Genomic DNA, 72,089 nt, shown 5'->3' with positions numbered 1-72,089 from the left:
ACAAGATGAGAAGACCCTGTGGAGCTTAAGATTCATGGTATAGTCCCACCCACATACTCATCCTAAAGAATTAAAATCACAGACTCTATACCACAATCTTTGGTTGGGGTGACCTTGGAGCATAAAATAACCTCCGAATGATATAACCTAGATTCTACTAATCTAAGTGTAACAATACCAGTAATTGACCCATATATTGATCAACGGAACAAGTTACCCCAGGGATAACAGCGCAATCCTATTTGAGAGCCCAATATAATAACAGCCAATCATGGCCAAAGGAATACATGTCAAATATTTTAATAACCCAGCAATCAGTTCATCTTATTATGTACTTAGAAAGAAAGAAAATCAAACTGTGTATGATAGAAACCTGAAGTTTTAGATTGAATTTTCTTTCTCTTTCTTTTTTGACTATTTATATGTAAAAGTCCATTCTATTTATTGTTTGTTAGTTTCAGAATAAAATTAAATGTAATGACTATTCCTTAGAAAAGTATCAATTGCCTCATATATGCAAGGAAGCCTGTTGTGTAGCAGATAGTTACCTTAAGAGCCAATAAACAATCATTAAGTAAGCATGTACTTTATCTCCCCTTCACTGTGTTGTGCTGGATATACAAAGAAAGATAAAAGATAGTTCCTGCATCTAAGAAGGTTACAATATAATGAGGGAATCGTTATATGAACAACCAGGTACAAACAAAATATATTTGGGATAAATTGGTAGGAGGGTATCATAATACAAAGGGCTTTAAAAACTAAATTCAAAGTGTTATATTCATTCCTAGAAGCAAGTTGATTTTATGGAACAGAGAGTGACATGCTCATATCTGAACTTCAGGAATATCACTATGATAACAGGGTGGAAGTTACACTGAAATGGAGAAAGAAAGTCTTGAAGCAAGCATACTAACTAAAAGACTATTGCAATACTATAGGTATTAGAAAATAAGGGTGTTCATTGGGATGATAGAAGTGTCAGAGGAAAGAATGAAATACATGGAATTGATGTGAAAGTCAAATCTACAATAGTTGGTAACTAATTGGATATGGTGGGAAGGGGAGTGTAGGGTGAGGGGGTTGAGAAAGTATAAGGAGTCAAAGATAACATGTAAGTTGCAAGCCTGTATTGTCATGGAGGGAAGGTGGTAGTACCCTTGACAGTAATAGGAAAGTTCAGAAGAAAAGACAGTCTAAGGAAAAAGACAAAGACATCTTTGGGGACTTTGGAAAGTAGTTTTAATTGAATTATGAGGTTAGAAACCAGATTTCAGTGCTAAGAAGAGAGTGGAGAGAGCATGGAGGCACTTATTATAGAAAGCCTTTTCAAACAGTTTAGACACAAGAGTGAGGAGAGAATGGATGAAAGCAACAAAGATGGATATATTAAATAAGGATTTTTTTTTCATGATGAGAGATACATTGGAATGTTTGTAGGCAACAGAGAAGTAGCCAGCAAACAGAGAAAAATTAAGGATAAATGATAGACTAAGTATAATAGAGGGAGCAATCTACTGGAATAAGATCAGTTCTACATATAGAGGGGTTTACCTTGGTAAAGAGAGGGGCTACCTCATTATGTGGAAGAGAAGTGAAGGAAAAGAGTAGAGGAAAACATTTGAGTGATGTGAGATGAGGAAGAGGAGAGAAGAGATAATTCATGTATGGCCTCAATTTTTTTTAGTGAAATATGAGGCAAGGTTTTCAGCTGAGATGGTAGGGTAGAGAAAGCCATTAGAGTTTACAGGAAGGATGAAAAGGTTTTGAAGAACCTCTATGGTGAATTCGGTGGTGAAACAATTAGGAAGATTACTAAATTGCCTTGAAGCAGTGAGGGACTACTTGAGATAATGTAACATGCATTTGTAGTGAACCTAGTGTCAATGGTTTTGTGGGGGAAGAAGGAAGGACAACAGATTATGATAAGAAAAAAAGAATTTCTCAGTTCATGAACATGGAAGTAGAGGACACTTCTAGTTGATGACAAGATCACCATGTTTATGTGTAGATGGCATGAGGAGGAGGAGGAGGGTATGAGAAATGAGATAACTGAGGGATTGTAGAGTTAGAGTGTTTGAGGGATTATCAATATTCACAATGAGGTTCCAGAGTATGGAGGGCAGGAGCTGGGGCTAAGAGAAAGACTATGAGTCAGTTGCTGAACTCATTGAGGAAGGAAGGAGGTTGACTTGGAGCATTATCACTATTCTATCATAATGAGTCAGTCAGGAAGATTTGAGGTAAAATCCAGGGTTCAAGTGTGATATATATATATTGGCTATGTAACCCTGGCCAAAGCAGCACCTTTCAGTGAGATAGAAAACCTCTAAGAACAGGTGTTGATTTTCAGTGAACAGGAAGTAAGGTTTTTATGTGGGAAAAGGAGGAAGAGGAGGAAGACGAGGAGGAGGATGAGGAGGAGGACGAGGAGGAGGAGAAGAAGAAAGAGGAGGAGGAGGAGGAGGAAGAAGAAGAAGAAGAAGAAGAAGAAGAAGAAGAAGAAGAAGAAGAAGAAGAAGAAGAAGAAGAAGAAAATTTTCTAAACTGATTCTATTTGTACTGGAGCAGACCTGGGATTTCAGCAATATACTGAGTTCCTGGCAAATGACATCCTTAACCATTGAAGACTGATATTCTTTCAGTAATTTATAGTTTAACAGAGTTGTCTGGGGGTACTGAGAAGTTAAATCACTTGCTCAGGGTCACAATAATCATTATGTGTCAAGAAACAAAATATAAACTCTGGTTCTCATGAATCTAGCTCCCTATCCACTGTCATGCTGCTTCCCATTATGCTGTGTGTGTGTTTGTGAGAGAGAGACAAAGAGACAGAGACAGAGACAGAGAGAAAATTAAAAGTTACTTCCTTTTTTGTTGTTGGGGTATTTTTGTCTTTTTGTTTGTTTGTTTTTGTAGGGCAGTGAGGGATAATTGACTTGCCCAAGGTTACAAAGCTAGTGTCAAATGTCTGAGGTCATATTTGAACTCAGGTCCTCCTGAATCCAGGGCTGGTGCTTTATCCACTCTGGCACCTAACTGCTTCCTAAAAGTTACTTTCAAAGCATATGTTTTTCTTCTCAAATGAGTGAATCAGGAGAAATCTCATATTATGCAAATTGTCACATTATTCAAAATGAACATTACTAATTCCTAAAGGCAGAGCATTTATGTTGCTCACTATGTTATGGACTCTTATTTGTACTTTATATATTCATATTTTACAACAACCAGAAGAGGTAGGTACTATAAGTATGCCCATTTTATAGATGTGTAAACTGAGGCTGAAAGCTAGTAAGTGATTTGCCCAGACTCTCACAACTGACAAATATCTGAAGATACATTTTAACTCAGGACTAGAAAGCCTTCGAGATTGGTTCTAAATCTAGGTCTTCCTGTCTCTATATTCAGCACTCTACCTATTATACTATATTACCTTTGTTAAATACTGACATGGTCAAAAGGTGTTTGCAGTGGGAAAAAAGAGAAACCTGGGGGATTGGGTAGGCTAAAGACAGGATAATCAGCTCAGAAGAATGGAAAGCAGATGAGTTTTTAATCTGCTATCTATCTACTTGAAAAGGAAGACATCAATGCTTGCATGAGTGAAAATGTCATGAATGGTCTTTTGAGTGGCACAGTCCAGAGGTGAAATGATTTTGCATCTGAAATTCATTTTAGTGGATGATGTACAGTAGTCAAAAGGCTAAGAAGTTTTCATTTTTATAATTTACTCAATTTCTTTCATAGTTGTTGAAAAATAGAAATTATAAATTTGATCTAGCAAATTCTAAAAGGATTTTTTTTTAAATCTCGGCTCTGATAGTCTTGATGAAAATAGTCAACTAAGTGTGAAGTACTATAGCACTATCATTGATTCAGTGGCTTCCAGTGGTCACCGTTGCCCTGGGGATTCTATCACCTCTCTAATGCATGAACCTCTCTAACCTCGGAACTCACAATGCAGTGAACTCCATTCCGCCTTTCCAGCTCACAAATCACAGACTGCCAGAGCTGAAAAGAATTTTAGAGAGTCTGTGGTCCAACCTCATCATTTCACATATGCTCAGCAAAGCTAAAAAACTTGTCTGAGTTCACAAGGTGTTTGAAGCAGACCTGAGACTAGAAGCAATGTCTTACGATTCCCAAGACCCACAGTCTCCTTTCAATTAAACTATGCTCCCTCACAAAAATTAAAGAAACAAAAACTGCACATAAATGCTAGTAGCTAAATGCCTCAGGAAAATAATGAAATCTTTTTACCCTTCAGTGATTCTAGCCTCTCATTTCTGCACTCTCTCCACACTATGGCCACCAAACTGACAATAGAGCATTAGGTATTTCATATATTACCCAATATGATCAAGAACTCTGAAATTCCTTAATATGATCATAATGTCTTGTCATCTTTTCTTCTAGTCCTTACCCTTCCTAAGTGCATTCTTTATCTTCACCTTCTGTCTTCCTTGACTTCTTTCAAGGACCAGGTGAAATCCCATCTTTTATGAGAACCTTTCCTGGTCCTCTTCCTTGCTATTGCCTTTCCTCTCTTGATTATCTTTAATTTTCCTATGTATAGTTTATTTGCATGTTGTCTCCCCCATCAGACTGTGAGCTCCTTAATAGAAGGGCTATCTGGCCTTTTTTGCAACCTCAACACTTAAGATAATTCTGGACATATAGTAGATACTTAATAGTTGCTTATTAACTGACTGAGTGACTTAGATGGGATTTGGATGGGACAGTCCATCAGCACTCTCTTTGCACTGGCTATAACTTTTCTTCCTTTCCAATCTTCACCTTTGAGCTAACTCTACACTATCCCCTTTTCTTGAAACCCTTGCTCTTTTTTCCTATCTCACTCATTCATGCCAAATCCTAAACTTGGTTTACTCCAATCATGTTGGGTTTTTTCCCTTTTTTTTCTTTTCATGTGTTATTCAGTGAAACTGCAGACATGTAACCATGTCTACTGGATGCACTACAAAGTTTTGTTACCTTATTTCAGCTAGGATCTCCCTTCAACAAGGCAATTCATTTAATCTCATTTTTTTCCCTTTCTTACTCCCTACAGCTGTTGTTCCAAACTTCCTCAAGCCTCATAGACTACCACTCCTTCAACCCTCATAAGTGAAGATATCAATTTGCATTTTACAAAGAAAATGGAAACTATTCATCATGAGTTTACCTTTTCCCCTTTCTGTATATTTCACAATCCCCTGACATTATATCCTATTATCTTCTTAAGATCTCTAATAAAAGTTTGGACCTTGTCCTTGCCAAGTCCTACCAATGCACATGTATGCAAAATCTGATTTCTGCTAGGATACTTTAGCAGAGTTCCCCCACAATTATCCTTTTTATTGTTAATCTTCAATCTCATTGCATATGGTAGCTCATTTCCGGCTGCCTAAATAAAGTACCAAATTCCCTACATATTGAAAAAGGCTTCATAAGAACTCTACTCTCAAGTATCATTCTATCTCTTCACCCTTTGTCAGCCAAACTCCTAGAAAATACTTTCTACACTTATTGCCTCTGTGCCCTCAGTCCCTAATCCTTTTAAATTCATGTTTCCATCTCATTACTCGCTTGAAACCACTCTTTCGAAAGATGTAGTTAACAAATATAATGATCTTTTCTGAATCCTTTTGTTTTACCTTTCTGCAGCATTTAACACTGTTTATCATCCTCTTCCCCTGATATGCTCTCCTCTCTGGGATTTTATGACATGGCTCTCTATTGTTTTACCTGTGCAGTATCATGTCAAGCTATTGTTTCCAATTCATATTCATGTTTCCATTTTCAGGTTGGGTACCTGGTGAAGTATATGGATAGATGGTTGACAATCTTGAATTCAAGGTATGCTATGGGTATTCTATATCTCTTGATTCTCCACTGGCCCATTTGCCTGTAATAGTGAGCCAGTAGAAACAATTTGCTTAAAATAAAATCCTTTACAGAGATGGCTCCAAAATAGCAATAGCAACATAAAAATTCTCCCATTAACCTGGGGTCTTCTCTCCCACAATAGTACCCAACATCTGTTGGAAGAGTGGATGCATACATGGATATAAGAGTAACAATACATGTGGCTGATACAACTTGACCCTGGTACTGTACAATCTTGGTGGCCATTTTCTTCACATGGCATCCTCATACTTTTCCCTAAGGATGTAACATTTTTGTTGTTCAGGCCACACAGTTGGACTCCCTGAGCTTGATTCTTCCTGATACTCAAGTTTGGATAGCTGAATGAACCCCATATCCCCCAAGGCAAGGATCCATTTCCTCTCAAAAGCTAGAGTTTTCTTCCATATCTTTCTTTTTTCTCTGATGCAATGGGTTACACTCATCATACCTATTGCCAGCCCAGGGGCACCATCTCTGTTTGGCAAGTCATTCTTCTGGTCTCCTTGAGCCTATTTCTATCAGCTCATCTCTTGATGGTTATAGCTGGCTCTTTTTGACTCACAAAAATAATATTCCTGAAGCTAGTTTATTATTATTATTATTATTATTATTATTATTATTATTATTATTATTATTATAGTATTTTATTATTTTCCAGTTACATGCAAAGATAGGTTTCAACATTTGTTTTCATAAATTTTAGTTCCAAATTTCTCTCCCTCTCTCCCTTCCCTCAGCTCTCCCCAAGACAGAAAGCAATCTGATATAGATTATCTATGTACAATCACATTAAACATATTTCTTCATTAGTCATATTGTGAAAGAAGAATCAGAACACAAGGGGAAAACCTCAAAAAATTTTAAAAATAACAACCAAAAAAGAGAAACAGTATGTTTCTATCTGCATTCAGAATCCAGAGTTCTTTTTGTCCATCATGAATTCTTTGGAATGTATTGCCTCATTGCACTGCTGAGAAGAGCCAATTCTATAACAGGTGATCATCACACAATGTTGTTGTTACTGTATACAATGTTCTCCTAGTTCTGCTCACCTGAAGCTGGTTTCTCATCTTGACTGAAGACTAGTCCTGGTGTTTTCTACTGAAAAAAGGTGGAAAGTTATTCGCACTTAAGAATCAATTCTTGATGGGCGGAGCCAAGATGGCAGAGAGGAATCAGAAAGCTGCCTAAGCTCTCCTTCTATTCCCTCAAAAAAAAAAAAACATTAAATCAAGCCTCTGAACAGGTTCTGAAACTACAGAACCTGCAAAGAGACAGAGAGATACAGTCTTCCAACCAGAGATAATTTAGAAGACTTCAGGAAAGGTTGGTCTGACTCGGGCAAAAGGGAGACCAGGGTGGCAGCACAGAGCCAAGGAGGTTGGGGCAAGTCAGCAGGAAGCTGTGGGCCACAGCTGAACAACTAAAGCCCCTGGATCCTGGCTCAAAAATCTGGTGGCACTGCAGGACAGTGGTGAAACCCACCTGCACCAACCGATAGGGCAGGTTGCCAGCTGGAGGGGCATGCACAGGATAGGCATGACTAGGCCCACTGATCCCAGCGTACTCAGACAGGAAATCCAGGGTGGGGGAAGTCCACACACCATAGAGGCCTCCATGTAAAAAGCTGGTGACACAGCCCCTATACCCCAGCACAAGAAGCTCAAAACAGGGACCCAAGTGCCCCCAAAACAGACCTCAACTTAAAAAATAAATATATAGATAGATAGATAGATAGATAGATAGATAGATAGATAGATAGATAGATAGATAAGCTGCAGTATAAGTAAGAAACAAAAAAGACCTCTCACCATTGAGAGCTTCTGTATCTAAAGGGAAGAGCCAAACACAAACTCAGATGAAGACAATACTCTCAAATTGCCTACATGTAAAGCCTCAAGAGGGAAGTTCAATTTGTCTCAAGGACAAAAAGCCTTCCTGGAAGAGCTCAAAAAGGATTTTAAAAATCAATTGAGAGAGTAGAAGAAAAAATGGGAAGAGAACTCAAAAATTATTTCCAAAGTCAATTTAGAGGGGTAGGAGAAAAAATGGGGAGAGAAATGAAAGAAAAACAAGAAAATTATGAAAAAAGGATCAGCAGCTTGGAATCAGTTTGCTTGGAAAAGGAAACACAAAGATTAATTGAAGAAAACAATTCTTTAAAAAATTCATCTGGCCAAATGGGGAAAAAGGTGCATATGCATAATCTCACTGAAGAAAACAATGCCTTAAAAATTAAAATTGGACAGTTAGAAGATAAGGAATCCATGAGACACCAGGAATCAGTCAAGCAGAATCAAAAGAATGAAAAAATAGAAGAAAATGTGAAATACCACATTGGAAAGACAACTGATCTGGAAAACAGATCCAGGAGAGACAATTTGAGAATCACTGGACTGTCTGAAAGCCATGATCAGAAAAAAAGAGTCTAAACACCATATTCCAGGAAATTATTAAGGAGAACTGCCCTGATATTATAGAATCAGAGGATAAAATTGTCATTGAAAGTATCCGCCACGGGCAGCTAGATGGCGCAGTGGATAGAGCACCGGCCCTGGAGTCAGGAGTACCAGAGTTCAAATCTGGCCTCAGACACTTAACACTTACTAGCTGTGTGACCCTGGGCAAGTCACTTAACCCCAATTGCCTCACTAAAAAAAAAAAAAAAGAAAATATCCGCCAATCACCTCCTGAAAGAGACCCCAATATGAAAACTCTAAGGAATATTCTAGCCAAATTCCAGAATTATCAGATGAAGGAGAAAATACTCCAAGCAGCCAGAAAGAACCAATTTAAATATCATGGAGCCACAGTCAGTATTGTTCAGGACCTGGCAGCATCAACATTAAAGAACTGCAAGGCTTGGAATATGATCTTCAGGAAGGCAAAATAGCTTGGATTGCAGCCAAGAATGTGCATTCACTTTCAGGGGAAAAGATGGACGTTGAATAACACTGGGGACTTTCGATCTTTCCTGGTGAAAAGGCCAGAACTGAATAGAAAATTCCATCTTAACATACAAGACTCAAGAGAAGTTTAAAAAGGTAAACAGAGGGGGAAAAAAGTTACTCAATTAGGTTAAACTGTTTATATCCCTACACGGGAAGATAATACATATAACTCTTGAGAACTGTAAATGTATTTGGGCAGACAGAAGGACTATACAGAGGATATAAATATGAATTGTCTTTGATGTGATGATACAAAGAAAATTAAGGGGTTAAAAGGGAGTCTATGGGGAGAAGAAGAAAGGGGAGGTGGAATGGAATGAATTACATCATACGAAGAGGTGAAAAGAAAACCTATTACAATAGAGGGAAAGAAGGGAGGGTTGAACATTGGTTCAATCCTACTCTCATCATATTTGATTCAAAGAGGGAATAACATATATGTTCATTTGGATAAGGAAACTTAGCTCATTCTTTAGGGAAGTAAAACTGGAAGAGAAAGGGGGGACTGATAGAAGGGAGGGCAAAAGCAAGAGAGAAAAGGTAAAGAAAATGGGGGGGTGATTAAAAGGGAGGGCAGATTGGGGGAGGCTGGGGTAAGAAGTAAAACATTGGTAAGGAGGAATAGGGTGAAAGAAGGGGGGAAAAGTACAAAGGGGATAAATAGAATGGAGGGGAATAGACAGTAATAATAACTGTGAATGTGAATGGGATGAACTCTGCTATAAAATGGAAGCAAATTGCAGAGTGGATTAAAAACCAGAATCCTACAATATGCTGTTTACAAGCAACACATTTGAAGCAGAGAGATACAGTAAAGGTAAAAGAGATAGAGTAAAGGTAAAAGGCTGGAGCAGAATATATTATGCTTCAGCTAAAGTAAAAATGTAGGCATAGCAATCCTTATCTCAGACAAAGCACAGGCAAAAATAGATCTCATTAAAAGAGATAAGGAAGGAAACTTCATCTTGCTAAAATGTACTATAGATAATGAAGTAATATCAATATTAAATATGTATGCACCAAGTGGTATAGGATCCAGATTCTTAGAGGAGAAGTTAAATGAGTTACAAATGGAATTAGACAGCAAAACTATATTAGCAGGGGATGAGAATCCCCCTCTCAGAATTATATAAATCTAGCCAAAAAATAAATAAGAAAGAAGTGAAAGAGGTGAATAGAATACTAGAAAAGTTAGACATGATAGATGTCTGGAGAAAAATGAATGGGGATAGAAAGGAATATACCTTTTTCTCAGTAGTACATGACACATTTTCAAAAATTTACCATATATTGGGGCAAAAAACCATCATAGTCAAATGTAGAAAGGCAGAAATAGTAAAGGCATCCTTCTCAGATCATGATGCAATAAAAATAACATGTAAGAAAGAGCCATGGAAAAGTAGACTGAAAATAGGTAAATTAGGAGAGGAATGAATAGTCTTCCTTTCAGATCTTTGGAAAGGAGAGCAGTTTATGGTCAAACAAGAGATAGAGAATAGTATGAAATGAAAAATGGATGATTTTGATTACATTAAATTAAAAAGATTTTGTACAAGCAGAAGCATTGCATCCAAAATTAGAAGGGAGGCAGAAAGCTGGGAAACAATTTTTATGGCCAGTACTTCTGTTAAAGGTGTAATTTCTAAAATATATAGGGAGCTAAATCAAATTTATAAGAATCCAAGTCATTCTCCAATTAAGAAATGGTCAAAGGATATGAACAGGCAGTTTTCTGCTAAAGAAATCAAAGCTATCTTTTTCCATATGAAAAAATGCTCTAAATCACTATTGATTAGAGAGATGCAATTTAATACAACTCTGAGGTACCACCTGACACCTATCAGATTGGCTAAAATGACAAAAAAAGGAAAATAATAAATGTTGGAGAAGCTGTGGGAAAATTGGAACACTAAAGCCTTGTTGGTGGAGCTGTGAACCGATCCAACCATTCTGGAGAGCAATTTGGAACTATGCCCAAAGGGCTATAAAGCTGTGCATACCCTTTGACCCAGCAATACCACTTTTGGGTCTTTTTCCCAAAGAGATCATGGAAAGAGGAAAAGGACCCACATGTACAAAAATATTTATAGCTGCTCTTTTTGTAGTGGCAAGGAATTGGAAGTTGAGGGGATGCCCATTAATTGAGGAATGGCTGGACAAGTTGTGGTATATTAATGTAATGGAATACTATTTTCTGTAAGAAAGAATGAGCAGGAGGAGTTCAGAGAAACCTGGAGGGTCTTGCTTGGGCTAATTCTGAGTGAGATGAGCAGAACCAGGAGAACATTGTGCACAGTATCATTAACATTGTGTGTTGATCAACTGTGATAGACTAGATTTTTCTCACCAGTCCAATGGTACAAGAAATTTCCAAAGTACTCAAGATGAAAAAGGCTCTCCAAATCCAGAAAAAAAAAAAAAGAAACTGTGGAATATGGACACTGATTGGACTATACTATTTGTTTTGTTTTTGGTGCTGTTGCTTTTCTTTTTTGAGGTTTTTCCTTCTTGCTGATTCTTCTTGTATAACATGACTAATGCAGCAATGTGTTTAATGTTATATATCAGATTACCCGCTGTCTAGGCGAGGAGGGGGTGGAGGGGAGGGAGGGAGAAAAATTTGAAATTGGAAATCTTATCTAAACAAAGGTTGAATACTTTAATTAATTAATTAATTAATTTTTAATAAAGAATCAATTCTTCTCATATATGTTTCTCTTTTTATCTTTCAGAGTTCAAATACTTCAGGAATTTCTGCAGTTTCAACTCATTCCCATATAACTAACTATAACTGTAATTATAAATCTATTTAAGTATAAATCTAACCCATGTGTTTGTGTAAAGTTGTAGAGTATTAGGGAGGATATCACTGAAGTTTTTTTGTTTTATATATGTACACACACACACACACACACACACAATCATATATATATATATATATACATACATATATATATACACACACATACATGTATATACATACTTATATGAATATATCTGTATGTGTATAATATGTCTTATATATTTTATATGAATGCACATATATTTATGTTTAAATACTTTGATTTTTAGAACAGCCTCCAATCACCTCTATTGGACATTACTCCCTAGGATCTAGCTACCTGGAACACTGGATAGAGCAATGGGCCTGTAGTCAGGAAGACCTGAGTTCAAATCAGGGCTCAGACACTAAGTGTGGGAAAGTTACTTAACCATCGTTTGTCTCAGTTTCCTCATCTATAAAATGGAAATAATAATTCTACCTAATTCTCAGGGTTGTTGGAAGTATCGAATGAGATAATTCTAAAGCACTTACCATAGTGTCTGGCACATAGTAACCATCCTATAAATGTTAGTTATTATCATCACTATTATTTATGCACCATTTTAACCAAAGCAAGATTTCTGATTGTTCCTTTTACAGTTCAAACTTTGTCCTTTGTTCCAAGTGATGGGAATAAAACATATTCCTTGGCATTCCCTTCCTTGAAGCCTCCCAGATAGATTTTAAAAAATCCTTTCTGAAACCCGCATCACGCAAGCTAAAAGCTGTGAGGATCAAATTTGCTTGGCATCCATAATTTAAGCCCAGTTTTCCCTCTATGTATAGTACTTCATATTCAATAAACTATATCTTACTCTCCTCTGATACTCATACCATTCATAAGTATGTCTCCACCTTAAACCCTTCCCTGAAGTCAGCCCAAATTCATTCTCTTCACTATGAGTTTCAGCCATTGTCCTTTAAATGGTCCTATATCATTTCTCTATCAGGGACTCAGTTTATCTCTGCTGATTCTGTATTCTCATGATCTTCTAGAATCTGTTTTCTCTCTGTCAAGTGAAATCTATTGTTGCCTGCCTTCAAGAACTAAATATTTCTACTTCTTTTTATTTTTTATGTCATTTGGGACATTTAACTATTATTCATTTTTAACACAGTACCTCTTCTTCTATGAAATCTTTGAAAACTTTCTTGTAATATGGAGAAAAAGCATAAGACAAACCTCAATGAAACTGACTGAAAAAAACAATTGTGTCTCACAATGTACACTACATTCTGAACCAGTAATCTTTACCTGTCTAGCAAATGAACAATTAATCAACTAATAAGTCTTTTATTAAGTATCTAATATGTGATAGACAGTGTACTAGATATACTAGACAGTATACTAGATATAAAAAATGAAATGTTCCCTCCCCATCAAGGAACTTATACATAACACTCCAAACTGGCCATGATTCCTCTTGTAATCCACTTGATCTCTCATCATCTTCTGGATGATAGAAACTTCCTTTCATTCCTTATTAACTCTATATTTCTGAAAAAATAAATTTTATCAGCCATATACAAGAACATAGTGACTGCTTATAAAGTGGATTGATAATGTGACAAGTGGTGAATCTGTCAAGACAGAATATAATTTACATTTAAGAACCCTGTCTGTGAGGATTTTCCCATATGCTAGCTTTTGGTGACATTTAGTATATGCCTGCCAGTGAAATAACACATCCTAACAACTTCAAAGTGCTTAAGGCCCAATAAATGTATATGATAAGGAATATGATATGACATTTCAGTAGAAAAAAGAGCCATCATTTATACTTTGGGAACACCATTTCAAGCATGAAGCACTACTGGGACAAGACTTTACTCATTCTTGTTCACTTATGTATGTCCTCTCTTCCTCTCATTCACCACTAAACAGCTTTCCAAATACATTTTCCTATCCATGGTCTTTGGTTTAATGTTTAATTAAACTCAGACCCTGAGTTTCTTAAAATTATTTACTCTTAATCATTTGACGCAAAGGCAGTACTTCATTCTGGTCCCTTTTTTTTGTTTTTTGTTTTTGTTTTTTGTAGGGCAATGAGGGTTAAGTGACTTGCCCAGGGTCACACAGCTAGTAAGTGTCAAGTGTCTGAGGCCGGATTTGAACTCAGGTACTCCTGAATCCAGGGCCGGTGCTTTACCACTGTGCTATCTAGCTGCCCCATGGTCCCCTTTTTAATGTCTCTTCAAGTTTATTTAATGACTTCAGACTTTCCTGGGTAAAAGAGGCCCATATTTTTATGATAAAAATATTTTAATGGCATTACTATATAGTTGTAGATCATAGAACAGTATAATTTCTGAACAATTAAAAATAATTATTATTCAATGATTAACTGTGAGGCAAGCATTGTGTATGAATTAGCTGTAATACATTGAAAACAAAAAAAAATGTCAAAGGATAACTGGAGTAAAAAAAAATCTTCAAAGAAATGTATGATAAAAAAAGAAAATGGCCTGGTGAGAGCAAGGGATATCTAAGGGATAGCCCATGAATTCTACTGATATACTCATATTCTTAGAATTTGGATTAGGGTTGGAAAGAAATTTAGGTTGTATAGCTTGCTTGAAGTTATGAATTGAGATTTGAAAACACATCTTCTGACAGTGATAGCAAGAAAAGGTGAGAAGGAAATCCAGTACATGAGGTGAACTCCCCTTTAGAGAAGTTGTCATAGGACATAGTTAAAAGTCTCACATGATGGGCAGGCATGGATACATTGAATATTTGGATTAGAATCTTTGGAGAGAACTCCTCATATGAATGAGAGTATAGGTTCTTTTGAGTATTTAAGTATCTGAAAATCAAGTTACTAAATATTGCGTGCCTTTTCACACAGAAAGGTTCAAGGCCTATGCCCAAAAGATGTTACAGGAAGATGAATAGGCCCTTTATGTACAAAAATATTTAGAGCACTTTTGTGTAGTGGCCAAAAAAGTACCCTGAGGGGGCAGCTAGGTGGTGCAGTGAATAAAGCACCAGCCCTGGATTCAGAAGGACCTGAGTTCGAATGCAGCCTCAGACACTTGACACTTACTAGCTGTGTGACCCTGGGCAAGTCATTTACCCCTCATTGTCCCGCAAAAAAAAATAGTACCCTGAAACCAAGAGGTTGACTAATAATTGAGGGATAGCTGAATAAGTTATAGTATATGAATATGATAGAGTATTATTGTGATAAGTAAGAAATAAGTATAAGATAATGTAAAATAAAGATAATAACAATGAGCAAGAAAAGAGGAAATAGATTATTTCAAAGAGCCTTGGAAAAGCTTATATGAACTCATGCAGAGTGAATTGAGCAAAACCAGAAGAATTAATTTAACATAAACATTTTCAAAATGAACAATTTTGTGGATTTCCATAAACTGATGAAGAATTAAATGATCAAACTAGGAGAATGATTTATATAATAGCTATAACATCTTTGAAAATTGCAGAAATTATAATCAATAAAATAACCATTGATAATCCCATGAGACTGATGACAAAACATGTTTTCTGTGACAGAAAGGTTATGGATTTAATATGTGGGATATCTAGCTAGCTAGCTTTGAGACTGAGAGAGGGCATAACTAGCTAGCTCTCTTTCTATCATATGCATCCAATAAAGAAATTTATTTTGAATGACAATGCATATTTGTTACAAGAAATTTATTTCTTTTTCCAATGTGATGAGGAGTTGGAGAGAGAAAAAACAGATTCTGTTATTTTTTTTAAGAGAGACAGGAGGGGCAACTAGTTGGCACAGTGGATAAAGCACTGGCCCTGGATTCAGGAGGACCTGAGTTCAAATCTGGCCCCAGACACTTGAAACTTACTAATTGTGTGACCCTGGGTAAGTCATTTAACCCTCATTGCCCCACCAAAAAAAAAAAGAAAGAAAGAAAGAAAGAAAAGAAAAGAAAAGAAAAAAAGAAAAAAAAGAAATGTGAGAAGTGCTATAGATGTACAATATTGCATACACTGTAAATTTATGTAATTTTAAAACAAAACACATCAATGAAAGTGACAACGAATTACAACCAATTAAGATTTCCCCTTGTCCCCATTATAGGCACCAGAAAGGTATTGTGTTCTGTCCTAGTAAAGGGAGTCTACCTATTCCATTCTATTCATTTTATATGCTCACATCCTTATTAAGTCCCTCTGTAGGATCAAAAGGCAGTTTAAAGTCGGAATTAGCACCAGAATATCAATAAAGTTGTAGAAATTGTCTCATTGGCTTATTGCTTTGATCCCAGGCTGGGCTGGGAACAATCTCTTTTCTCTCTAAGTTACAGTCACCTCTCTCAGTCTCTAGATTGCCTTCTGATAGGTTGGATAAGAATAATTTTAAATGGACATGCAACTAAATAGCAATTTCAAATTACCTAAGCACACATATATGGAATTACAAAAGAACAAGGTTTCTGATTCTGGAATGCCAAGGTATTCTTTAGTTTAGTTTTCTCACCCTCCACTACTGGAGGAAAGGGGGTGGTATGTGAAATGACTGGACAGGGAAAGGACAGTATAAAAACATGGAGTTCTGAAGGGTTGAAACCCAAGTTATCTATAGCCATATTTTTTATTGTTTGTTTGTTTTGTTTTTTGGGTTTTTTTTGGTGAGGCAATTGGGGTTAAGTGACTTGCCAAGGGTCACACAGCTAGTAAGTGTCAAGTGTCTGAGGCTGGATTTGAACTCAGGTCCTCCTGAATTCAGGGCTGGTACTTTATACACTGTGCCACCTAGCTGCCCCTAGCCATATTTTTAAAAAATGTTCCAAATAACTGATTATTAGAGAAATGAAAATTAAGGTAATTCTGGGGTTCTACATCACACACACAAAAAGAAAATGATGGTAAAATAACAGAAAGAGTGATGCCCTGTTAATAGACCTGTTAATCGACCTGTTATTAGGTCCAACTATTCTGGAAAGGAATTTTCAATCAAACACACACACAAAAATGTTAAATAGTGCATGGGGTTTGAATTATCTAGGCCTATAATATCAAAAGACACCAAAGAAATAGGAAAGGTTCTCTTTCTACAAAAATATTTATAGTGGCTTTTTTTTCTGGTGTCAAATACTGGGAATTAAGGGAACATACATCAATTAGGGAATGGCTAAACAAATTGTGGTATATGAATGTAATTGAATGCTATCATTGTACTATAAGAAATGAAGAAAAATATAATTTAAAGGAATATGACAATATGTATTTGAACTGATGCCGAATTAAGTAAGCAAAGTTAGAAAAATGGTTTATACAGTAATAACACTGTAAAAACAAACAGCAGTGAAAACTGTAAGAACCCTGATCAACACAATGACTTTCCATAATTCCAGAGGCTCAATGATGAAGAAGCTATTCATTTCCTGACATAGGGGTGATAGATTCAAGCTACATTATGAGAAATACACACACATATACATATATCCACACATACATATATAGATGTGTAAATTATATATTTTATGCATGTGTACATATATCCACATATAAATGTTTGTGTGGATATATGTATATATGTGTATATACACATGCAACATACATACACATATATGTTGATGTGGTTCAAGTAAACATGGAATTAGCCAATATGGATTTCAGAGGCATAGCTTCATAGTTGTCAGAGATAACTTTTTGTCTTCTACAATCTCTCTTTCCTCTGCTTGCTTTTTAGCTTTCTATCTCCCAGAGAGAAGTTCCTTTAAGGTCAAAAGCCAAAGAAACTTAAAGGACTCTATGTGATGACTTTAAATGACTTAGCCCATAGCTAATATATGAGGCAGGGCTTGAATCTATGTCTTCCTGAGGCCAAGACTAGCCATTGTGGTAAAAAAAAAATATGAAAGTTTTTTTTAACAGTCGGTTAGGATAACTGAAAGATGCCAGTTTTTTAAGGACCACCCTTTTGGGGACAAGACCAACGACATGAGCTACGCATGCCAGTCCGCCTGCTGCACACGTCAGACTGCCTGCTACGCACTTGACTTCCGGGGTGCGAGCTTAAAAGGCAAGGAGAGAACAGAAGTGGAGCTTTTTTCCTGCTCTGCTGGTCTCCTGACTGCGCTGCACAGGCTGATGCTGATGAGAGTTTCAAGTGGGCCCGGCTCGCGGTTAGCAACAGCACTTGCTTGACACGGTCTCTCTCTCCCCAAAGGTGGCCTTCGGTTTTGGTGAGTTTTATATGAAATATAGACTAAGCTTAGACTTAAGACGATTTGTATTGTGTTTCTACTTTCCTATCCTTTTAATCAACATCACCTTGTGACTACCATACAATAAAAGCTGTATCTAGAAAACCAGAAGCTTCTTCGATTTACTAGTCTGGGAGATAAATTAAGGGAAAGGTTAAAGAGGGGAGATTTATGATCTAATATCCAATTTTAAATCTCACACCATTTATCCATTATACCATACTTTCATTATTATGAGTGAGAGACAAGCTTTATTGAGGAATTTTTGTTCCTTCCAAATGATGAAAGTATTTGTTTTCCAGCTCTTACAGAAAGTTTGCTGAACAATGTATACATTATGCTTCTCTCAGCATTTTTGTTCCATAGTGTAAACTGTGCAATCATTGATGAATGCATCATTTTATTACATTCAATTTTAATTTTGTTTTTCTCAAGTACAGGTAAACAAAAAAATTAATATTTTTAAAAAATTGAATTCCATATTCCCTTCCTTTCTCTCCTCCCCCCTCACTAGGAAGGCAAGTAATTTAATTTAGATTATACATATGCATCTATACAAAACATTTCTATATTAATGGTGTTGCAAAAGAAAATGCAGATTCCCACCCCCCCCAAAAATGAAGATAAAAAAGTTTTAAGAAGAATACTTCAATCTGAATTCAGACCCTATCAGTTCTTTATCTGATGGGAATATCCTTTTCTTCATAAATCTTTTGGAATTCTCTTAGGTCATTTTATTGTTAAGCCATTTACAGCTGATCATAATATAATGAATATTTCTGTTATTGTCAACCATATTGTCATGGTTCACCTCATTCCACTTTGTATCAGTTCATGTAAGTCTTTCCAGGTTTTTCTGAAAGCATTCTTCTTGTCACTTCTTATGGTACAATATTATCCCATTACAATAATAATCTACAGCGTGTTCCACCATTTTCCAATTGATTTCTTCAATTTCTTTTTTTTTTTTTTAGTGAGGCAATTGGGGTTAAGTGACTTCCCCATGGTCACACAGCTAGTTAAGTGTTAAGTGTCTGAGGCCAGATTTGAACTCAGGTACTCCTGACTCCAGGGCCAGTGCTCTATCCACCAATTTCTTTATTTTTATTTTTTTTACAACCACAAGAAGAGCTGCTATAAATATTTTTGTATGTATAGGACCTTATTCTCTTTCTACAGTCTCTATGGGATACATACCTAGCAGTGGAATTGAATCAAAGGATAATGTACAGTTTTATTGACCTTTGTACAAAGGTCCAAATTGCTATATAGAATGGTTGGCTCAGTTCACATTTCCACCAAAAGTGTATTACTATCCTCGTTTTTCCATATTCCCTCCAACATATATCATTTTCCTTTTCTCTCATATTAGCCAATATGATAGGTGTGACATGCTACTTCAGAGTTATATTAATTTGTATTTCTCTAATCAGTAGTGATTATTAGTACATTTTTTGATATTCCTATGAATGATTTTTTTTAAATTTCTTCTTCTGATAACTGCCTGTTCGTGTCCTTTGACCATTTATCAATTGGGGAATGACTCATTCTTATAAATTTAACTTATTTCTCTGTCTATTTGAGAAATGAGGCCTTAATCAGAGAAAATTGTTATAAAAAAATTTCCCCCGTTTCTTGCTTTCCTCCTAATTTTAGCTGCATTGGTTTTGTTTGTGCAAAACCTTTTTAATTTAATGTAATCAAAATATCCATTTTATATCCTGTAACACTCCCTATCTCTTGTTTGATAATAAATTCTTCCCTTATCTATAAATTTTACCAGTAAAATATTCCATGCTCCCATAAATTGCTTAGATTTCCATTTCTGTCTAAATCATGTATTAATATAGCTTTTCTGGTAAATTATGTGAAATGAAATCTAAAGAAGCAAGAGTAAGATTCCAAAAGTGGCATGACAGAGTTCATAAAATGTCTTTTTATCTTCCCTTGAGGGAATTCAGTAGGAGTTCTCAGAAGATACGTATATGGGAAGATAAAGGCAGAGAGAGAGAAAGATACACACACACACACACACACACACACACACACACAGGAGATGGGGAGAAAGTCAGAATGACAGAGATGATAGGTAGGTACATACATACATACCTATAAATATACATCTGTGCACATGATATATTTTTAAGTAAACTTATCCCTGTAGAGAACATTATTTATAAAATGGGGATAAAGACAATCCCTGCTCTATCTATTTTATATGGCTGATATGAATATCAAATGAGATACAGTGTGGATATGCTTTGTAATCTGTAAAGAATAATACAAATATAAGGGATCATCATCATTATCAACCAATTTATCTCATAGGATAATTTACATTATTGATTATATGAATACTTCATATATATTCATAATATATATTATATGAATGCACTTCTGAAAAATGAGGCATTGTAGAAGCAGTCATGAAATACTATGCTTTTTTTTCCAGTCTTTGATTTCTATGATTCCATAATTAGAGTTCTTGGATTCTGTGATTATGGTATAATTAGACTGGAGCTGATAATGATTGTCATGTGCACATATGCATTCAACTAAACAGTTTTCAGGCATTGCTGTAAGATTCATGGAGACCACTGAAGTGAAAGAGTTTCAAGTGAAATACAGAGAACAGCTATTTATTTTTTTTTTTTTTAGTGAGGCAATTGGGGTTAAGTGACTTGCCCAGGGTCACACAGATAGTAAGAGTTAAGTATCTGAGGTCGGATTTGAACTCAGGTACTCCTGAATCCAGGGCCAGTGCTCTATCCACTGCGCCAACTAGCTGCCCCTCTACAACTGTTAATGACCTTTGTACTTCAGAAATATAGCAACATTTTATTAATTCAGGCTAAACATGTGAGAATACCAATCTTAAATAATGCCTTAATTTATTGGAACCATTTATTACTATTGATATAATCCAATTTTATGTGGTTTAGCATAAAGAGAAGTGGATTTGGAATTGGAGAATTTGAATTCAAGTGCTGATTCAGCTGTTTCCTGGTTTATAGCTGGAGGTTAGTCACTTAGTTTCCTCATCTATTAAATAGAAGGGTTAGAATAGATTTCTCTAAGGCCTCACTTTAAATCTACAAATATAGGAATCCATAACTGTGAACTTGGGCATGGATTACAAAATTTATTAGCAGAAGTTCTCATGGAAACATTTGTTCATGAATATATGAGAATGATTTCTAATTAGCATACTGATTATTGTTATAAAAGATTCTTTTAAGTATGTGAGGGGGCCTTAAAGTACTTTTTCCCCACCACATAGGTTAAACAATCCTCCTACACCTTTATTTATGCTATTAAGTTGCTTAGAAACCAACATCTTTATTCATTGATGGAGTTAAAAGTATTTAGCTTTGGTCCTATACCACTAAGTCTAAATTAAGTGAGTTCTGGATTTCTGAAGTTTCACTGTATATTGAAAAAAAATGTGTTTTAATTCTACCCTACACACACACACACACACACACACACACACACTATGACAAGCACAAGAAAACAACTCACAAAACAGGAACCAACTAATGAAGACAGAATGAAGGACTGATCCAATAAATTGCTGACCTAAAGCTATAGGTAAATTATATTTCCTAACACAGTTCTTTATATTAATCCAGTTAGTAATGAAATGGAGCATTTCAAATCTCAATTTCATTTCACTCATGTAAATTAAATATTTTGAGGACAGAACTATATTTCTCTTGTTTATTCTGTGCTCTCTTCTGGAGTTGAAAAGGGAGCTAGAGAATGGCTAGTTCAACTCCCTATTTTATTTTTTATAAAAGAAAAAACTATTACCAAGGGGGAAAAGTATAAAATGCCTATATCTTTCTGCAAAAGAACAAATTCCCCAGGTTTCTAAAGTGTGTTAAGGGCTAAAATTCTAGCTAGTCTGTCTAAAATATCTAATGAGTGGTCGCCAATAAATTATAAGCTTTAGCAAGAGTTAGGCTTTTAAGCATTTATTAAGGAGAATAAGAATTTGGTAAAGAGAGAGAGAAAGGCCTAGATTCCTATCTATTAAAGGGAGAGCACATTTCTAGCTCCCTTCTCCGTCAGAGTCCCCAGGAAAGAGCGTGAGACTGAGGGCCAGTCTCTTCCTTCCTCCTCCCACTAGCCAATGTCACTTCCTGATGCCAAAGAAAAGTCTCCTGGTCTTGCCCTCAAAGACCTTCGCTTCGTGGGCAGAACTCTTCTACAGTAAGTCTCCAGCAGGTGGCATTATTCCAATTGTTACAAGTGAACAGTCTGTTAATTATAGTACAGTGAATGCTGATTTCTAGAGAAATTCTAGAAGAGATCACTAAAGAGATAATGTGGACTTCTAGAAATGGGAGAGGTGCCAGTAAGATTTCATCAAGAACAGATCATGGGGGAAGCTAAGTGGTACAGTGGATAAAGCATTGGACCTGGATTCAGGAGGATGTGAGTTCAAATCCGACCTTAGACACTTGACACTTACTATCTGTGTGACCCTGGGCAAGTCACTTAACCTTCATTGTCCCACACCAAAAAAACAATCAAACAAAACAGATCATAACAGTTTAACTTCTTTCCTTTTTTGATGGAATTTATGAATTAAGGGATGGTGTAGATATAGTTGTTAACAGTTGTTGATATATAGAATAGTTGTTAATGGTTCAATTAGGGTAGGGAAAGGCTTCTTATAAAAGATGGGATTTTAATTGGTATTTAAAGGAAACAGAGAAGTCAATAGACAGTTAAGGAGGGAGAGTATTCCAGGCATCAGGGACAGCCAGAGAAAATGCCCAGATCCAAGAAACGGAGTTTCTTCTTTGTGGAACAGCCAGGAGGCCAGTGTCACTAGATCAAAGCATTTGTGGTAGGGAGTCAAGTGTAAGAAGACTGGCAAGATTGAAGGGGGTTAGATTATAAAAGAGCTTTGAATGCCAACCAGAACATTTTGTATTTGATCTAGAGGTGATAGGGAGGCACTGTTCATTGAATAGGGAAGTGACACTGTTAGACCAATACTTTAAGAAAAAACACATATATAGACGTACAATTTATACCATCCATTTATATACTGCACCCTTACATCCTTTCCCCAATTTATGGGTATCCCCTCAGCCTCTCATTCTATGCTATTATGGGGAAAATAGGGTGGGAGGTTGGGATATGGGTTTGGGATAGGAGTTCGAGACAGGGGTTCTTAGGAGTTCCTCTTTAAAGAATTACATCCTCTTGCATACAAATCCAATTAGAATAAAATGATAGTTATTTAGGGTGTTATCTCCTCGAGCAGGAGACAGGCAGATAGTTTTATGGAGGACTGATGGGGGTGATCTTCTGACTGGAAATTTCCCTTATTGGGGGAGGACCATCCTCCACTGGTGGTGGCTTGGGGAATTGGGTGAGGGATATTTGCAGATCTCTCAAGCCATCTCTCTCCTCCTCCAGCCACAAAGGCAGCAGCCACACCTAATCTTATCTCTCCAGGGGTGAGGGAGACTGGAATGAAGTGTGTCTCAGTCCAGATCCTGTGCCACTTATCTCTTTAGGTGTGTCTGTCCTTTAGTTTCTCAAGGAGAAGATTCTTTGATGTACCCCAGAGAACTTCTGGGGTGCTAGGCCCATAACATATGCTACCTCAGAAAGAACAATAACCTTTTTTATAAATCGGTCAAATAAGTTTTGCTTAAGATTAATACTAAAGAACCCCCCAAAACAAACAAAAACAATTTATCTTTCCCTCCCTTTACTTTTCCTTTAATTGCCCCTCCTCACTTCCTACCTTCCCTCTCTGTGACTTGTTGAGTAAAATATATTTCTCTGTTTAACTGAGTGTGTAAATGCATTCTTCCTTCTTTTGTCTAGATCAAAGGACCATGTCAAATATCAATAACTCCTCCCACCCCTTTCTTCTTGTTTGTATAACTGTCTACTTGTCTATACCTTAAGTGAAATTTCTCTAACTTTCCTTTCCCTCCCTATGCCAAGTGTCTTCATCTTCCCCTCTCTTTTCACTTTTTCTTAAGATTGTCAAAGCATATAAGAACCACTCCCAGGTCTCGTCTAATTGGATTTTTTCTTTGAACTCTAATGATGATAGGGATCATAGGGGACATGTTTCATTTCCCACATTTGAATGTAAACTGTTTATATTTGTTTAGTCCTTTAATATTGTCCATTCATATTTACCTTTTTCATTTTTCTCTTCTCTTCTGTATTTGAACTTCGAAGATTCTCAACAGGTCTTGCCTTTTTGTCAGGAATACTCAGAAGTCTTCTATTTTATTAAAAGTCTACTTCTTCCCTTGTATTATATTTAGATTTTTTTGGATAAGTTATTCTGAGCTATAAGTTTTTGCCTTCTGTGTAATATCCTAATTATTCACTCCTTTACACTGTGGCTGCTATATTTATGTAATCTTGATTGTGACTCCTTAGTACATATCCTACACCACTTGCATATTTTTTTTTCTTTGATTAGGAAGCTCTGGATTGTGACTATGATGCTCTTGGGAATTTTCATTTGGAGATTTCTTTCAGGAGGTAACTAATGTATTCTTTCTACATCTACTTTGCTTCTGGTTCTAAGATATTTTACAATTTTCCTGCAAGATTTCTCAAAATAGGAAGCCTATGCTCATTTTTTTGGTCATGATGTTCAGATAGTCCAGTGATTTTTAAATTTTTTCTCCTTAATCTGTTTTCCAGGTCACTTGTCAGCCTTTTGACTTTAATGTTTCCTATAGTTTCATGAAATCATTGGCTTCTGTTTGGTCAATTCAAATTTTCAGGAAGTTTGTTGCTTGGGAAAGGTTTGTGCTTCCTGCCCCAAATTGTTAGCTCCCTTTCCAATTCTTTCTTCCATAGCTCTTCTTTCTTTTCCAATATTTCCCTTAAGACGCCTCATTCCATTATAAACATTCTAAAATTATTTTTAAGCCATTGATTCATTTCTTCCAGGAATTCTCATTGAATTTGTGTCCAAGATGCATTTTTTTTCTGAGATTTTGTTTATAGATATTTTGAAGTCATTCTCTTCTTCTGTGGGCATTCCTGTCACTATAATAGATCATTATTGTGCAGTGCTTTATTATTTGCTCATCTTTTCAATCTCTGGCATAGACTGAGGATCTGCCAGCTTTCAGTGGTCCCAAAGCATTATGATCCGTGGTAAAATCTGATTTTTGCTCCCCTGGGGTGGTTTCTTTGAATTTCTGACCTGGCTTTGAATATGATCAAGATTAGACTGCTGGGGGCAGCTAGGTGGTGCAGTGGATAAAGCACAAGCCCTGGATTCAGGAGGACCTGAGTTCAAATCCAAACTCAGACACTTGACACTTACTAGCTGTGTGACCCTTGGCAAGTCACTTAACCCTCATTACCCTGCAAAAAAGAAAAAAAAGAAAGAAAAAGAAAAAGAAAAAGATTGGACTGCTGCAGAACCAAGAGAACACAGTACACATTATCAACAACATTGTGTGGTGATCAACTGTGATACAATTAACTCTTCTCAGCAATACAAGGCTTCAAGACAATGCCAAAAGACTCAGGATGGAAAATGCTCTCCACATTCAGAGAAAGAAGTATGGAGTCTGAATGCAGACTGAGACATATTATTTTCACTCTTGTTGTTGCTTTTTTGTAATTGTTCTTCTTTATTCTTTCTTGTATTGTTTTCTTTTGTTCTGATTAATGTTAAAATATATTTAACATGATTGTAATGTATAACCTATAGCAAATTGCTTGCTGGCCTCAGGAGGGAGGAGGAGAGGGTGAAAGAATACTTTGGAACTAAAAAATATTTTTACAAGTAATTGAGACAAATTTAAGAAAAAACACTTAAAAGACATTAAAAAAAATAGACTGATGCAGAAATCAGCTCTTATCAGCCAACCAGAAAGTTGTGTTGGCTCAGAGTAGCAGAATTTTATGCTCTCATTTGGTTTGCAATTTCCATACTGGTTATTCCTCTTCAGGCTGGACTAGACACTGGAAGTATAGACCCTGTTCTGTGCTGGGAGGGTTGAACACCACCTCTCATGTTGCTGGTATGCTTTTTTTTTTAGGGCAATGAGGGTTAAGTGATATGTGGGGGGTCACACAGGTATTAAGTATCAAGTGTTAGAGGCTGGATTTGAACTCAGGTCTTCCTGAATCCAGGGCAGGTGCTTTACCCACTGCACCAACTAACTGCCTCCTGTTGCTTGCTTTTGAACTTCCTCCATTTTTTATTCACAACCCAGGGCCTCCATACTTGGGAACACTGCTCCCTGGTGCAGGTCCCCTTCTAACTGTACCCTGAATTTGTGATCCACAACTATTTAGCAGGTGGCAAAGCTGTCAGTTTGCTCCTGCCCCTGTTACTATGGCTATGTATGAGTCTGGGATAGCCTCTTACCCTGGGCAAGAGGATCCTCCCCCTGGGCACTGGAATACTCCTACCTGAGCCATCCTCAGTATTAGTAGACCTCCCAATCTGTGTTCCTATGCTAAACTGCCCTCAACAAATGACTATTACTCCCCTAATCCCCTGGATTTCCTTATTAGGATTCTGTCTGGTGCATTTTCTTGTTATTTTTTGGAAAGGTTCATGGAAGGAAGCTCAGCTATATTGCTTTCTTTCATTCTGCCATCTTGACTCCCACAAATTGTTTTTCATACAAATACCCATTAATTTGGAAAGGTAGACTAATGAGAGCAATATTTGGTACATAGTCAATACCTTGATCTCTATGCCTAGATATTGAACCTAGAATAACATTAGTCTGCTAAAAGTATAAGAACAAGCTTGTGGTTCCCAACTCCTACCTTTCTACCCTTACAGCAAATATTCAGAGCAGAGCCGGGTTTCATTGATACAGGAAACTCCAGGGTGAGGAAACTCTCTCCAGTAGTAAAAGTCAGCACTTTCCCTGAACTTTATGGTCTTATAAAGCTACCTAGGGCATTCTGTGATTAAGTGACCTGCCCAGGATCATGGTGTATGTGACTTCAAGACTGACTATTTATCCATTCAACTCTACTGAAGGGCAGTTATTCTCCCTGATACCTGCCAGCTCCACTACTACTACTACTACTACTACTACTACTACTACTACTACTACTACTACTACTACTACTACTACTACTACTAAATATAAATATAAATATAATAATAATAATAATAATAATAGTAATCCTGTCTGTGGTGAGGCAAGTAGTTCCCTCCAGGCAAAGCCTTTCAATAAATCACAGACAAGGTATTAGCATATAGGCCTCTTCTTAAGAAAGAGAGGTCTGTAATTAGCTAATAGGTTCATATTAAGCATAATATTTTTCATTTCTATGAAGATTTTATATATATTATATCATGTTATATATATATCTCAGAAAATCTTCATAGAGATGAAATTCTAATGTTTCTCTTTGATTCTTGTCTCATATTACCAATTGCCTATTGTGCATTTCCAACATAATGTCCCACAGACTTTTAAAATTCAATGTATCAAAACAAGACTCATAATCTTTTCCCCAAACTATTCTCTCTTCCTAACTGTCCTATTTCTAGTGAGAGTACTACTATCATTCTAACCACTCTAGTTTCTAACCTTGACATCATCCCTAATGCTTACCTCTCCTTCACTGCTTATCAGTCAGTTGCCACCTTATTGATTTTGCTATCCCAATATTTCTCCCATCTAGCTGTGTCTCTCCGTTCTCATGGCAATGACTCTGATAGGCTCTTTCTTCCTTTCACCTGGACTACCATAATAGTCTCCTATTTGATCCCTCTGAATGGTCTCCCTCTCCTCTCTTCAGTTAATCTTCCACACAGCTAACAATGTGAAAATCTTAGAGCAGAGGTCTTATTATGCCATTCCTCTGCTCAAGATGCTACAATGGCTCCCAAACTCAACTAGCAGAAAATATAATCTCCTTTTTGGCATTTCAAGCATTTCATAATCTGGCTTCAAGCTATCATTTTAGTCTTATAACACATTACTCATTTTCTCACATTATTCGTTATATAGTCAACAGACCTACCATCTGTTCCTCCTACATGAGAGTTCCCTTTTTGCTCCCTTTGTCTTCACATAATGCTCCCTTTACCTGGAATATAATTTCTCCTCATCTTCCACTTCTTAAAACCCCTCATTTCTTCCATGAAGCAGCTAAATATCTTGATCTCCTCAGAGAATTTCTCTTATAGAAATGATTTTTATTTTATATTTATTTGCATATTTGTATATATATAAATGTGTGTGTTTGTGTGTATAGATGTGAATAATTACTTTGTATATATTTTGTTTTCCTTATCTGCATTCAGGATATTTCTTCCCAGTAAAATATGAGTTCTTTGAAGACAAATAACTGCTGTTTCATGTCTTTACATTCCTAGAGACTAGGACAATATACAGCACATAATAGGCTTTTAATAAATGCCTGTTGAATGAACAAATGATAATGTGCTATGAAATATCATTCTCTTTTCCTGTAGGACATTCTTTGTGATATTTGTAAAGTGCTTAGCACAGTACCTGGCACTAGGTGTTACATAAATAGATACTATCACTACTGGTACTATTTTTGTTATAGATTTATCTTCTGAGATCTATAGTTTGGAGGCAGACATGAATAGTTATTGATCTTCAGTCATTTCAGTCATGTCTGACTCTTTGTGACCTTATTTGGGATTTTCTTGACAAAGTTACTGAAGTGGTTTGTCATTTCCTTCTCCAGCTCATTTTACAGGTGAGGAAGCTGAGGCAAACAAGGTTAAGTGACTTGCCAAGTGTCATACAGCTAGTAAATGTTTGAGGTTAAATTTGAACTCACAAAGATGAATCTTCCTGACTCCAGGTTTGGGACTCTATTTACTGTGCACCTAGCTGCCTAATGATAGCAGTAACTAGCATTTAAAGTTTATAAAGAACTTTACATATATTCTCTCATTTGAATCTCACAATAACCAACAGAGGTAAAAGGTATCCAGATATGGAAACTGAGGTAGACAGAGGTTAAGTGACCTGCCAAAGGTCATAAAACTAGTAAGTCTGAGGCCATATCTGTTCTCAGGTCTTCTTTATTCTTGGGCTAGCACAATATTAACTATTCCATCTAATTGCCAATTAGATATGGTTATTGTACCAAACAGAAGGGAGCCCTATACCCATGAGGCACAGCAAGAAGGAATGTGGGGCAGGTAGGTGATACAGTGGATAAAGCATAGGCCCTGGATTTAGGAAGATTTGAGTTCAAATCCAGCCTCAGAAACTTGACACTTAGTAGCTTGTGTGACCCTAGGCAAGTCACTTATCCCTCATTTCCCTGCAAGAAACAAACAAAAAAAATTAAGAAGAAATGTGACACTGAATTTGATTCATTATATTTTTTTTCTTTTAAAAAAAATGTCTCCAGCAATTTGAAACCATGCCCAAAGGGCTATGGGACTGTACACACCCTTTGACCCAGTAATATCACTACTAGGTTTGTATCCCAAAGATTTCATAGAAGAGGGAAAAGGACCCACATGTACAAAAATATTTAGAGTAATTCTCTTTGTGGTGGCAAAGAATTGGAAATCGAGGGAATGCCCAAACAAGTTGTGGTGTATGAATGCAATGGAATATTATTGTGCTGTAAGAAATGATAAGCAGGAAGATTTCAGAGAAATCTGTATAAGAAAATAATGGGCTTTTACCAACGCCAAAAGGCCCCAGATTAATTTGGATTGATTGGATTGACTGAGAGTGATTGACTTTGCTAATTATTAACTCAATACACCTGCCTGACTCCTAAGAGGGAGTGTTCTTAAAGGCTGTGAAGTTTGACCTCAACACAGGACCACCCTCAAGGCCTGCAAACCAATAGATTTTGTTGATGCTAGCCAATTAGCTTGAAGCAGTGTGTAATGACTGTCTCTCTCCCATAAAATGCTTCCATATACAGTTACTCAGCAGTTTGTTGTTTGGACAGGCTCGTGGTGGAGGACTTGAGGAAGAACCTGACCAGGCTGGAGCTCGAGGCTAGATAGGCCTTTTCTTTTCTTTTCTTTTTTTTTTTTTTTTGGCAGGGCAATGAGGGTTAAGTGACTTGCCCAGAGTCACACAGCTAGTAAGTGTTAAGTGTCTGAGGTCGGATTTGAACTCAGGTACTCCTGAATTCAGGACTGGTGCTTTATCCACTGTGCCATCTAGCTGCCCCAAAACCTTTTCTTTTTTTTTTTTTTCTTTTTGCAGGGCAATGGGAGTTAAGTGACTTGTCCAGGGTCATACAGCTAGTAAGTGTCTAGCGTCTGAGCCTGGATTTAAACTCAGGTCTTCCTGAATACAGGGCCATTGCTTTATCCACTGTGCCACCTAGCTGCCCGATAGGCCTTTTCTTAACTTTCTGACCGAGGTGTTCTCTGTTTACTAATACTTGGTATGCTTTAATAAATGTTTAATGCCCCAAACTGGTGCTAAAGCCTCTAATTTATATTAGAAACCCTAGCTAATTTTCCCTACACTTGGGACAGAAATAAGGCAATCACACATTTAGTTTTACTCATCACACCTGGAAGGACTTACATGAACTGATGTTGAGTGAGATGAGCAGAACTAGGAGAATATTGTACACAACAGTAACAGCAACATTTTGTGATGATCAACTGTGATAGACTTGGCTCTTCTCAGCAGTGCAATGATCCAAAACAATTTCAAAGAACTCATGATAAAAAATGTTCTCCATATCCAGAACAAAGAACTGTGGTTACTGAATGCAGATTGAACCATACTGCTTCTACTTTTTGGCTGATTTCTTTTTCTTTTTTGAGGTTTTCCCCTTGTGTTCTGATTCTTCTTTCACAATATGACTAATGCAGAAAAAATTTTTAAAAAATTTAAAAAATTTAACATGTCTCCAATCACAGCATTATACTTAGCATTATTCACAACCTACAATTTATGTGTAAAATATGTTTCCAAAAACATAAACTTTAAGGTTATATAAGCATGCTAACTTCCTCATATGAGGTGAACTTGGTATTTGACCTAAGGATTTCTTCATTCAATCCATCACCCAGGATTCTCCTTATCTCTTTTCAGAGCACAGGCAGATCCTTAATAAGGATTTTGATCTTTCCATTTCTTTGTATGTTTTCAGACTGTTTTTTATTCCCCTTCTTCAACTATACTATGTTCAGTTGGGCCCTTAAACACAACCAGAGCTCTAGAATATTCCAAGAGTTACTGAATAGGTAATACATTACTTATGTCATAGAACTGTTATAGGGAAAATGTCCTATCAATATTAAAGCATTATATAAATGTTAGATACCATTATTATTGTTTTATAAGCACATTATGCATTATGATGAGATTAGTGATATTAATCAGAAAAAGCTTCATGGAAGAGAGAGGTCTTGAGCTAGGACACAACAGGCTCATGTGGAAAGCACACAGACCAAGGAATCAGAGGATCCTCTATCCATTCCCAAATCTGTCATTTACTTGCTATGTGATATTGGACAAGTTGCTTAATCTTTCTGAGTATCGTTTTTATCATCTATAAAGTAAATATAATAAATATGATAGTCTTCAGAAGTTGAAAAATTGATATAATACTTGACTTTAAAGTGCTCTTGTTGATAGCAGCTAGGTGACATGGTGGATAAAGCACAGGCCCTGGATTCAGGAGGACCTGAGTTCAAATCTGGCCTCAGACACTTGACATTTACTAGCTGTGTGACCCTGGGCAAGTTACTTAAGCCTCATTGCCCCACAAAAAAAAAAAAATTAAAAATAAATAAATAAATAAATAGTTCTTGTGAAGCTCCAACTAAATAATATTTTATAAACCAAGAAAGCTCTTGTATATATAACCCTAAACCCTATCTTAGTGAGAGATATTATTATACATTTTTGAAGCAATTGGGATTAAGAACTTGCCCAGGGCCACAGAGCTAATAAGTGGTTAATACCTGATTTGAACTCAGGTCCTCTAAGGTCATTGCTCTGTCCATTGTACCACCTACTGGAGGGGGGGGGGAGGAAGATAGGGGAGGAGGAGGAGGAGGAAGTAAAAGAATAGAATGCTTTTTTAGTTAGAAATATTCTGACATTCTAGTTAGTGCATACAACAGCAGCAAAAGACTGGAGATCAGAGTGAACACAATGATTGTGAGAGATTAAGGAGTTCAGTATAACTGAGGTAGAGGCTACGTGTGTTATGGAGTAAGAGGAAATGTTTAAACAGATATGAGGAGAATAAATAAGGGAGATTTTGAAAGATAGGTAAAAGAGTTCTGTCCTAATATAAAAAAGTCATAGGGAGTTCTTGTAGGTTGTGGAGCAGAGAAGTCTCCCTTAGGGAGGAATATACAGAAAATGAGGTGATATTTCACATTTGACTACTTATTATTCAGCTTTATTCTTATCCAAATATTCACTTGGATTTATTGTACATAATTTTTGTCACTTTCAATCCCTGAAACCCATAAAATTAGTTTCTAATAGAGTTGCAAATATGAAAGGCCAGCTCCATGACCACATTTACCAAGCTGCTACAAGTTTTATCATTCTTTGTCAGGCATATTGTTGGATTAGAACACGGAGTGTTGAATTTCATTCATGTTGTATCAGCTTCAAAGGTCAACTAGGCAGTTTTATCCCAATTAGAGCTGAAGTAAGTTAGGTGGCATTCTAACTCAGCAAAAATTTGAATTCACCAGAAAACCATAAAGTCCCACAGGAATTGAGGAAAAAATTAGATCAACATAACTCACTCCAAAGGATTTAATGAGAGCTAAAAGTAAATGTACCAGGCAGGAGCCCTGGGTTTTCTCTTCATAGCCATTCGAAAAGCTACTGTCCTTATAAAAGGTATTGCATTTCTCTTCCTCTTCCCTAGCTCTGAGTGTTTTTGAACATCCTGATCAAATTAAGCCTAGCTTTTTCCCTTCTGTCAACCTTCCTGCTTATTCTCCAATGGAGCTGTTTTGATCATCTTCTACCCTGTTGTATTCTCTCCTTTGGGAATTCATAAACTTCCCCATCTTAGATTAACATCTCTGTGTAGATGCCTTCAAAATCAAAATCTTCAGCCCTGTGGTTCTTTCTGAGCCCCAGAACAGTGAATTGGACTGCATATAGGATCTGAATATCCCACTGGCCAAACTCAACACATCCCAAAACTCAAAACTCAACAAATCCCACCCCCAAAATTCCTCTTATGATTTCACTACAGCACTTCTATGTCATCACAATTCTCCATCACCTGTGTTTGAAATTTGGTATTGACTTTAATTTTCCCTTCCTTTTACATCTGATAACCAGTCCTGTTGATTCCATCTGTCCAACATCCTTTGTATTGATTGGTCCCCTCTTTTTCTTATTATCACCACCCTATTCAATAATACAGGATCTTTTTATTACGAGTAATAGCTTCCATTTTTTCATGTTCCAATATATTCCTTTGTATCATTGTCAGAATACACTTTCATTCGAATAGATCTCTCCTGTTAACCTGGAAATAAAGGAAACAATCAATATAGGAGAAATAAGGTCTTTAATCAGGGCAGAGGAACTATAGCTCATGGTATCCCAAAGCTCAGAAGCTAGGAATACCCAAAGATGGGAACAGAGGACAGGGTTTTTATGGGGTAACAGAACAAAAAGGGAACCAAAAGATTGCTCTAGAGTCATGTGCAACTACTTAATGTAAATAAACCTTTAACAAAAGAAACAATAGAACTGCTCCTAAGTTAAGTATAGATGCTACTAACTCTAATTAGAAACTACTCGATGTAGATGGACTCTTTCACATAATAATCATAAAGTCCAGGGAGTAAGGTGGGGAAACATAGGGAGAAGATAAGTTGCTTGGGGGAAGGTGGGGGAGGACCATAAGTCCATCAAGAGTCTGGAAATGACAAAGACAGTCAGCCCCAGACAATTCATCTGCCTGGGTAGAGGGATTGGATGGGGAATCAGTTCACAGTAAATTTGTAGTTATCACTCCTAACAAACTTTAATTTAGAAAGCAAATCTTCAGTGGCTTTCTCTTTTCTACCAATTAAAATCCTACCTTCATCTGGTTAGCATCATATATTTAGAACAAGAAGATACTTTTAAGATGACCTAGTCCAACAAGTGTCATTTTACAATTGAAGAAGCAGTCAATATTGGTTAAGTGAATATCAAAGGTTCCACAGGTAACAGGCCAGACAAAGAATTTAATCCTAAATCCTCTGATTCAAAAAGTAGAATTCTTCCCATTTTCCTATACTCCCTGCTATTTGTCAAAACCTTCCACAATATTGGACTGATCTACCTGTTTAGCTTTATTCTGCATTGCTCCCCTCCATTCATTATTTCTTCCAACTAAATAGTTTTATTCTTTGCTTCCAAAATTAAATTGTCTTATTCTTTGTTTCCAAAACATGTTCTTCATCCTCCTGCCTCCATTACCTTGCTCACTCTGTTTCCTATACCTAGAATGCCATCCCTAAAATCTTGTCCCTGTTGATTTCCTACCTTGACTTTAAAGGCCAATTGGAATGTCACTTTCTTCAAAAAGGCTCCTCTAATTGGCAACTGACTCTTTCCTGGGACTTCATACAATACTGAAATTTTCAATTCTTCAAAATACCTATTATGAAATAATTTTATACTATATTGCAATATCTGTGCATGTATGTTTTCTCTTCTAAGTGTCATAGCTGCTGGGATCACATCTAACTGTATCTCTTCAGCAATTAAAACTGTTATGGGCCTAGCATACTCCAGAAATTTTCTGGGGTAAATCAAAAGAACCTTCTCCTTGAGAAAATAAACCAAAGGACAGACACACCTAACTAGTCTCCCCCAACCCTCCAGGAGATAAGATTAGGTGTGGCTGCTGCCTTTGTGACCTGAGGGGGAGAGAGATAGCTTGAGAGAACCAGAGCTGCCTGTAGCCCAACTTCCTGCAGCCACCAGTGACTGGTCCTCCCCCAATAAGGGAACTTTCCACAGTAAAAGGATCACTTCACTGGACCACCATCAGTCCTCTATAAAAGTACCTGCTTGTCTTCTGCTGGAAGAGATAGGTATCTCAGAGAGCCACACCTCTGTGCCATGCCTTCTCCCCAAAAGAAGAAGTCCAAGGATTACTCTCTTGTTTTCCTTTCCCTAGCATCTAAATAAAATATTATTTTATTCTAATTGGATTTGTGTGCAAGAGGATATAATTCTTTAAAGAGGAATTCCTAAGAACTCCTACTCCAAATCTCTACCAATTTCCCCCATAACATAATAATGTTCTTCATATACTGTGTGCTTAATAAATATTTGTTGAATTGAAGTCCTGTCATTGTTGCTTCATAAATAACAAATGGATTATTCAGAACCAACCCTATATCAGCACTGTGCTAAGCACTGGGGAAGATATATAGGATCACACCTACTCCACAGCCAAAGACTGTTACCCCTCCCGCACTGGGCCCTCCCCCCAATCCTCTGTCTCATCCTCCACCTCAGCTATATCCCCACCTATCCCCCAAACCGGCTTCACCCAGGTCCTTACCAGTGTCTCCCACTGCTTCCCTGCTTCCATTAAGGGAATTTCCCATTGGGAAGTACACAACATTAAGGCATGTTCCTTTTTCCATGAACAGTTTATCTCAGATTAAAAAGAAATTGGGGAGTTATTCAGAGAACCCCACAAAGTTCATAGATGGCTTTAAGTCTGTGACATTGGAGTTTGACCTTTCCTGGACTGATTTGCAAATTATCCTTGCCAGCTATTGTACCCCTGATGAGAAGAAACAGATTTGGGACCTGGTGGTACAAGTTGGGGATGAATACTCGCAGGTTGGAAATTGGGTTGGGGTCCCTGGATTTACAGCTGACCCAGTTGTAGAACAGAGATGGAACTATGATAACAGGGAAGGCTCGTAGAAATCACATGGTCACCTGCCTGGTTGAGGGAATGAGAAAGGGGGTCAAGAAACAAGTCAATTATGAAAAGGTGAGGGAGATAACACAGGGGTCTGATAAAAATCCTGCTGTCTTCATGAGATGCTTAGCTGACTCTGAAGAAATATATCAACCTAGACCCCCAAAGATATAGGAATAACTGTCCTCAATATTCATTTTATCAGCCAGTCTGCTCCTGACATCAGGAAAGAACTCCAGAAATTAGACTGGGGTCCCCAGATCCAATCCTCACAAGTCCTTGATATTGCTTTTAAGATTTTTAATAATAGGGACCTGGCAGTAGCCAAAGAGAGAGAAATGATGGCTCATGCCCACTCCATAGACCAAGCTTCTATAATAGCAGCAGCCATCACCACATCTGCTACCAGCAGAACTCCAGCTGGCAGAAATTCTGGCAGCTGCAGTAAACCAGGACACAGAAGTGGGGGATACCACACGAAGGCGAGGCCAGCTCTCCTACCTCTTTTTCCCCAGGGCTTAGTGAAAATGCAGCACTCTGCAGCTTGGCCTCCTGGCCACTCCCTTGTCAAGCCCATGGCCAAGCTGGACATAGGAGGCAAGCCTAGGAATGGTTTAGGAACGGCTTCTGTCTTCAGGTCCTAGCATTCAATCAAGGCACAAAGTGGGGAAAGGATAAAAGGACTCTAAAAAATGCAGACAGACACTGTCTCTCACAGAACTAAGCTTTGATCTGATTACTTAAGTCTGGTAAAGGAGGCCACGCCCTGTCCTGCATTCAGCCTTTCCAGCTTCCACTGGGAAAAAAGCTGTCACACTTTTCCTGATCTGATAAAGTCCCTTTTTCGTTTTTGCTCTGGTCAGTTTTAATTTTTTTTTAATTTTTAAAATTTTTTTTGTTTAAGTCTGTTCCATCTAGTCTGGTCTCCCTTACCCCTGGGGAGATAAGATTAGGTGTAGCTGCTTCTTTTGTGTTCTGAGGAGATGGCTTGAGAGATCTGCAGCCACCCCTCACCCAACTCCTCTAGCCACCACCAGTGGGGGATGGTCCTCCCTCACTAAAGGAACTTTCTACAGGCAGATGGTCACTCCCATCGGTCCCCTATAAAAGTACCTACCAGCCTCCTGCTCAAGGAGATTGATACCTCAGAGCCACATGCTTTGTTCCATACCCCATGAGAAGTCCAAGGATTTCTTTCATGGTTTCCCTTCCCTTGCACCTCAATAAACTACCATCTTATTCTAACTGCTTTTGTGTGCAAGAGGGTGTAATTCTTTAAAGAGGAATTCCTCAGAACCCCTACCCCCAATCCTACCTGTACCCCATTTTCCCCCATAACAATCACAGAGCCAGAAAGCACATGTCAGGTGCTCACTAAGGTTCAAGACTCTCTTATTTTATCGGTGAAGAACCTGAGCACTAGAAAATTTAAGGTACAGTAACACAGACACTGTCAGAGTCATAATTTGAACCCCAGTCTTCTGCCTTTACATCCAGAGTTCTTTCATACTATAATGAAGATATGATTCTTATCCTTTTTTTTCTTACACATCCATCTGTATTGGTTGCTACAAGTAGTTGTAAGTAGTAGAGCTCCAAACCCTCACCCGCAGTCTCAGCTTGGCCTACCCCTGCCCAAAGGCATCAGTGCCCAGTCTCAGCCTCCTGGGAAGGACCCTGGCCCAGAAGGAAGGATGGACAATGCAGCAAGGAGCCAGACAGGTGCAGGATCCTCCTCTGCCAAGGGTGTTGGAGGCAGAAAGGTTGGAGAGGAATTTGGGACTGAGGGACACTGACAGGGCTGGGGCCCAAGAACAGGCAATCCTTCAGTGGAGTTAAGGTCAGAGTGGGGATGTTCCACAGTGGACTCACAATCTGAGACCCCAGACTTGGATCAGAGGCTGGGAGGTGAACATAGAAGTGAGGAATGAACCAGTTTCTAGTTTTTCCTTTTTTTTCTGGCACAATAACCAATAGTAAAAGCCCTAGGCTCCTGAGGTCCAGGTTGAAGAGCTAGGAGATGGTGTCTACCATGGGGGTGTCATAGGCTGGGGGTTCTGGAAGTAGGACATCACTACAGCAGAAATGGATAGCATGAAGCTGCTTATCATCTGCTTGCTATCTTCAGAGCTTCAAGAGTTGGCTAAGCGGATAAAGGAACAGTAGACAGCAATCCAGGCACACCACTTCAATTTGAACATGAGGCCACACATGCTGAAGATCATTTCCAGCAGGTTCATGGAGTCCAGGGTGGGATCCTCCAGGGCTGGGTTGTTCTTTGTAGCAGGTGTCTTATACCTGAGCACCTTGTTGGGATGCTGGGGGTCCAATACACCGTTTGCGGACATTGCTGGGTGAGGAAGGGGCCGATATGATTCTTGTCCCAATGAGTAATACATGTGAGAAAAAATAAGACACAAATTCGGCTGTGAGGATTCTGGAGCTTTGGTCCTGGCATTGCTATTAACTCACTTTGTGACATTGGGCAAGTGCTGTCACCTCTGTAAGCCTTAAATTCCTCAATTATGAGATGAAAGTGCTATATTCAATGATCTCTAAAGTTCTTTCTAGTTTTTTGTTTGTTTGTTTGTTTGTTTTGGTTTTTGGTGAGGCAGTTGGGGTTAACTGACTTGCCCAGGGTCATACAGATAGTAAGTATTAAGTGTCTGAGGCCAGATTTGAACTCAGGTCCTCCTGAATCCATGGCCAGTGCTCTATCCACTGCACCACCTAGCTTCCCCTTCTTTCTAGTTTTAATAGCCTATAAGTCTATTAAAATTTGGAAGAAGTCTGAATAAGCATCACTTCTTCAGAATTTTGGCACACTTCACTAGGAAGAGAACATATGTATGTATAATTATATATATGTGTGTGTGTGTGTGTGTGTGTGTGTGTGTGTTTATATACAGACATTCATTTAATGTTTAAGATTTAACTATATGCTAGGCAGTGTGATAAGTACTGGGGACATAAAAGTAAGCAAAAGACAGTCTCTACTTCCAAGGAGCTCACAATCCAATGGGCAAGATAACATGCAAACAAGCAAGATATACCCAGAATAAATTATAGCTAATAAACTGAAAGGGAACACACAAGCATTAAGAAGAATCAGGAAAGACTTCTATATATAATACATACACATATGTACACAAGTGTATAAAGATCTAGATCTAGATATACATATATTATATATATACATATATATAGTTTTAATAAAATATTTCTGAAGTTATGAAATTGCTTGGTACAAAAAAAAATGAATAGAACCCAAAGCAGTCATACTGTCTGAACATGCCAAGAAGCAAGTGAGCCTAAATTGAAAGAAATTGTATAAAAGCACCCTACATCACAGTGAAAGGAAAGATGCTGGCAAGGTAATCTAAAGTCAAATTTCATGATTTTTCTCGCTCTCTGCATCACGCACCACTATATCAAGAAAGACCTTGAACTATTTAAAAATATAGTTTCATTAAATTGGGAGCCCCTTCAGGGCAAGGTCCATGTTTTTGTCTTTCTTTGTACCCCAGTACCCGGCATATTGTAACCTTATTGACTTGATGTGACTTAACTTGCTGCATCCTGAATATGCCACCTTTTATTCTTTTTTTCCCCATAGTTTTCTCTTCCTAGGCTTACCTTCTCTCTTTATTAATTTCCCAAGTTAGGATTAACAGAAGAGTTGCAATTTGACATAGTGGTGTGAGCCAGGAAGACCTACATTCCAGTCTCACTTCTGACATATTCAGAGTAGGTGACCCTGGGTGAGCCAATTAATGCCCCAGTGCCCCAAGCAACTCTCTAAGACTCTAAATTGCATAGCAGGTGTCAATCTGCATTGGTACACAGCATTTCTTTGGTAGGAGTTTCCCACACTGATGAAATCATTGGTCCAAGCTGTAACAAAAAGGTGGCAGAAAGAATCATTGCAAATTTTGAGAGTTCCTAAAGTTTTTCATAGAGTGGCTATGAAATTAGATCAATGACTTCTATTTAATTGAAAGACATTAGATAGAAAATAGTGACAGACTACCATTCACATTGTCTTTTCCAGGCTAGCAGATCTTCCCTCCTAATGCCCTTGAAATACACACACACACACACACACACACACACACACACACATATATATATATATATATATATATATATATATATATATATGTATGTATGTATGTATTTTTTTTCCTGAAAAATTAACAGAAAAAAGTTTGTCATCCTTAAAGATGGATGGTGCCTGAATGGAACTAGCCTTTTCACAGCTGATCTATAATAATGGTGATATGCACTTTGTGCAAACCTATTAAAATGAAGAACGGTGCCCTGAGCCACCATTCAAGTCATTTTACAGTGTGTAATCATTTATCAAAAATGCATATAAATCAGGAATTAAATTAATCAACTTACACAATGAGTCAGTCTCTTGCTATTTTCCCCATAATACATTTTTCCTTGAACAAAATGTAGTTGTCACTGAAAAAAAAAATCAAACCAGAGCTTCCTAATAAATAGGTATAGATTTGTAATTAAACCCAATAAAGCCTATGATGAAATATAAAAGGTAGAGAACTAAAATCCAATTAAAATGTGATAAGAAATACAGTGCTAAGTTTCATTTGGGCAAAGTGCAACATAGTCTGGTTTGTAACACAATACTTAGTTATTGGTTTTGATAATGAAATCCAGCCTCTAATTCAATGGTGTAGACAGTAAATAGCTGAAGGCAAGAGATGTGTGGGAAGTCTTTGAACATGCCAGTGATGACCTAGTATTTTCTGTTATAATCACAGCAATGTTTCCATTAATTTGTTCCTGTTACATGATACCACTACCCTCTCTGGATCCAAAATGCTTTGCTGCTCAGGTGTGGCTTTATTGGAGTTGTGTCTATATAGTATTTAACATATGAATAAAAATAGTTTTGTCAAGCACTAACATTTTCCATTTAGATAATCACCAAATCATAGAGCCTTATATATGGACCTCTGGGTCCAGCCCACAGATATAGAGAAAAAGAAACTCAATTTCTTCATATGTAAAATGAACTGAAGGAGAAATTGAAAAAGCAGTATTTTTGCCGGGAAAGCCCCAAGTGCAGTCATGATGTAAGACTTGACTGAACAACAAACATTTGTTGAATTTTGACTTGCTTTTTCTGGTTTTTATCTGATTGGTATAACTGAGATATAGCCTTATGTCAAGTTTATACTATCTGAAATGGAAAATTAAAGGCGTTATTCACTTAAATACAAAGCACTGGCCTTATTGTCTGATTATTTTAGGTGAAACTGAACTTGTCTGATCTGCTAATGGATTCAGTTTTTCATCTCATTTTGTTTATATATGATAACTACAAATTTACTGAGAACTGAATGTTTCCCCACCCAGTCCCCAACCCAGGCAGGTGAATTGCCTGGGGCTGACCAGTCTTTGTCAATTGCAGACTCTGGATCATTTCTGGACCTTCCCCCAAGCAAAATGATCCCTGACCTTACTCCCTGAACTTTATGTAGTTTCTATTTTGAGTTAAGTAGAATCTATACTTAACTCTGGAGCAGTTCTACAGTTATTTTTGTTAAAGGTTCATTTACATTAAGTAGTTAGTAGTTTCTGTGGGTGATTCTGGAGCAGTCTTTTAGTTCCCTTTTGTTCTGTTACCCCATAAAAATCCTGTCCTCAGTCCTATCTTCTTGCTTTGCTATATCATGAGCTATATAGTTCCTTGGCCCTGATTAAAGACCTTATTTCTCCTATATTGACTATTTCCTTAATTTCCAGGTTAACACATATACCTAGCATAACTTCCTTTTTCAAAGTCCTGACTACAAAGCCAGAGTAAAAGCATAATGAACAGTCTTGTGGCTAATCTTAAGAAAGGAACACTGATTTACTGGCTGTAGCTTTGAACTTGAACTAGGCAAGATCTGAGTTCAAATCCTGCCTTAGACATGAGAGGGATAGAGGGATGTGACCCCCACCCCCACCCCTCAGCCTAGTGATCTGATTTCAAGGTCTTAGAAGCCCCTCTCTCTATATAGAACTCAAAAAGAACAGGAAGCTACTATCCCCCTGCTAAATATAAGCATATCAGCTTGAAAGTTGCCTCATACTAGGGACTGCACAAAGACATTATGCGGACATGAGAGAATGTTTGCTGAAACAGGAAATTTAGAATAAGTTGCAAAATAACCTATGGCTGGACCCCTAAGGTCAGAGCACTCTGACCTAGGAGAAAGATTTATTGCTGAACATATAGTTTCAACCTAATTACCGCATCCTGCTTAAAATAAATGTCTGTAAAGGGTATATAAACTGCTTGGTTCTTTATCTCTGTGTGTCACACCTCCTGGTTTCCCCAGTGAGTGGGGTGCACCTTTCTTTTGAAAGAAATAAAATCAGTGCTTTGACCTCCTTTCTCCTCGACTCTCGATTATTGGGTCGGTGGGTGGATTTCCCATCCCACTCAGACATATGCTGCCTGGGAAAGTTTCTTAACTTCTCTGGAAAAGTCAGTCACTTAAACACTCTGAGGCTCAGTTTCTTCATATGTAAAATAGTGATAATAATCACAACTAACTCAGGGGGTTATTTTATTCTTATTTGTTTCCTGAATGCTTAGAACAGTGTTTGACACATGGTAAGAACTTAAAAAGTGATTTCCATTCATTCATTCTTGTGAGCATTAAATAAGATAATTTATATGTAGCTCTTTGAAAATAAAACTTTAAAAATAATATGAGTTCATATGAAGTGAAATTCTGAATTGCCTCCCTCCATATTTTCACTCTACCCTTTAGAATCAAAATGAACAAATTAACATATTTAGCCCTTTAAATGGCCACTGCATTTTGCCTGAGCCAAATTGGCCTATGAATGGTCAAAAATCAATGAATATAAAAACAGTTATACAACAATACAGCACAAGATTGTCCCAAATTCATACCTTGTTCAAGAAGCTAATATGGACTTCAACTATTCTGACTTCTGTATCATGAGGCTTGAGGAAAAGTGTATCCAAAAGATTCTGCTCTGAGCAAATGAGTACCTAAGGAGAAATGAAATGTGTCTCTGGGCTTCCTGCTTCCCTTCAGGTCTCAGTTCCTTCCTTCTGAGGTGTCCATGTGGTTTTCAATTATGATATTCTTGAACAAGTCACCAGTTTAACTTCATGCATAGCAACCATTTCCTTTACTTCCAAGACAATGTGGTGATCTATTCTGTTCCAGGATCCTCTAAGCAAAACAATCTCCCTTGTGATATAGTGGGAAATGGGGTATGGGTTGGGGTTCTTAGGAATTCCTCCTTAAAGAATTACACCCTCTTGCACACAAAACTTAGTTATAACAAGGTGATAGTTTATTTAGGAGCAAGGGAAGGGAAGGGTGGGGGGAGGGAAACCATGAAAGAAATCCTTAGACTTTTCATGGGGAGATTTGGCATAAAGCACATGGCTCAGAGGTACCAAATCTCCCCGAACAGGAGACCGGAAGGTACTTTTATAGAGGACTGATGGGGGTGGACCATCTGCCCGTGAAAAGTTCCTTTAATGAAGGTGGACCATCCCCCACTGGTGGTAGCTGGGGGAATTGGGTGAGGAGTGGAGGACCATCCCCCACTAGTAGTGACTAGAGGAATTGGGTGAGGGGTGGCTACTGATCCCTCTTCAGAACACAAAGGCCGAAGCCACACCCAAACTTATCTCCCCAGGATAAGGGAGACCGGAATGAAGGGTAGGAATCCCAAGCTAGCTCAGTCTGATTTGGTTCCTCTAGGCCTTATCTGTCCTCTGGTTTAGTTTCTCAAGGAGAAGATTCCTCGGTGTGCCCCAGAGAAATTCTGGGGTGCTCTGCGCCCCATGACACTTGGCAGAAATATTACCAAAAGGCTATCAGTCTAGACCTCATTCTTCTTAATTCCTGTTGAAGGATCCATTACATACCTTTTCCCCTCTCATTCCCCTCAATTATGCTGTACATTGCAGAATGCAGTTTTGAACAAGAAGGGAAGTTCAACTGGGCATTCAAGGCCTTCCACAATCTGGAGGTACTCTACCTTTCAAATGTATATCATACTTCCCCTTAATGTACACACATGCTGGATTATTGTCTCTCTTCATGTACATATTATGTTTTTTTGGCCTCCATGGCTTTGTTCCTTTGTCTTCACTAGTTGGGAATAAACTTTAATTTCTTAGGTTTTATGGAATTTTTTTTATATATCTCATTCTATTATATTCTCTCTCTGTCTCTGTTTCTGTCTCTCTGTCTCCCTCTCTCTGTCTCATATTTTTACATGTGTATATGTCTTCTTCCCTAACCAGACTGTACCAGGTAGATGTGTGTAATTTAATTAGGTCGGTTCTAATCTGTTCCCACAGTTCGGGGGGGAAACTGACTAAAATCACTGATAAAACAAGTTTAGGTTTTTAAGGGTTTATTGAAAAATAGAAAGAGAAAAGATTGAGAACAGAATTCCTATAGCCTGGCAATCCTATCTTTCCTCAATTTCCCTGTGAAGTTTTCTGGAGTCTCTCTCTCCTCCACGGTGAAGTCAGGAACCAAAAGAAACAGAGCTCTCTGCACAGGCTCTCCTTCCTCCTTCCTGTCCCCTCCCAGAAATGGGAGGTTCTTCAAGCTGGTTGGTTGACTGGGCTGAAAGTTCAAAGTTTTTTTAGATTCTGAGAACCTTGCTTTCTTAAGTACTCTCAAGTACCAGCCAGATGTGCTTAGAATCTAGTCAACTAGTAATCCAGTCAAATCAGCCAGTAATCCACTCAGGTGGGCTCCTGAGTATCTGCCAAATCTCATCTATCACATTCTATTATCTTGACAGATATAAGGAGAAATTATCCTGGTTAATTTTTACTCCTTTTGTCCCAAGATTCTGGGACTTTATTAATCAGTACAGTCACCTAAACAAATTAATTGAGTGTCTACTATATGTCAGGTACTGAAAATACAGAGTTGGATGTCATGACAGCAAGGTGGTACAGTGGAGAGAGTACTGGGCCTGGAGTCAGGGCATCCTAAGTTCAAAACTGGCCTCAGACACTTACCAGCTGTGTCACTCTAGGGAAGTCATTTAACTTCTGTTTGCCTCAGTTTCTTCAACTGTAAAATAGAGATAACAATAGTGTCTACCTCCTAGGTTTGTTGTGAGAACTGAATAAGATAATATTTGGAAAAGTGCTTAGGAAAGTGCTTGGAACATGGTAGTTACTATGTAAATGCTTATTCTCTTCCCTTCCCTTCTTGCTCAGATAAGGAACATTCCCTTCTATCAGTGTGACAATCTCCAAGGATAAGAATTGCCTCCATTGAAACAAATAGCAACCTATTTATGACATAGTGCAGATGTCTAAAGTGATGCTTGAGTTACATAGAGGTAAAATGACTTGTCTAGATTCATACAGTTAGTCTCAAAGGGAATTTGAAATAAGATCTTCCTAAAGACATCTAGGTTATGCAGTGGGTTGTGCTTGGAGTTAGAAAAACCTGAGTTCATGATCCAACCATTCTGGAGAGCAATTTGGAATTATGCCCAAAGGGAGATAAAGCTGTGCATACACTTTGACCCAGTAATACCACCTTTGGGTCTTTTTCCCAAAGAAATCATGGAAAGGGGAAAGGGACCCACATGTACAAAAATATTTATAGCTGCTCTTTATGTGGTGGCAAGGAATTAGAAGGTGAGGGGATGCCCATCAATTGGGTAATGGCTGGACAAGTTGTGGTATATGAATACAATGGAATACTATTGTGCTGTAAGAAACAATGAGCAGGAGGAGTTCAGAGAAACCTGGAGGGTCTTGCATGGGCTGATGATGAGTGAGATGAGCAGAACCAGAAGAACATTGTGCACAATATCATCAACATTGAGTGTTGATCTACTGTGATGGACTATATTCTTCTCACCAATGCAATGGTACAGAAGAGTTTCAGGGAACTCATGATAGAAGAGGATCTCCAAATCCAGGAAAAAAAAAAAAAGAACTGTGGAGTAGATACTGAATGAACCATACTATTTCTTTTGTTTTTGGTGCTGATGTTTTTTATTTTGAGGTTTTTCGTCATTGATCTGATTTTTCTCTTATAACATGACTAATGCAGAAATATGTTTAATGTTATTATGTGTATGTATGTATATGTATATATATATATAAACTATATCAGATTACCTGCTGTCTAGGGGAGGGGGGATGGAGGGGAGGGAGGGAGAAAAACCTTAAATTGGAAAGCTTGTATAAACAAAAGTAGAGAACTATCTTTACATGTAATGGGGAAAAAAATACTTTATTAATTTAAACAGAAAGAAAGAAAAAAAAAAACCTGAGTTCAAATACAGCCTCAGATATTTACTGGAGGGATGATTGCACAAATCACTTAACTTTTTTTTTTTTTTGCCCTGTTTCCTCATTTGTAAAATGGGTATAAGAATATCATCAACCTACTAAAATTGTTGTCAGTACAAAAGGAGATAATATTTATAAAGTACTTAAACCTTTTAAATACTATATAAATGCTAGTTGCTACTATGACTATTATTATCTTTTATTCCTGCCTTTAAACCTGGTACTCTAGACACTAAACTGTCTATATACTACATATGTGTAATAAATATTTTTGATGGATGTTCAATCTGCTAAGGATACTTGTGGAGGATATCATAACGTGTAATATAAAATTCTAAATGTGGGTTCTAATCTGTCCCCCCAGTTTTGGGGAGAAACTGACTAAAATCATTGATAAATGAGTTTAGATTTTTTAAGGGTTTATTGAAAGATAGTAAAAGAAAGAGAAAGACTGAGAATAGATTTCCTATAACCTGGCAATCCTAACCTTCCTAAGATCCCACTTCAGAAGTCCTCTGCCACCACGCTGATCTCTCACACCAAAAAGAGGCGGAGCTCTCTCACCAGCATCTGCTTCCTCCTTCCTGTTCCCCTCCCAGAAATGGGAGGTTCTTCAAGCTGATTGGCTAGTGTCATTCAAATTCATTGGTTCATTGGACCTGAAGGCGGTCTTGATATAAAGTTCAAAGATTTTACCTTCTGAGAACAATTACTTTCTTAAGTACCCTTAAGTATCTGCCAGATGTGCTTACAACCTAGTAAACTGGAATTAAGCTAGTAATCCAGTCAGCAATCAGTCACCTTATCCAATTCAATAAGTTTAAACTAGTCTCCAGGTGGGTCCCTGAGTATCTACTAAATCTCATCTATCACATTCCATTATCTTGACATATCCCCCCCTTTTTTTCTTCTAGGAACAGGGTGTTCCTTGATGAAACACACCATGTGGTAACAAACAATATGTAAATAACAATATAGGAAAAAAGAGAAAGAGGAAATTTTGTGCAGAGGGACGGTCCCTCATGAACTGGCACTTTGACACTGGCCTGCAGAGGGAGGGCCTCTGCAGAGAATACATATTACAAATGGTGAATATAATAATAGAAGGGAAAAAGAAAAACAACAAAATGAAACTGTTCATTCAAAGTCTTTGAGATCTTGTCTTCTTGGAGTGGTGGGATGTCATCTGGAAAAAACTGGATTCTGGTCTGGACTCTGCTTGTCTCCGTACTCAATTCTTTAGCTGTTGAACTGCTAGATTTTCACTAATTCTTAGCATAGCATTGTCAAATTAAACAGTGAGAGTTCTTCACAATATAACTCATGCTCAATCTTTATACATACATACATACATATATATATATATATATATATATATATATATATATATATATATATATATATATATATATATATATACACATATATATATATATATATATATATATATATATATATATATATATATATATATATATATATATATATATATATATATATATATATATATATATAATATTACAATAAGGAAGGCACTCTCAAGAAAAATGTCATTCTAGGCTTCTTCATGGTCATTGTCCTTGTGGCTTAAAGAGGCTCAGATACCAGTCCAGTCTAGCAAGATGAGAAAAAGAAAAGAGAAAAGAAATAGTTAAGTTTGACTTAAAAGGGAAAATTAGCCATATCAACAGCCTATTTATGAATATGCTTCAGAAAACCAGGATGAGAGGGTAAAAAATAATATTAGTTTAAAAATTAGGGCTCCAAGGGGCAAGAGACATCAAAATCTTTAGAAGGGTGAAGAAATTGCAACAAGGATAGTATAGGACAGCATGTAATAACATTTACTATATATTTGGAGGTCAGCTAGGCGAAGTTCCATCTCATTCAGGGGGCCTAAGTAGTAATATGTTGGTAAATATTTTTTCTTTTTTCTTTTTTTATTTTTGGTGAGGCAATTGGGGTTAAGTGACTTGCCCAGGGTCACACAGCTAGTAAGTGTTAAGTGTCTGAGGCCGGATTTGAACTCAGGTCCTCCTGACTCCAGGGCCGGTGCTCTATCCACTGCGCCACCTAGCTGCCCCATGTTGGTAAATATTTAAATTATTTCTCTGGGGAGGAAAAACACATTCACAAAATAAACTTTTAAGTTTATTCTGCATTATTAATGTTTTTTTTAATTCTTAAGTCTAGACAATCAGCAAAAGACCAAATCAAGCTTTGATTTATAGATTGCTGATTTCTGAAGTACAAATACTGAAAATTTAACAATTGGTTCTTCCAAATCTAGAAGTTGACTCCAGAACATCCCTGGGGCCTAGAATAAGAGCAGAACTTTGATCAGTTCCAGAGCCATTAAAACTTTAAAATTTTTTGGAAAAGTTTTTTTGGAAAGGTAAAAAGGGAAACAGCAAGGTTTTTGTGTAATCATCTGAAGCCCAGGGAAAGAATATTTGAAAGAATCAAAAGTAGTTTTTAAAAGCCTGCAACTTTATAATTAGAGAAAAAATTGGGTAGCAGATTCTAAGAGGGCTGAGAAATCAAGTGCTTTGTCAAAGCAAATATCCCTTAGGTGGAAAATCCATGATGCTGATTTAGGAGAGTTTATAATAATTACTCACATATATAGCATGCTTTAATGTTTGCAAAACTGTCATCCTAGACTGGTTTCGGACCAGATTGCTTGATTAAGAGACTGGGAGAAGTGGAGGAGCCAAAAAAGAATGAGGCCTAAGTATCACTTCACACTTAAAAAGAAAGATTGGTAGTAACTCTTAAAAATTCTATAACATTGAAATGTTTAACCAAGGAGAATAAAACCTTTGAAAAAAAAGATTTTATGCATTTCACAGATATTACTGTGGGAGAGAAGTAGAAACATTTCTTTTCTCCTACAGGATATCTGGGAAGAATGAAAGTAAGATCATGGTAAAAGAGAAGAGAGAGCATTGAGTCAGGTTCTGAAATTCACTAGGAAAGTGAAAATGGCAGCACAAAGTCAAGTGACCTTGTAGGAACTATGCGGAACTTCCCCTTGCCTATCCTTTTATGTTACTCTGTGTAACTATCACACTTCAAAGGTCTGTACCCTTTGTTCAAGTAAGAAATATTCAATCACTTCTATTTGTATTTTTTCAGTGTTCATTATTTAATTGTGAATATCTTTTTGAAGAGTGTTAGTATTTTCTTCTAGAGATTAGAATCTCCCAGAAGGCAGGACTGCATTCAATTTGCTACACTTTGCTGCCTATCTAATCACTGTTTTCTTCCCCTACAAATGTGACACTATTGACTCATTTTCAATCATAGGAAACTAGGAAAATTTCTTCACTGTTATTCAAAATGCTTACTTGGCTTCTGTCCCTCATGAATTAAGAACAACAACAACAACAACAACCACCACAACAACAACAACAAACATTTTCTAAATAGTCGGCCAGTGTTGGGCAGTATAGTCTGTTGACCATAGGACAGAGAAAAGCTAAATGATATATGTAGGGCCAGAGTGCAAAGGAGTGCTTCTCTTGCTGACAGAACTAACAGGCACAGCCCCAGGATTCCAGACACCTTCTGTGAATGGTTTTGAGTAGCGCCAACTTGTTACACTGATTTAGTTTATAATAATGTTATCCGAGGCAATAGAGAAAATTGCTTTTCTCCATAACAATTTTTATGATTTTTTTAGATACGCAATTGATGTTAGAGTTAGAATCTATGCAATCATTTGGAAAAAATGAAACCATTTCAGTAAAATGAAATGCATTCTTGTATGCTTAAGCAGCACGGCTGCTACACAAAACATCCTGAGGTGTTCTATGTTCTCCTTCTGTAGTTCTATCTCATATATTAATGCTATCACATTTCTTCTGTATACTCCAAGCTCCTATCAGACTCAACATATGAAGGGGAGTTGACCCTGGTAGTACTAACACACATACAACTTCTGATGACTCTGAAGGCATAGAGTCCTTTCTGGCTATTCCTGGATGGTGTTGATTGTGTTCAGACTCCATAGCAGCATATCATTTTGACCATAACCTCACAATACCCTAGGGAAGTAGGGGGTGGGCCTGGTGAAGGAACACACATGCATACACACACACACACACACACACACACACACACACACACACACACACACACACATACACACACACATGAACAGAGAACCAATTCTCAGAGAGGCTTTCTGGAGAGTATGCATTCCAGCAGATTGGACACTCTATTATCTAAAACTTGATTTACTTTCTCTGTATATGATAAATTCAACCAATAGTTTTCAAAGCTATCACATAATTCTATGCCCACACCCTGCTCAGGAGGAGGTACACAAAAGGCCTCAGCCATGCCAGAGCTTCCTCTGCCCAGCCCTGGCTCCAGGTGCACGCTGCATGAAGGCTTAGTGTCCCTGCCAGCTTTGGACAACTGCCCTGGAAGCAGCCAGCTAATTAACTTTATGTGGGCATGGGCACAGCCTAGCCTGAGGTTTGAGGAGAAAGAAGGGTTATATAGAGTGGGGGGGTAGAGACACTGGGAGGTTGCTATGGTAAAGCTGGAGTCGCTACAGAGAGATAAGTTAGAGAGAGAGAGATAGCTACAGAGAAAGAAGTTAAATGGAGAAAGGAGACACAGCTAAGGGGTTGTAAATGCAGAAAGCAGCAGGAGAGAAAGTTGTAGAAATATTTTAACTGACTAGGGCTAACATGGGGGGACTAATCTGACTGCTATTAATTTAATATGGGCTGTTTATAAAATTCCACCACACTGCTCCAATCCCAAAATTGAAAAGCAAAAGATTAAGAAGCCTCTTAACTAATCAAAGCAGAGTTTATTTATAAAAATAAATGTAAGAGATAAGGGTTAAGAAATGCAAATTATACAACCTGTCTGCTTTTAATACAATAAAGGCCTTTGCTGCCTCTTGCCTTAGGGTATGTTCCACTTTCACTGCTCAGCTCCTTTCTTCTAACTCCAAGCCCCTTTCACTTTGTTAATCCCCCTTTCCTCTCCATACTGCCACTGCTGAACCCCTTTGTTTCTCTCTCACTGACCTCTCCTGCTGTTCTCCTAGTACTTCAGTGTCCTTATGTTCTCTTAATCTTCCAGCCTCCTTTCAGTGTCTCTAGTCTCCGGAGTCCCCCTTAATCTTGTCAGCCCCCCTTTGCTGTCTAACTGTCTAACTCCCTGGTATATATGTGTGTATATATATATGTGTGTGTGTATCTATCTATCTATCTATCTATCTATCTATCTATCTATCTATCTATCTATCTATCTATCTATCTATATCTAGCTATCTATCTAGCTATTCCTTGTCTCCACTCAAACTCCTCAGGGCTCTCTGCATCCCCACACACACCAAGCTAATCCGCCGGCCCCCCTAGTGCTGTGGCTGGGGGAAGGGGACGCTTGAGTGTGTTAAGGGCTAAAATTCTAGCTAAATTGTCTAAAATATCTAATGAGTGGTCGCCAATAAATTATAAGCTTTAGCAAGAGTTAGACTTTTAAGCATTTATTAAGGAGAATAAGAATTTGGTAAAGAGAGAGAAAAAGGCCTAGATTTCTATCTATTAAAGGGAGAGCACATTTCTAGCTCCCTTCTCCACCAGAGTCCAGAGGAAAAGAGAGCGAGACTGAGCGCCAGTCTCTTCCTTCCTCCTCCCACTAGCCCGCGTCACTTCCTGACTCCTGGTCTTGCCCTCAAAGACCTTCCCTTCATGGGCAGAACTCCTCTACGGTAAGTATCCAGCAGGTGGCGTTATTCCAATCGTTACAAGTGTCTCGTGCATACTACACCCAGGGCTCCAGGGGCCCGTGCCCCTTGCTGTATGCCCAGGGACATCTGCATGGGCTACACCAGAGGCCTGCTGGGATGAGCCTGGGATCTCTCAGATAGATCCACCTAGGACGGAGGGAGCTGGGGCTTTTCCCCCCAGCTGTCTGACCAGGCTTCTCATAAAACTCACGGGGGCTTTTTAGTTCAGCTGAAGCGGGGGGGGGGGGGGGCGGAGGGGCGCACCAGGCCCTCCGACAGAAAAAAACTTGACGGCCCAAGGCTTTCTAATCTCAACCCAATGGTAGGGTCCCCAAATCAAAATAAATTTCCACAAAGTTAGAAGAGAAAATGGAGAGTTCATTGGCAGAAATTCACAGGTTGTATTTCTTGCTTTTCTAAGTTTATCTCTAAGTTTGTTCCATATAAATAAACCCTGGTATTTACTTAAATTGTAAGAGGCTTCCTAATAATTTTTCTTATAGTCTGGGAGAGGCAGTAGGTGAAGGGGGATTTTTTAAACCCCCAGGCAGATTTGCTCTTCCCATATTAAATTAAAAGCAGTCAGATAGCCAGCCAGGAGTTCACAGATTAGCACCAGTTAAAATAATTTTTACATTGAATAGCAACTGGGGCAGGATTTACGGGCCAGTTATAAATTTTCATATAGGATATAGATATAATTTTTCATAAAGCCGGTAATCATAATTAAGTTATATATTTTTTTACAATACTCTTCTTTTTTTGGCACATGACTCTCTTTGTGGTTCTCCACTTATTTGAATTTTCCTTCTGTCTCCTTTTCTGGATCCTCTTCTAGATGTAACGATTGGAATGACGCCACCTGCTGGAGACTTACTGTAGAAGAGTTCCACCCATGAAGTGAAGGTCTTTGAGGACAAGACCAGGAGTCTTTTCTTTGGGAAAAGGAAGTGACGCGGGCGAGTGGGAGGAGGAAGGAAGAGACTGGCGCTTAGTCTCGCTCTCTTTCCTTTGGACTCTGGTGGAGAGCGGAGCTAGAAATGTGCTCTCCCTTTAATAGATAGGAATCTAGGCCTTTCTCTCTCTCTTTACCAAATTCTTGTTTTCCTTAATAAATGCTTAAAAGCCTAACTCTTGCTAAAGCTTATAATTTATTGGCGACCACTCATTAGATATTTTAGACAGACTAGCTAGAATTTTAGCCCTTAACATAGATCATATTGTTTATTCATAGGCAGCCCTTAAGATTCTGTTCTGACCATGCCTTTCTTCTCTCTCTAGACTACTTCACTTTATAATTTCATTAGCTAAAATGAATTTAACTTTCATCTTTATACTGAATATTTTCTTTTTTTGTTTAGTTTTCAACATTCATTTTTATAAGATTTTGAGTTCCAAAATTTTCCTCGTTGCTCCCTAAACCCCCTCTACAAGAAAACAATCTATCTTATACATGTACAGTCATGTTAAACATATTTCCACATTAGTCATGTTATAAAGGAAGAATCAGAATAGAAGGAAAAAAACACAAGACAGAAGAAAAAAAAACAAGAAAAGGAAAATAGAATGCTTCAATCTGCATTCAGACTCCATACTTATTTCTCTGAATGTGTATAAAATTTTCAATCAACAGTTTTTTGGAATTATCTTTGATCATTGTATTGCTGAGAAGACCTAGGTCTATCATAGCTGATCATCACACAATGTTACTGTTACCGTATACAATGATCTCCTGGTTTTGTTCATTTCAGTCAGCATCAGTTCATTTAAGGCTTTCCAGGTTTTTTTCCCCTGAAATCCACTTGCTAATTATGTCTTATAGCATCATAGTATTCCATTACATTCATATACCAGAACTTGTACAACCACCCCCCAATTAATTGGCATCCCAGAAATTTCTTTTTTTTTTTTTCTCCCAGTAATTTCTAATTTTTTGCCACCACAAAAAGAGTCACTATTAATATTTTTGTACATATGAGTCCGTTTCTTTTTTTTTATGATCACTTTAAGGTACAGACCTATTAATGGTATTTCTAAATCAAAGGATATACATTGTTTGGTTTCCCTTTGGGTAAGGTTTCAAAATATTCTTCAGAATGGTTGGATCAGTTCACAACTCCAACAATAATACATTAGTATTCCAATTTTCTGAAACCTCCAACATTTAACATTTAACTCTTCTTTCATATTAACCAATCTGATAGATGTGAGGTGGTACCTCAGCATTGTTTTAATTTGCATTTCTGTAATAAATAGTGAATTAGAGCATTTTTTTCATGTGACTATGGATAGTTTAATTTCTTCATCTGAAAAGTGCCTTTTCATATCCTTTGACCATTTCTCAATTGAGGAGTGATTTGTATCCTTATAAATTTGACTCACTTTAATATATTTTTGAGAAATTAGGTCTTTGTCAGAGAAACTTGCTGTAAATTTTTATATTGCTTCATTGTACAAGGCATGTTTTAACAAAATGTAGTTTCACTGATTATCTCTTTTAATAAGGTCTATTTTTGCTTTTTCTTTGTCTGGGTTCACGATTTCTACCCCTGCTTTTGTACTTCATCTGTAACACAATAGATTTTGCTCCAGTGTCTTATTTTAACTTTGTGTGGGTTTCTACTTCAAATGTGTCTCTTGTCTGCTGGATTCCACTTTCTTATCCACTCTGCTATACAGTTTCATTTTGTAGCCGAGCTCATCCCATTCACATTAACAATTGTTAGTACTAAGTGTGTATTTCTTTCCATCCCATTTCTGTCTATATATCCTTTTCTCTCTTTATCCTTAGCCTCCTCAAAAGTCTGTTTTGCTTTTGATCACTGGCTCCCTTAATCTGCATTTGTTTTTATAGCCCACTCCTTTCAATATTCCTTTCCCTCCTATGTCCCTGTTGGGTAAAATAAATTTCTATACACAACTGAAGGTGTGTGTGTATATAAATATACACATACATGCATACATCTATCTATTTATCTATCTATCTATCTATCTAGCTACACAAACACATATTCATATGCACAAATACAAACATATATTTATCTTTGTTTGTAGTGTCCCCTCTTTGAACCAATTCTGATGAGAGTGTGGTTAAAGCATTAAAACATTTCTGGCCATTGCCCCATTTTCCACTTCACTGTAAAAGCTCTTCCTTTTATACCCTTTTCATGTGAGAAGACTCCTCATTCTACCTCTCCTTTCCTCCTTCCATTGCATCCCTCTTTTTCACCCCTTCAGTTTTGTTAGATCAATAATCAATTCACACCAATGCCCTCTCTATATGTAGGCTTTTTCTCCCTATCCTGATTATGATAAGGTTCTTAGGAGTTACATTTATTATCTTCTTTAATTGGAAGGTAAAGAGTTTAACTTTATTGACTCCTTTATCATGGCTTTTTCATGTTTATCTTTTGATGCGTCTTTTGAATTTTGTCTATGAATGTCACATTTTCTACTAATCTCTGGTTTTTTCATCAGTAATGCTTGAAAGTCCTTAATTTCATTAAATATCTTCTCCCCCCCCCAAGGATTATGTACCGTTTTCCTGGGTAGATTATTCTTAGTTGTAACCCAAGTTCCTTTGCCTTCCAGAATAGAATATTCCAAACCCTCCACTCATTTAACATAAAAACAGTTAAATCCTACATATAATACTGATTGTGTATTTGAATGGTATTTGAATTGTTTCTATCTGACTGCTTGTAATACATTTTCCTTGACATGAGAGCTCTAAAATTTAGCTATAATATTCTTGGCAGTTTTCATTTTGGGATCTCTTTTAGAAGTAGTTCAGTGCATTCTTTCATTTTCCAAATTACAATTTGGATCCAAGATATGGTGTAGTGTTTCTTTTATACCTTCTTAAATACGATGCTTGGGCTCTTTTTTATCATGGATTTTAGGCAGTCCAATAATTCTTAAAGTATCTCCCCTCAATCTATTTTTCCAATCAGTTGTTTCTCCAATGAAATATTTCACATGTTCTTTTTCTTTTCCATTCATTTTACCTTTTAAAAGTTGTTTCTTTAAAAAAAAAAATGTTTCTTGATATCTGATGTCTCATGGAGTCATTAGCTTCCACTTTCCAATTCTAATTTTTAAGGAATTCTTTTCCTCAGTAAGCTTTTGTGAGGCAGCCAAGTGGAGAGTGGATAGAGTGCTAGGCTTGGAATCAGGAAAATCTGAGTTCAAATCTAGTCTTAGACATTTACTACCTGTATGACCCTGGGAAAGTCACTTTACCCTGTTTGCCTTGGTTTTCTCATCTGTGTAACAATTTGAATGATGCCACCTGCTGAAGATTTACTGTAGGAAAGCTCAGCCATGAGGAGAAGGTGTCTGATGGTAAGCCATGTGGCTTTTCCTTGGCATCAGGAAGTGATGTTTGCTTGTGGGAGGAAGAGGGGGTGAAGCTAGCTCTCTTGTGCTCTTTCACTAGGACTCTCGTAGAGAGTGGAGCAGAACTGTAACTCCCTAAGATTCACCAAATTCTTATTCTCCTTAATAAATGCTTAAAAGTCTAACCTTTAAATTATAAATTTAAATTATACATTTAAATTATAAACTTTAGTTTATAATTTATTGGTGACCACTCATTAGATATTTTAGATAGTATAGCTAGAATTTTAGCCCCTTACAGATAGCTGACCACAAAGAGGAAAGCTAAATCTCCATCTTCTGATCTTCCAATTGGGTAAGATTTCCCCTCCCCTGTCCCCTTAAATTGGAAAGTACTGCTAAGTACCAGCTGTTTTCCCTTTAAATTTTCAAATGGGTTTTTTCAACTCCCTAAGTACCCTATTTCTTATTTTAGTCTGTTTAAACAGACAAATGGGTTGTAAGATCATGTTAGTGAGTTGTTTTTGTGGATTTTCTATTTTTATTTTTATTTTTGTTAGAAGAGCCATCAAGGTTCTCACACAAGGGAATATAAATATCCTCCCCCCTCTCCCAAACATGCTTTTTCAGAGAAACCTCTGACTCCTGCATTTTTTTCGAATTCTAATGTTAAAGAGTTTCTCTTCTCTGATGATTAGTGAGATGACCAGAACCAGAAGAACATTGTACACAGTATTATCAACATTGTGTGTTGATCTACTGTGATAGACTATATTCTTCTCACCAATGCAATGGTACAGAAGAGTTCCAGGGAACTCATGATGGAAGAGGATCTCCAAATCCAGGAAAAAAAAAAAAAAAAGAACTGTGCAGTATAGATGCTGAATGAACCATATTATTTCTTTTGTTTTTGGTGCTGTTGTTTTTCTATTTTGAGGGTTTTCATCATTGCTCTGATTTTTCTACCCCCCCCCATCTTGGGACTCCACCCCCTCCCCCTTCTCTGGTGCCACCTCTTACTCCTCCCACGGCCATGCTCCTTGATCCTCCTACCAGACAAGTCAAGAGATCTTTCTCGGGTCCTGATCTTGAGCATGCACACCCTTCTCAACCTGCATTTTCAGCAAACACCCTGCCCCAGCTAAGCTATGATTCTGACTTGACCTGCTGTGGTTCTCTGAAACCAACCTTAGAAAACCCTTTAAATTCCAGATATGCTCATTTTGTTCATAATTTTGTTAATTAGTAACCTTATAAAGCATTTGTATTATGAAATGACTGACAGACAATATAGAGGGGTTAAAGAAGACAACCTTAAGCTGAATAAAAATGACAATCATATTTCAAGAAGACATATTTTGCAGAAATGTAGAATTAAACAGTAAGGTATTAATATGAGTATTGGGGATTTTAGATATTGGAATCAAAAGTGTTCTGAATTCACTCAAAGAAATAATGTCAGTTCAGAGGTTACATAGGATTTCTATGCTATTACATCTACATTTTAAAATTAATAGTACAGGTTTATTTTCATAGAGATTTTCATGCTTTTGAGATTGTGTTTTATACTTAGCTTTTTAATAAAGGGGGAATATTTGTAAAAGCTTTTTATAGTCATGTGATCAAGTTTATATTTTGTAATACTATTCATATTAATTTAGATTTCCCTAGTTTGAATTTCATTGTCTTTTATTCTTCCATGTGTTTTTTCTTCTATTCATTCATCTAATTTTGAAACAATGCAAGATAGTTTAGATTTCATAAAACAATGTTAATTCTGGGAATACTGTGCTCCTATATTCTGAGTTATTTGGTTTTGTTATTTTTTTCTTTCAACTGTTTATTTGATCAAACTCTATAAAGTGTTTCCCTGGCAAATTGGTTGCCATGGCAAGTGTAAATTGATTCAGGAAGTATTATTTTTGTTTATTTTGGGATTTTTTGTTGGGTTTTCTTGCGAGGCAATTGGGGTTAAATGACTTGCCCAGGGTCAGACAACTAGTAAGTGTCAAGTGTCTGAGGCCAGGTTTGAACTAAGGTCTTCCTGGCTCCAGGGCCGCTGCTCTATCCACTGTGCCACCTAGCTTCCCTAGAAGTAGTATTTTTGATAAGCATATTCAAAAAAAGAGGGGAACATTTGTAAAAGTTTTCTTTTTTCAAAAAAAGTTTTCTTTAAGATTGTGTTGTGTTTTTTGTTTTGTTTGTTTTGTTTTGTTTTGTTTTTTGCAGGGCAATGAGGGTTAAGTGACTTGCCCAGGGTCATGTAGCTAGTAAGTGTCAAGTCTCTGAGACTGGATTTGAACTCAGGTCCTCCGGAATCTAAGGCAACCACTCATTAGATATTTTAGACAGTATAGCTAGAATTTTAGTCCCTTACATCTGTAAACTGAGCTATAGAAGGAAAGAGCAAACCACACCAGTATCATTGCCAAGAAAACCCCAAATGTTGTCATGAAGAGTCAGACATGATTGAACAAAGAATTATACCAAAAACCTTTTATACCTTTTTCTTCCCTTTTGACCAATTCTGCTTTTTAAAGAATTCTTTTTTTCAATGAATTTTTGTGCCTCTTTTAATATTAGGCCAATTCTGTTTTTAAGATGTTATTTTCTTTATTTTTTGTGCCTTTCAAGATGTTAATTCTCTTTTCATAATTTCCTTAGACCACACTCTTTTCTTTTCCCATTTCCCCTCTAAATTCTCATCTATTTATTTTATTTTTTCAAGAATTCTTGTTGGACTTTGATCCAAATAGCATTTTTGAGGCTTTGTTTATAACTATTTTTACATTGTGTCTTCTTCTGAGTTTATATCTTGATATTCCCTGCCCCGAGAATAGCTTTTTTATGATCAAATTGTTTTTATATTGTTTGCTCATTTTTCTAGCCCATTTTTTTTGCATGGAATGATCACTTTATTGCCTAGACAACTCTAGGCAATAAGATTTTAATGGCCTTAAACTCCCCTTAAAATATCATATGTCCTTCTTATATAATCATAGTCTTTGCACTGAGATACACAGAAATGATAATTAAGGCTCCCTTTAAAAATTAAATATTTTCTTACTTTTAAATTTTACATTACTCTCCTGGGAGGGATATGGTCATGGTGGGGAAATTAAAACAAGTTAGATTAAACCTGGACAGACTTCCATGATTAGTCAGCTTGGTAAAAGTGGATGGCTTTGTTCCTACTGCTGTATATGCATATCCAGGCCCTAGAAAGTTGAGACCAAGTTATGGTTGTTTTCAAAAGAGTGCTATGAAAAGAGTGGACATACAGTATAAACAACATTGTGCAATCATCAATTGTGATAGACTTAGCTCTTCTCAGCAATACAATGATCCAAGACAATGCCAAAAGACTCATGAAGGAAAATGTTGTCCACATACAGAAAGAAGAACCTTGGAATCTGAACAGAGATTGATGAATACTATTTTCAGTTTTGTTGTTGCATTTTTGTTGTTGTTTCTTCTTTCTTGTGTTTTTTTGCCTTTTGTTTTGACTCTTCTCTTACAACATGAATAATGTGGAAATATATTTAACATGATTGTAATGTTTAACCTATATCATGTAGTTAGCTGGCCTCAGAGGGGGAGAGGGAAAGGAGGGAGGAGAAAATTTGGAAATCAAAATCTTTCAAAAGCTAATGTTGAAAACTATCTTTACATGTAATTTGAAAAAGTAAAGTCCAGTAAAATAAAAAAAAAATCATCTCTGGACCCAAAAGAAAGAAAGAAAGAAAGAAAGAAAGAAAGAAAGAAAGAAAGAAAGAAAGAAAGAAAAAGAAAAGAAGAGTGGACAGTTCTAAGACAGATTACAAAGTAGGAATGAGGGCCAGCTTTCTTCCAGAAACAGAATTTCTGAAGAGACCCTGTTCTTTAGTTATTTCTAAAATGATTGCTGAAAGGAGGGTGGAAAGGAATTTCGACATGAGTTTAAAAATACTATCCAAGTGAGGTGACTTGTTGCTGTTCTGAGCGGGGAGAGGAAAGATTAGACAGGCCATCTCCTCTAGTCCTAGCTATGGAAATTGAGAGTTGACAGCCCATTGGGTGGAAGAGTTGGCATGGAATTTACTAAGAGGTTTCAACAGATAATTCAAGTCTCCATTTCACTTCAGCAAAGGAATAATTTTTTATAAAGCACTTGGGAAGCTCCTACCTCTGTTATAGTGGGACCCAGAGAAGATAATCATCAGTACAGCCACCTTCAGGGCCATAACAGAATTCCTGAAGGTTGGAGATGCCATAGAAGTGAAAAAAAGGCTGTTGCCACCACCAGCATGTGGAAAATCTGATGAGATTTTAACTATATATCAAATTTGCCAGGAAAGAATTGCTAAGGGATTCAGGTAGCATATAGCCCAGCTCCAGTGATATGCAGCACGGCCATGAGGAAGAACCAGCCCATCTAGCTTGATGAAGCCTGCTGTGGCCTTGACAAAGCCTTTTGCAATAGTGAAGTGCATGGTGGGCACAACCTCACTCAAAGCAAGTCCCAGGAATGATTCTACTCTTGTTTTCTGGTGTTTGGGTATGACAAAATGGTCCCACTGTGTCACAAAGATGGCAGAGATGCCCAGGACACAGACAATGAAGAGGTAGATGAGCTGTGGCTGTGGAGAGTAGTAGAATGAGTAATAGAGCAAGGGGACAAAGCTCCTCATGATAAGAAAAGCAATCCTTGAATAGTTCAATTGTGAAAATGACTGAGAGGCTTTTTCTGAATGGCAATAGATGGTGTGAAAGAGCCAGGAGAAGCTGAGACAGACCACAGCACTCAGAAAATAAAATTTAAAAAACCATACCAAAGAACACTTTCTCCAAGCAGATGGGTCCAAATATTGCCAGACTCAGTGTGGATATGGAAAATGCTCTTAAAACAGGCATGGAAGGAAGGCATGGGTGGTCTGTGACCATGCAGAAGGCAGTCATTGTCCTTTAGCCAGTCATGGGGCATATCATACTGGATGATGTGCCAGCATCCTTCCCATATCTTATATCCAAACTCCTATATCTTCTCCATGGCATGGTCGGTTTTTAGAAACAATGTCAGTACCTGCACCTCCTCTTTTTCTTGGGGTACTGGACATGTTTGACCTTCTTCAACTTTTGTGAAACTTGGAGTCATCCATTTACCCTTCTGTATTAATATGGGTTCTAGCTCAGTGAGTTCTGTTGTGTCTGATTCTCAGTTACTGGCCAGTGTCCCATTGCCCTGCCCCACCACCATTCCTTTGCAGGAAGACATCTGATTGGCACCTCCACAACCAGCAGCTTCAGTGTGGTTGAAATCTGAAGCTTCCCAGTTCTAGTGGGAAGAGATCTCCCTTTGATGGTAGAGCAGGCTGAGCTCCAGCAGCAGCAGCAGCAGTGAAGGCTCTGATGGGGCTGTCTTCCCCAGAGCTACGTCTCCCATATTGGTGTGGGTGTTGACATTGGCCTTAGCCTCAGCCCCAACTGCAAAGAAGCCTCCACCCCAGGAGACATGGCAGCAGAGAGGGTGTCGAACTAACCCTAACCCTGAAAAAGCAAGAGATAAAGCAGCAAAGCAACAGTGGCAGCAGTGGCAGCAGTGGTAGGGTGGCTTTTCCAGCCCATTTCTTGACTTTGCACTTTATGTTAAAGTTGGATTTTACTCACCTGGGGGTGGGGAGACACTATCCCAAGCTTCAAAAATTTTCATGTTGTTTTCAGAGTTACATTGGAGGATTTGTGAATTTTCAGGTCTTCCGATGTAGTCTGTTCTAGGGAACGGTGTGATCACTGCTCTCTTAGTCTGTACTCTGGTCTTTACCCAGGAAGGGATTCTTCTATTCTTTAGCTGCAAGCACTAGTGCTCCTCTCTGTCTTGGAACTGTGACCAAGTTCCCCTCTCCCTTGTGATTGACCTCAAGTGCTCCTCTTCAACCTGGAACTAACTGCAACCCAGAACTTCATATGGCAATAGAGTTATCAGTCAGCACCAGCTGTATCTAGGGCTGGCAAAGGTTCCACAGTAATCTTTTTCTTATTGGTTATTCAATTCTCTTACAGTCTCTGGCTTGAGAGATCCTAAAGCTATTGCTGTTGCTGCTGCTACTTTCATCACCATTTCTAAAGCCCACTGCTAGTGCTGCCACCGCATTTGTTCTAGTCTTAACCTCTGTCCCAGCATCACAGATCTCTCCTGTTAACCTGCTAGGTTGTTTTAGGCAAGAGAGATATCTGTCCTTGACCTTTTGTTGACTCTGCCATTCTAAAATTTGATGTGAGATATTATTTTAAAGTTGTTTTAAGGGCAGCAAGGTGGCACAGTGGACAGGGTGATGGTCTTGGATTCAGGAGGACCTGGGTTCAATTCTGGCCTCAGATACTTGACACTTATTAGCTGTGTGACCCTGGACAAGTCATTTAATCCTCCTTGCCTTGAAGAAAAATAAAATAAAATAAAGTTGTTTTGAGGAGAATATTAGGAGAATTTCAACAGGTTGTTGCCTCTAATCCACCATAATGGCTCTAATCCAGTAGACATCTTAAACTCAGTAGGAACAATAGAAAACTCATTATTTTCCCCTCTAAAACCTCTTCGCCTTCTGCCTAGCTAATTAATATAGTGAAAAGGGATTATAAAGTATAGACCAAGGCAGATCATAAAGACTGTTGGTCCTCTATTTCATCAGAAAGAATGTAATTATTGACTCCTCCCTCATCCAATACCTATGGCCAGTCAAGCAGCCTGGGTGAAGAGAGAAGGCAAAATACTGCTGTTGGTGATATCTCTTCCCACAGTCTGGCAAAGTTATCATTATTATTATAATTACTAATATTATTATCAGTAGTAGTTATAATAGCAGAAGCAGTAGAAAATAAAACTTATAATCATCAACAAAATGATGCAAAATAATGAATACAATCTCATGTCAAAATTTCCACATTTTACAATACAATCAAATGGATTTCCCAAGAGAGAAAAAAACAAACCTTCCATGTCTCCCTTTCCAGATAAGTATAAATTTTACTTTTATTTTCTTTCTTTGTTTCTTTTCAAAAAGATCGTTGTAGTTTATCTAATTTTAGTTATAAAATTATTGATGATAGAGTTTTCATTTATTTCATATAGATCTTTTCTCATTTCCTTGTATGCTTCATATTTACTCCTACATCCTCTTTACTATTTCATTTTCCCCTCCATTTCTCTATAATACTTTTCTGAAACATTCACTTTACTAAAACAATGTTCTGAGGTACCCATTTTTTGATAGCAATTCTTTTATCTGGATTTAAAAAGTGAATTAATTTAAATTGTATGCATATACACAAATACGCTATCTATCCAATTGTCTTGATTATTCTTTGAAGATTTCCTTGAAGTTGATGTCTCTACGCTTTTCTAAATCTTTTTTTCAGGTATTCATCTCCCATTTTTATGAGGCATACTATGTATTTTATTTACATAGAAAATTGTGTTCTTAGTCTTTACTTAAAATTTTTGAAAAGCTATATTACCATTTCTCTCATGGTCTCACCAAAGGGTGGGACTTCCACTAAAGATAGCTCCCTGAGTGGAGACAAGTAGAAAAATTCCCTCATATCTACTTCAGGAAACCAAACAGCCAAAAAACATTAAGTATGTTTACACATGTATGCACATAGCTATATCCACACAACAGACTGAATAATTAAAAAAACAATAAAAATCTATAGAAAATAAATTCCTTGATTCCAGAAATTCACAAAAAGTCAAACACAAGCACATAGTTAATAGAAAATGATATATGTTTTAGGGGGAGTGACAGAGAGACACGGGAGGATTGTAATTAAAACCATTGCTAGTATAGACAGCTATGCTGGCAGCTTAGCTGTCCTAGAGCTACCAGAAATAGGAAAGACACATATAGCCCATATAACTATTTGGGGGGGGGTGCTCAAGAACACAGGACTTATTGAGACCCTAGTCCTCTGAGCTAAGATGTTAAAGAAGGCCCTGAACATCTAGCACTTGTAATCTCAAAGATCCAGGGGTGAAAACCTAAACCCAAAAGATAGTCATTGGAGAAACCAAGGAAGGCAACCACTCCAGCTAAAAGCACAACAGATGGTAGAGTTTGGCATTAGTACAAACCACAATTCAGAGATTAAGGAGATGAGTTAATCAAAGGAGACATTGACAATTTTAAAAGTAATATTCTATAGATACAGCGATGCCCAAAAATCCAACCTAGAAGGTGAAATATATTAGAATATAAATTGTTAAACCTCACATACAAAATATATTTCCTGAAAATTACACTACAACAAACATAAATTAATAAATCTATGAGAGAACAAAACTCATTAGAAAAAATTAAATAAAGAAATAAATAGAGCAGACATAAAATACATGATATCGAAAGCAAGTGACCCAGAAAACATGTCAAGGAGAGAAGATTTGAGAATCACTGGACTCCACAAAACACTGACTAAAAAAGCTTAGCCACTATATTTCAAGTCATAAATGAAAATTATTCATATCCATTAGAACCAAAGGAAAAAGTGTAGAAAGAATTCACTAATCAATGTCTTAAAGAAATCCCAAAAGCAAACTCCCCAGGAAGTCACATGTACCCTAATTTTTCCCATGTTGAAAAGAGATTATGAAGAAACTGATTGCTCTGCAATGATAATGACCAAGAAGCTTGGCAAGGGAGAACTGAGGAAATGGACCTCCCTACTCACTTTGCAGAGGTGGGGGATTATGGGTCTGAAATCCTTCATAGACTTGTCAGGCTTGATTGAAGCATTAGCCATTTTGCTGAACCAATTTTATTTCTCTTTCTTTTTAAGAAGTTTTACAAGGGTTGGCTCATTGTGCAGAGCAGTCCCAGGGGAGGCATATTTGGAAATGAAGGGTATGTAAAAGTCCAAGATATAAATAAAAATTTTAATGAAAAAATTTTTAAAAAGGAAAGAAAAATCCCCAGGAATGTGATAGCCAAATCCAACACATAAATATCATAAGCACATCGAAATATGTAGTTCAGATACCAAGGAACCATATGCAGAATCACTCAAGATTTGGCAGTTTCTATAGTAAAGGACATTTTGTTAAGATTTCCAAAAGGCCAAAAATATGGGGTTGCAACCAAGTAATAATATACTGCCATGATCAGTAATATTCTATGGGGGGAGGGGGAATGCCCTTTAATGGAATAAAAGGGTTTTCAGGTAATCCTGATTAAAAAAAAAAACTCTAGATTTGAGTAGGGCTCTTGAAATGCCAACACAGGAGTCAAGAGAAATTTAGTAAATAAATGTATTTGAGTAATTAGAAGAAGCTGCACAATCATTCTGTGAGATCATTCAGAAGATTAATATCATTAAAGAGTACTATGATGCAAATAAGAAAAAAAATCTGAGGAGAATATTGGTTCCATATTGAGGATTTTATGAAGGAAAAGAGAAGGCAGAGCAAAAGGAATACACTATGTTGGAAAGGAAGAAGTAAGTGAAACTTTCTATTTCTCATAAGTGAGATTTCTTCTTGCCTTGGGTACATGAAGAAACTACGTCCAACAATTCCTTTCAACCCTCTTTCTGAGGAGGGACTATACTATGACCTTCTATTTTGAAACATTTTTACATCTTTTTTTCACATTATAAATGAGAATTTTAACATTTATATGTGGTTTAATTTTTCTGATGATATTTACTTGGGTTTGGCAACTGAATAAAATACCATAATGAGAATACAAATAGTTAAATTAATGTTAATTTATATTTTAAAAATAATGTTTCTTGTTGTCTTTAACCCTTTCCTAATACTCCAGCACTAACACTGCAAAAATGGAAGAAGGTCACATAGGAGTGTGGTCATTTTTATTTGTTTTTATCTGTTTAATCAGTTGCCATAGGAAGACTTCACCAAATATTTCATTGTTTGATTATGACTCTGTCTGTACTTAGCTAGACTATTGCTCAGATAGCAGACAGATTCAGGTGTAGTGCCTATATTTGAATCCTTTAAAGTTTATTGTTGTTGTTAAGTCATTTTCATCTGTGTCCACCTTTTTGTGACTCCATTTGGGGTTTTCTTGGCAAAGATACTGGAGTGGATTGTTGTTTCCTTCATTTAACAGATAAGCAAACTGAGGCAAACAGGGTTAAGTGATTTGCCAAGGGGCACACAGCTAGTAAGTGTCTGAAGCTAAATTAGATCACAGGAAGATGAGTCTTCCTGATGATAGGCCTAGCACTCTATCCACTGCCTTTATCCTTTAAAATTAGGTACAACGTACTAGAATTTATTTTCCACTGTCATAATCATTATGAGTGTCAATGGGCTTCCTTGCCATGAGCAGTAATAAAAATAAGACTATAGAAAATGACTTACATGTGTGTGCATTTGACCCTCAGTGATTATGTTAGTGGGATATAAGCCCTAGAAAGCTCTATCAATTGGGAAAGATTTTATGCATAGTTCCAGTAATGGAAAATACATATGTGTACATATATACACACACACATATATGCTGTACATATATAGACAAAGAGGTATGTATATATATACACATATGCATATATATCTCTGTGTGTATATACACAAACATATATTTTGCATTTGTATGTATATACACACATGTATGCATGTGTGCATATGGGTGTGTGTTGTCTGCAGGCCTCTCTAGTGATGTTCCAAGAGGCACATTGCCAGGATGGCCATGTGGTAAAGAAATGCTTGGTCCCAGAAGCTTTCAGAGACCATTGACAAAACTGTACTGGGTGTGTGATCTCTATTGGTGGAGGCAATAGCATAGCACAAATTTTGAAGCATTGAAGTAAATAAATTTCCCTTTGACTATAGCACTTTCAGGCAACATGGTATCTGGAAGACTGAAGCTTACTGCTCTAGAGCTCAGTGGTTTCAAATGGGCCGTTTTCCTTTCAAAAGGATGATGCTTTGTGATAATTTCATTCTATAACAAAAACTCTTCCTAGGTTTATTTAGGGAGATCCTATGCAATTGGCATTACCTCAGCATTCTCTGTTCCACACATTTCAAAGAGATTTTGTTATGGTGCTCCATCTGTAGAGTCTTTTTTTTGTCCATGCCTCAAAAACACCTCTGTTTATTTAGCTACATTATCTGTTTTATTTTTTTCTCATTTTATACTTCCTCATACCTAAGCTGGTTGGCATAAAGCCTTCCTATGGGCTCCATTGGTTGTTTTTCACCTCAGTAGAAATTCTCCACTGCTGTGCTGGTAGGTACTACAACTATAGTTCTAATTACCTTTTGAAAAAAATATTTCTTTAGTGTGCAAAAATGTGCTGTTTCTGTACCCTTGGGCTAATGGACATCCAGAAAATAGCCTAAGTTAATTAAGCTCCTTCAAGTCACACAAAATCCCTGACCAAATCAGCTAGAAGACTTCTATTTCACCCTGAAGGTTGATAGAGTTGTTTTCCTTGTTAAGTGTTTAGAGATTTCCCTAATTGCTAATGATGCTAATCAACCTAACATTGAAAGTTACTTCAGCCATGAAAGTAAATGCCTGCCCAACTGTCCAAGGTGAGGGCTATTGACTGGCCCTGGCTCTTCTAAGCTTTGTGGCTTCTTTCCACCTTGGGAGCAGAAAAAGTCATCTTCCTTTTCTCGAAGGTCTTCTTTCCTCCTCTGTCTGCCAACTTCAGGATCTGTGTGGTCCACTTTAGATACCCACTTCAAGTGAAATGAGGCAATTAGAATTCAGCTGCAAAAGGTCAAACTTGTCACCTGATTCCAAAGGTCTGTTAAAAAAGAAAACATATGGTGTGTTGAAGAACAAATTGGCCTCAGAGTCAGTAAGATCTTGGTTCATATTGGTTCATACTGGCTCTGTAATGATGGGCAAAGTCACTTATAGAGGCCTCTAAAATGAAAAGAAGTTACCCATATGCATTGGTAGATGGAGTTTTGTGGGGACCAATTTTTAATTGGGGAGTGCTAGCTAAGTGTCTCGCCGCAATATTGGGGCAAGGAAGGAGACCAACAGCCTCCCTCAAAACAGAAAAAGATTTATTTTAACAGGAATGAACTTAAAAACACACACACACAAACACACAAACAGGATCAGTAGGATCAAGGGAAAGGAAATAAAATGGGGAAAGGGAAATTATAATACCTGAAAAAATACCACGGCCCAGGAATCAGCTGAAAATATGCAGCAGAATGCCTGTCGCTTTCCAGCTTCCACCCAGAATCCCCAATTCTCCTCCCCCAATCCTAGAAACACCCCCCACAGCCCCTGCCAATGGGATGGCCGCTCTGACAGTCACATGGCTGTCCTTACTAGGCTTCCAATCATTATAATTTTGCCAGGCCCATGTAGGCATCTGCAAGTGGTGATGACGTGAGGTGCCAGATCCCTGGCAATGGCTACAACCAGTGCGTGGAGCACCTTGCGGTTTGCGGAGCCCCAGGCCAGTGCTCAGAGGCATAAAAACCTCAAATAACAATTAATTCTTTACAGTTTGTTCACTGGAAACTCCCTAAGCAAATGAAATCACAGGCTTTAACCAAAAAATTAAAGTCCATTTTATAGTGTGATCATGCTTTTATAGGCAACCTTTGATATCTGTTGCCCGAATAATTTAAATTTTGGTATTAATGGATTTTTTTTTTAAGTAGGGAAGAAATCCAGTGGAATTAGGTTACACATGCCTTGATGGAATTTGGAATTATTTCCCTATTTTGCCTCATATCCTCCCCTACACCATTTCATTTTCTGCTTGCTCAAACCCTATCTGTAATAGGTTACACAGATAACAAAATAGGAAGGGTGGATAAGAAACAATTTATCCTTTGAAATTTCTAATGGGTGGCTGGAAATGACAATTTGCTCATCTCTCCTTAGATTTTTAGACACTGACTTTCCAAGATGGATGGACATCAGAAAATCACTCAAAAATTTAAATAAAATTTAACAAATATTCTTTAAGGCAGTTTGCACCAGGCATTCTGTGTGAGAACAAAAAAAAATGAGGAAAGGTTTGAGAGCTCAAGATTTATATTTTTACTGGGAATTAACTTTTTCTTCAAAAGGTTGAAAAATAAACAGGCTAACCAAATACAGTCTGGATTAACCTATTTCCTAATTATTTTCCTATTCTTCGTGTAGGAACTGTGTATTTCTGTGAAGTAGAGAAGGTTATCTGTACATTTTACCAAGAAACAGGGACATTAAAACAGGTGACTTATTTCAGGTCCCGTCAATAGTTTGTGGCAAACGGAAGATTAGAAGCCATATTGTTTGAGCTAGAAACCTTGACTCAATTGTACTTTTTCTAATGAATGATATAACAGAATTTCTACATAATAATAACAGTCACAAAAACAGCTTCTATAAGGTTTGCAAAGGTGTTTTTTTTTTTTGGGTGGGGGGGGGCAATGAGGGTTAAGTGATTTGCCCAGGGTCACACAGTTAGTGTCAAGTGTCTGAGGCCGGATTTGAATTCAGGTACTCCTGAATCCAGGGCCAGTGCTTTATCCACTGTGCCACCTAGCTGCCCCCTGCTACCTAACTGCCTTCACAAAGTTCTTTAAAAAATATTGTGACATTTTTACTTCAAGATAACCCTTGGAGATAGATACAATTTTTTTTTAGCATTTTATTTTCCCAAATAACATGTAAGTACAAATTTGATATCAAAATTTTTAAGACTAAGTGTTCCAAATTCTCTTCCTCCCTCCCTCCCTCCCACAAGAACTCACAAAGTTCTATACAATCTATACATGAGTTGTGCAAAACATTTCCACATTATCCAGGTTGTGAAAGAAAACAGGCAAAAGCAAATTTTCCTATAAAGGAACTAACAAAAAATTATGCATCAATCTGTATTCAGACACCATCAATTCTCTCTCTGTAGATGGACTGCATTTTTAATAATACCTTCAGAGTTGTCTTGGATCATTGCATTCATTCCTGAAAATAACCAAGGTTATTCACTGTAGATCATCTTACAGTATTGCTGTTATTTTGTATAGAGTACATTTAATGTTGCATCAGCTCATGTAGGTCTTTTCAGGTTTTTTCTGATGGCATCCTGCTCATTATTCATTTCATAGTAAACTACATTTATATAGGACTTTAAAGTGAGATTTCCTTACAATGAAACCATGGGGTTGATTCTTGCAACAACAGTAATAGATAACATTTACATAGTACTTTATATCTGACAAAGATTTTTCTTCACAATAGCCCAGCAAAGTAACTACCATATATTTTATCACCATCAATCAGTTCCTGAAAGTTTTATCTAGAGGAATCTGATCCTTTGAGAATCTCTTCTATTTTACTTACATGGATATTAAAAACATCTATGACTTAAAAGGCATGAGACAATCCCAGAATGGGAACTCCCTTCATCAATATAGATTTTAGCACATCTATTGTTTGCTCTTGTTTGTGAATTGTTTCAGTAGTATCTGACTCTTTTTGACCTTATTTGGGGTTTTCTTGGCAAAGATAGTGAAGTATCTTGCCATTTCCTTCTCCAGCTTATTTTACAGATAAGGAAACTAAGGCAAACAGAGTGAAATTATTTGCTTTGGGTCCCACAGCTAGTAAAGGACTAAGATGAGATTTGGACTTAGGTCCTACTAACACCAGGCCTGGCTCTCTATCCACTGCACCAACTACCTGCCTATCTATGACGGAGTTAATAAGTCCAGGGAGTTACTTGAGGCACATAGAGATCATGTGAACTGTCTTGGGTCATATAGCTTGGAGACAACAGTAACATTTGAACCCAAGACTAATATTCTGTACTCTATAACACACTGAATGTTAAATATGGAGTAATAAGTAATTAATATATTTTGAAACCTATTCATCTTTTCTCATTTATCCATATGGGAATGGTTGAAGAATTTTTTTTTAGATTGGGAAACTGAGTCACAACTAGATTTAATGATATGCCCAGGGAAAAGCTGAATCAGTGACAGACACAGCCCAAGTCTTTTGAGTCTGGTCTTGTATCTCCCTTCCTGAGCAAGAGATTATGCTGATTAAATATCTCTATTTGGCAACATCTTTTTTTGTTTTGTTGTTGTTGTTGTTGTTGTTGAGGCAATTGGGGCCAAGTGACTTGCCCAGGGTCACACAGCTAGCAAGTGTCAATTGTCTGAGGCCGGATTCGAACTCAGGTACTCCTGACTCCAGGGTCGGTGCTCTATCCACTGCACCATCTAGCTGCCCCCTTGGCAACATCTTAACCCTCTATATGGAAGGAAAGGGGAATGGTAGTGGTTGTGTCCATGTTACTTATTTAGATACCAGACAGTACGGGAATCACTATCATTTATGCTTACCCCCTTCTGTATATGGAAAAAAACACTTTCTACTCTCTAAATGCATCCCTCACTTTTCTGCCCTCTTTATACCTACTATTCCCTAAGCCTAGATTTCCTTTTCTCCATCTTCACTAATGTAAAAATTCCCATAATTCCAAATTCTGTTCAGATGTCCTTTCCTCAATGCAGCCTTCTTTGCTAGTTTCTCCTCACCTCTTTTTATGTATTTCTATTGAACATTCACTTTCATCTTTGCTTTATAATAACCTGCATTGGTGTACATATCCAGTGCCTCTCAGTTGCCCTCTATAGTAGATTATAAGCTATTTGGTATGAGTTATTTTCTCCTAATCAACTTTACATCTTTTTTGGTGCCTATCACAAGGTCTTATACATAGGTATAGAATAAATAAACATTTGTTGAAATTGAAATATTTCTTGTGTTCATTTGAATTTCAATATACTTTTTAAAAAATTAGCTATATTCACTTTACCCAGAAAAATTAGAGAAGATTATACTAAATGTCTCCAGTAGAGAAATGACAAGCAGGCATAGATCCATTAGGTTTACTGGTAATTGGATA

General features: G+C 37.3%; 2 pseudogenes; both read right to left on the bottom strand.

The window, feature by feature from the left end:
* Window positions 1–37,796: 37,796 nt before the first annotated feature.
* On the bottom strand, window positions 37,797–38,117 carry LOC122739258 (annotated as a pseudogene).
* Window positions 38,118–60,380: 22,263 nt separating this feature from the next.
* On the bottom strand, window positions 60,381–61,344 carry LOC122738795 (annotated as a pseudogene).
* Window positions 61,345–72,089: the final 10,745 nt, after the last annotated feature.

The sequence above is a fragment of the Dromiciops gliroides genome, chromosome 2 (assembly GCF_019393635.1).
Source record: "Dromiciops gliroides isolate mDroGli1 chromosome 2, mDroGli1.pri, whole genome shotgun sequence".
Classification (NCBI taxonomy): domain Eukaryota; kingdom Metazoa; phylum Chordata; class Mammalia; order Microbiotheria; family Microbiotheriidae; genus Dromiciops; species Dromiciops gliroides.
Note: the sequence above shows the minus strand (reverse complement) of the source record. Positions and strands in the feature narration are given on the sequence as shown.